Consider the following 71,626-nt stretch of genomic DNA (forward strand, 5'->3'; position numbering starts at 1 on the left):
CCGGCGCCGCGCACCGTGTGCGTCCGTGCCGAGCCGGAGCCTCCCACGTCAAGTGAACTGGCACGTACCCGCGCCGATCTTATCGGGTTATCCCCTCCGCCGCCGGGCTATAAATCGGAGCTCGAGAAGGACAAGGCCCGCTCACAAACCCAGCCAAAGCCGGCCGCTTTCCCCTCCCCCGCACCGCACCGAATCTCTCCCCGTGGCCGCGGAGGCGAAGGCGAGGGCGCGCGCTCCACCAACCACCGATCCACCACAAGAGGAGCTCCCCGCGCCGCCACCACCACCTCACAGACTCGCAGTCCGTCCATATAACCCTCGTCTTCTTGGTGGCCGCTGCTCGATCGATCGACCGGGCAAGAAGAAGCAAGAAGCGGCAGGAGAGAGAGAGAGAGGGAGGGAGAGGTAGCTGGATCTGCTCGTGGCGGGGGTCGAACAAGGGGAGCGCTGGCGATGCTGCAGCTGATGATGGCGCTGGCCTTCTCGGCGGCGCCGCTGACGCTCTACGTGCCGCCCGTGCGCAGCCTCAGCCTCTTCGTGGAGGCCATGGAGACGGTGTGCCGCGAGTGCGCGCCCTACTCCCAGGGCGCCGTCTCCCGCTTCCGCCTCGGCCTCTCCCGCATCTTCGCCGGCCTCGCGCGCGCCCTGCGCTAAGGCGGACGAAGCGGCGCGGTGACACGCAGATCCTTCTTCTTCCTCTTCCTCTTGCCATAGGTACACGCCCCATGCCGCCGGTGGCATGCGTGCGGGCAGCGGCTGTGCTCGTCTTGGATCTTGTCTGCTCTTCTTCTTCTTCTGCCCTCTCATAGATTCTTCATATAGTACTGCCACTACGTAGTTGCGAGCTTTGTTCTCGTTTTGAGTAGCATTTAGAGAAGAAAGTGGGTAATAATCTCTGCCCAAAGAGGAGTTTTCGTGAGAGGTCGTGACAAGATGCATACGGTGTTCTTATGTGGTGGATGTGATGCAAGGTAGTCCATGAGAAAGTTCGTTGTGATCTGTACATAAATCATACTGCTACTGGTTGGGAAAGTTTGTGTGTTCTTGAGATGTTGATCGGTTGATCAAACTTTCTTGAGATGTAATGGAAGACCTTGACTTGTTGATTCGGTCAGTGCCCCGTATCTGTATCTGTATGTGCAGAGGAGAGGAAATGCAAAAAAAACCTCCCATCAATTTCCTGTTTGTGCGAACGCGAATGCCAACAACTCCCACAATCCATTTTCTGTTCGTGCGCACCGCGGAGGAAATGCTAGTGTAACAACCCGTCCAATTTCTTTCTCGAGCGCACTAAGAAATACTAAGAATTTAGCAGCAATAGACAAAACGAGGAAGAGAAGATGGGGGGGAACATGCCAGCAGTTCCCGGCCTTGGGTTCGGCGACTTGGCACAACCGCGTTCTCTAAAATGCAGAATGATCACGACCTCTCCCTCCCCGACGCGGTGGTTCAATCAATCAAATCAAAATCAATGTTAATGTCAATGTCAATGTCAATACTAGTTGTAGTTTGTGCGGCCATTGTGCCTCTTCACACGCACGCACGCACGCACAGGTGTCACAAAGAACTGTTCGTGTCACATCCGGCCAGCTCCTGGCTGTGGGTGCCAGTGTGCCGACACTTGTAACAAGCCCAGACGATGTCACGGGACCACATCCACACCGTGCTAAATATTTTGGAGGAATGGATCAGATCTGTCGGAAGGATAGACATTAGTTAGGCCGCACTAAAATATTGCACCCGCGGGGAGCAAGGGGCATCGATCGTAACGTAGTGACATTTTATTAAATATAATTAATAAACATGTAAAACAACCGAGCTTGTCGACGTCAACGATGCTCTTGGCCCGTAAAAAACGCAGGGGATGGCGATGAGACGACCTCAAGGTTCTACTAGAAGGGAGACGCCACCTAATCATTTTGTTACTCCATCGCAGCGGTAGCAGCCAGAGGCCGGCGTGTGGCACTTCGGCGTCGTTGCACGATTTTCGACCGCATTTTCCGGTTGACCTGCACGGATCACGCGCCACTCCTGGCCCTGTATCTCTTGCCGCGGATCTGAGAGTCCATGTGGCGACAAGACGAACGGTATCACGTCTCTCTCCGTGCTTGATTAGTTAAATAATCTCTCTCCCTCCCTTCAGCACGGGCCTTCTTCTCTCGGTGAGGATCTCACGTTCGTCGCCGTGTGCGTCGTGCAGGGACCGGCGAGGCGACCGCCCGCGTCTGGAGGGGTGCCTACAAGGCCCATACCTCGTGCCGGAACGACGGCGATGGGCGACGCGAGATGAGTAAAGTCTGAAAAAAACCTTGAACTCGTACGTCTCGTCGGAATCGGACCCTTACCTTCTAATTCCTGAAATCGGCACCCCATACTTCTCGACCCCGGTCAATCCTGACCTTGTCCGAGTCCAGACTAGTTTGGTGCACTAGAAACACACAATCCCCATCAGGATCATCCTCTCCTCTCACTGACTAGGTGGACCTGCATGTCATATCCATCTTCTATCTCAATTTCTTTCTCTCCTCTCTCTAAAATCTGCATCTGCTACACACACACAATGAAACGACGCGTCAGCTCGACAATGCTGGTGTCGTGTGCAGCTCCGTGAGCGGTTGTGCCCTGGGAAACATCTTTACGTCGCTGATTGGGCGCACGAAAGCTTGGCTGAATGCAGCTTCATCAAGAGGAACTGAGGAAGACGGCAACAATGGTGGAGGTGCACCGGTGCTTGATCGAGCGAGTGGTTGGTGTTGTCGCAGTAGCTAGCCCGACATGCTAACTGATGGCTTTTGATCACTAGACCAAAATGCCCAGGAGCTACACAAGATACGTGCAAAGCTAGCTAGCTATCAAGCAAGCAGCTTGATCGATCTGGCCGTGTGTGCGTACACGAGGCTGGCTTGTACGCGCGTCTAGCCGTAGCCTCTCGTACGTGAGTCTGCGTGGAGCAGCTCTAGCTGGATCGGATCGATCTACTCTCTTGGGAACACTTGCGGCGACTTCCGTAACTTGTGAACGATAAAACTGATCGATGGCCAAAGGCTCTTGTCGAGCCTTTCAATAATCTTTATTGCTTTTATCTTTTCTGTTACAAAGGTTACAGGGGTACGCACATATATATACTAGAGCCAGCCACCCTATAGCTAAACCTACTCGGTTCTGGATTCCAGTAGTACACCGACACGGACACATATACATATACGATACGTATACTATGTCGTGCTTATTCCTAACATTCACCCTCTAAGCATGACTTCCTCGTTTCGACCTGGGTCCCAAACGTGATTGCTACTACTCGTAGGTGTTATCATTGGTATTGCCTTCGCCATTCCTTGCAGCATTTCAGGGACCGACTTTACTTTCGTCGGCTTTTCCGTAAGTTGCCGGCAACACTTCCCTTTGGTCGCATCTTCGAACTTCATCCGTTCTTCGGTGCTTGATAGACTGTCTTTTGTATCATTGAGGGGACATATTTTGAACCCGTCGAGACCAAACTTCGGTCTAACTTTGCGTTCCAAGCTCTTGGCGCTTGCTTGAGCCCGTAAAGTGCCTTCTTGAGCTTGTAAACTTTTCCTTTGAAAGATCGTGGATGTCGCCTAGAAGGGGGGGGGGGGGGAATATGCGTTTTAAAATGATTACGATTTAGGCTTGAACAAATGCGGAATAAACCTAGCGGTTAATTTGTCAAGCACAAAACCTAAAGCAACTAGGCTCACCTATGTGCACCAACAACTTATGCTAAGCAAGATAAGCAACTATGTGATAGCAAGATATATGACAAGAAATAATATGGCTATCACAAAGTAAAGTGCATAAGTAAAGAGCTCGGGTAAGAGATAACTGAGGCACGCGGAGACGACGATGTATCCCGAAGTTCACACCCTTGCGGATGCTAATCTTCGTTTGGAGCGGCGTGGAGGCACAATGCTTTCCAAGAAGCCACTAGGGCCACCGTAATCTCCTCACGCCCTCGCACAATGCAAGATGCCGTGATTCCACTAAGGGACCCTTGAGGACGGTCACCGAACTCGTACAAATGGCAACCCTTGGGGGCGGTCACCGAACCCGTACACTTTGGCAACCCTTGGGGGCGGTCACTGGTACCCGTCAAATTGCTCGGGGCGATCTCCACAACCTAATTAAAGACCCCGATGCTTGCCCGGAGCTTTACACCATAATGATTGAGCTCCGAACAACACCAACCGTCTAGGGCGCCGAGGCACCCAAGAGGAACAAGCTCTAGGGTGCCCAAACACCCAAGAGTAATAAGCTTCTCAAACTTCACTTCCACGTATCACCGTGGAGAACTCAAACCGATGCACCAAATGCAATGGCAAGGGCACATAGAGTGCCCAAGTCCTTCTCTCTCAAATTCCACCGGAGCAACTAATGCTAGGGAGGAAAATGAGAGGAAGAACAAGAAGGAGAACACCAAGAACTCCAAGATCTAGATCCAAGGGGTTTCCCTCACATAGAGGAGAAAGTGATTGGTGGAAATGTGGATCTAGATCTCCTCTCTCTTTTCCCTCAAAAACTAGCAAGAATCCATGGAGGGAATGAGAGTTAGCAAGCTCAAAGAAGGTCAACAAAGGGTGAAGAACACGAGCTTAAAGGGTTAGGTTCAATGGGGAAGAAGACCCCCTTTTATAGGAGGGAGAAAATCCAACCGTTATGTGCTCAGCCCGCACACGAGCGGTACTACCGCTCCTGGTCCCGGTACAACCGGGACTCACAGTATACGTGAAGAACCCTACCAGGCGGTACAACCGGGTGACCAGGCGGTAGCACCGGTTGAGAAGAACAACCGGACCAACCGCCCAGCCACCGCTCAACCACCGCATAGGAACAGAAGGGAGTCACCCCTGAGTGCGGTAGTCGAGCGGTACCGGGCCGGTGCAACCGCATGGCCTTGAGCGCTCGGGCGGCTAAGTCCTGAGCGGTCGAACCGCTCCAGACACCGGTGGTACCGGTACGACCGGACCAACCGGGCCACCACCGTCCGAGTACCGCATCAAAACAGAGGCCTGACCGGTACTTGGGCGGTGCCTGGCCGGAACAACCGCCCAAGTCTTTGCTAAGAAAGTTGGCGGTACCACCGCCCGGAAGCAGCGGTATAACGGCTGAGAGCTCCAAGCGGTACTACCGTTGGGGCACGCGGTACTACCGCTGGGACCAGACAAAAACCACTCTCAAGAAAACCAGAACTGCCATAACTTCTGCATATGAGCTCCGAATTGAGCAAACTCAAGCTTGTTGGAAACAAGACGACGAGTAGCATCAAAACAGCGACTAGATATAGTAAGAAGAGGTAGGGGAGGTATGCCAACAAATAGAGGAGTAAAACCTCCAACCGAGAAGAACCGGCAAAACCTCCAACATCGAAAACATCATAGAAGATGCATGTGAACTCCGTTTTCGATGAACTCGAGCTTGTCATCAAGATGACCATAAGCTCTAAGACTCACAAAGAGAACCAAACAAGAACCAAGAAAGATGATGTAAGGATGCAATGGTTTGAGCTCTCTACGAACGATACGATCAAGCTACTCATCGAGAGCCCCCCTTGATAGTACGGCAATCGATCCTATAACCCGGTCTCCCAACTACCATCATGAGACCGGTAAAATAGAAAACCTATCAAGGGCAAACCTTTGCCTTGCACATGATCCACTTGAGCTAGATGATGACAATCTTGACTCCCTCAAGTTGGACCACCTTTCTTGATTGTGTTGACTCGATGAAGACTAGTTGATTGCTCCCCCATGCTCCACTATGGGTGAGCCACTCTTCCGCACATCTTCACAAGTACATTATCACCACAAAGGACGGCAAGCTTCAAGCATTTGATCTCTTCGTGATGCTCCACTTGAACTTGCATACCGCAACCTAACCCCACAAAGAACTCTCACGAAGACCATGGGTTAGTACACAAAGCGTAATTGACAATTCTTACATACCATGGGATCACTTGATCCCTCTCGGTACATCTTCTGCGCTTTGTGAGTTGATCAACTTGATTCACTCTTGACTTAGTCTTGATCATCCTTGAACCTTTCCAATTCTCTTCATTTGAATGATGTCTTGAAGGTAGACATGAATGATCACACAATCTTCTTCTTCAAGGCATGCTTGCAATAAGCTCAACTCTCACATGACCAATCTTTGGATATTTCCTTGAATAACACCTTGGTCGACACAAACTCTCCTTGAAACCAACACATGTACTCCAAGAAAAGCCTATGGACAAAACCTTCAAATATAACTCAAGGCAACCATTAGTCCATAGAGATTGTCATCAATTACCAAAACCAAACATGGGGGCACCGCATGTTCTTTCACCCTTCTTTGCACGTACACTTCTTCTCTGAGGTCACCGTTGAGGAAAGCGGATTTAACATCCATATGATGAACCTTCCAATCCTCTTGTGCTGCCAAAACTAGGAGAACTCTCACGGTCTCGATTTGAGCAACCGGTGCAAACACCTCCTCATAGTCAACTCCTTGACGTTGTACATAGCCCTTTGCAACGAGTCTTGCCTTGTACTTCACAATGGCATCCTTCGTGTCCTTCTTCAACCTGTAAACCCACTTCAAACCTACGGCATGTTGGTTCGAAGGTCGGGTTACCAAAGTCCACGTGTCATTGCTCTCAATCGCCTTCACCTCCTCATCCATGTCATGCATCCAACTTGAACTTTTGCTTGCCTCTACGAAGTTCGCCGGCTCCTCAACTCCGAGTAAACACAAATCGGAGTACTCGAGCGTAACTGGCTTTGCGTACTTGTAGACTTTCTTGAGGGTCTTGTAGCGACGAGGCCCGGAAGAATCCGTTGTGGCTTGCGAAGGAGGCGACACAAGTTGTGTCGGCATCGATGCACTTGAGGAAGACGGTTGAGTCTCGGGTGTGGTAGATGCCGGGTCGTTGGCATCCTCATCGTCGGCGTAGTCGTCGTGATCGTGACCATCATCTTGATTGTCATCATCACTATGCGCCTCGTTGTCAATGTCGTTGCCGAGATCTCTACTCGTGTCTTGCGCGTCGTTGTTGCTATCACCTTGCGACCCATGCACGTCGTCGTCGGTGTCGGCACCATGATGATCACTTTCATTGCGGTCACCTTGGTTGGGCGTCTTGCCAACCACTTGGACATCCTCCCCTGCATCATCATCAGTTGGAAATTCAACTGTGAATATGTTACTGTTTGGAGCATCGTCGGCTGCTGCACTCCAATTCCACGCTTGATTTTCTTCAAACACAACGTCGCGTGAAATACGTAGACGCTTGGTTCGTGGATCATAGAAGCGGTATGCCTTGGTGCCGGAACTCCTCTCGTATCCGATGAACACCATCTTGGTGCTGCGATCGGCAAGCTTTGAGAGATGCGGCTCCGCCATCTTGACATGTGCCACGCACCCAAATGTCCGTAGATGAGACACATTCGTCTTCCGTCCGTAAATTGCTTCATACGGAGTCTTGCCGATCACTGCCTTCGTTGGAGCCCGGTTGAGAAGATAGACCGCCGTCGAGACAGCTTCTCCCCAAAAAGTCCCCGGCAGATTCTTGCTCTTGAGTAAGCTCCTTGCCATGTCAACGACGGTTCGACTGCGTCTTTCAACAACCCCGTTCTGCTGCAGCGTATAAGGTGCCGTGAGGAACCTCTTTATCCCAATCTTCTCGCAGTAGTCGTTGAACTCGTTCGACGTAAACTCTCTGCCGTGATCTGTCCGTAGAGCGCGAACCTTCAGCTTGTGTTCCATTTCCGTTGCAGCCTTCAGCTTCGTGAACGCTTCAAACGCCTCATCTTTAGATCGTAGGAGAACGACCCACATGTATCTCGAGTAGTCATCTACCACAAGGAAGAAGTACTTCTTTCCTCCGTGAGTTGCTCGAGTGATAGGGCCACATAGATCACCATGGAGCAGCTCGAGTGCATCACTTGCATGATAGGTAGACTGAGTAGGGAACGGCCTGCGGTGCTATTTTCCAACCAAGCACCCATCACATACTCGATCAACATGGTCGATAAACGGCATCCCAGATACCATCTCCATCTTAGACATTTTCTTCAAGGCGTAGAAGTTAACGTGTCCAAATCTAGCATGCCATAACCACGAATCGTCATCACTCTTGGCGAGCCAACACTCCGGTTGAGGATATAGAGCCTGTTCCGCGTGCGATTCACACGCGCTAGCACGTTCCGGAGGTTGTCGAAGATCGTCATCACTCCGTTCTCAATATCCACCTTGCATCCATTCTCGTCAAGTTTCCCGACAGAGATGATGTTGTTGTGAAGCCTTGGGATGTAGTACACTCCGATGAGTATGCGATGTTCTCCTGTGAGACCCTCGAAGAGGACAGAACCTTGCCCGCAAATCTCCACATTTGAACCATCACCGAACTTGACCGAGCCTTGAACAACATATTCCAGCTCGAGGAACTTCTCCTTGCACCCTGTCATGTGGTTACTGTCACCTGTGTCTAGATACCACGACACGTTCTGACTCCCGGATAACTTTGGTGTTACCTTTTTCTCATGAAGTAGCACCTTCCGGTTTGGTTTCACAACCGCTGTTTAGACGAGATCACAAACTTCGCCCATCAGAAGACATGGACGTTCGTCTTCCTGTTTCGCCAAATTTGCCTTGATCTCCCGCTTATTAGACTCCGGACAATCCTTCCCAAAGTGACCCATCTCGTTGCAGTTATAGCACTTGACCTCGGACGTATCCAAGTTCCGTGGCTTCTGCTCTTTAGATCGGTCCGTCTTACCACGACCTTGTGGCTTACCTTTTCCTTTGCCTTTTTCGGTTTGTCCGCCGCGCTTCGCGTTGCTTGAGCCTTCACTACCGTCACGCCTTCCTTTGCTACTTGGGGACTCCCAATCTGCGCGCGAGTACATGAGTTGGTCACCACCTCCTCCTTTGCCTTTCCGACAGCCACGAGCATTCTCTTCCCATGTTCGCAAGCGTCCGATCGCCTCCGTTATGGTCATGTCGTCAATGTCGTAAAGCTGCTCGAGCGTGCCGATGATGTACGTGAATTTATCAGTCACCGAACTGAAAAACTTCTCCACAATCTCGGTCTCGTCGAGCTTTGCACCAAAAGCGCGGATCTCTCCCACCAAAGTAGTCAGACGCATGGCATAGTCGTTCAGCAATTCAGTTTTCTCCATCTGCAACTTGTGAAATTGGCGCTTTAGCACTTGTGCCCGAGCCTTCGTGACGCGATCTTCTCCGATTCTCATCTCTTTGAGTGAGTTTCACGCCTCTCTTGCTGTCTCGAACTCCGCCAATGTCATCAGCACGGAATCCGGTACAGACTGGGCTATGGCGGCCATGGCACCTTCGTCGCACTCCTGGTCGACGTCGTCGTCCGTGATGGCCTCCCACACTCGAAGGGTTCGGAGAATAATCTTCATCTTGACCGCCCACACGCCGTAGTTGGCGTCGGTGAGCATCGGGTACTGGATGGGGATGTTGCGATGCGCCTGCACGTCGGCGCCGCCCGTTCCACCACCACTGGTCGTTGACTTGCCGCCCTTCATCACCTTGTTGCCGTTCTTGTTCGCCTTTGAACCGTCGTTGCCGGACTTGTTCCCCTTGGAACCGCCGTTGCCGGATTTGACTGACTCAGCGTCACTGTCTGCCATTGTAGATCGTCGAGGCTCTGATACCAAGTGTTGGCTTTTGATCACTAGACCAAAATGCCCAGGAGCTACACAAGATACGTGCAAAGCTAGCTAGCTATCAAGCAAGCAGCTTGATCGATCTGGCCGTGTGTGCGTACACGAGGCTGGCTTGTACGTGCGTCTAGCCGTAGCCTCTCGTACGCGAGTCTGCGTGGAGCAGCTCTAGCTGGATCGGATCGATCTACTCTCTTCGGAACACTTGCGGCGACTTCTATAACTTGCGAACGATAAAACTGATCGATAGCCAAAGGCTCTTGTCGAGCCTTTCAATAATTTTTATTGCTTTTATCTTTTACAGGAGTACGCACATATATATACTAGAGCCAGCTACCCTATAGCTAAACCTACTCGGTTCTGGACTCCAGTAGTACACCGACACGGACACATATACATATACGATACGTATACTATGTCGTGCTTATTCCTAACACTAACATCGATCAGGTGGACTGGAGCCTGTGTTGATGGATCGCGAGACCACATGGACATCACCGTCCGGAGCGTATGTGCCAATATTAAATACACGCGTCACGCCGGCGAAGGTTGCCGGTGGCTACTGGCTAGGCAGTGCCCCGTGCGAAGCTAGCTAGCCATCAGGTACTTTCGCTACACTTGCGTGCGTCCTCAAGATCGATCAAGCGTGCTTCAGTTCAGTACTTAGCGCTTGGGGCAGCCCACGAAAAAGCCTACGAAGTTGAGCGCGGGGCCGGCGGCCTGGGCGCACCGGAGAGCCAATGCGGCGACTCTGTACACGGCGGCAACCAGCTCGGGCGTCCAGTACTTCCGCCGCTCTCGGACCTCTGACCGTCGTGTTCGTAGACGCACATGAGTGTGCTTTTCCTGCCCCTTCAATTCTGACTGGACATCTCGCGTCTTTTTTTTGTCTCATACGTTTCAACACCGATTGAGAGAGAATGACAGGGAGGAACAGGGGAGGAGAGGGATGAATATGACATGCGGACCTGTATTGTCAGTGAGAGTAGTAGGTGAATCTGGTTGGGACCCGGTGTGCCAAACAGGTAGAAGGTCGATTTTGACCGGGATCAATAAGTACAAGGTACCGATTTTAGAGATTTGAAGATGAGGGTCCAATTTTGACGAAACATAAGAGTTTAAGGTTTTTTTTCAGACTTTACTAAGGGGGGGCGGAGGTGCTTCGACCTCACCGGCGGCGAGGGGTGGGGCTACTGCGAAGCGCGGTTCTGTGCACTAAAAATTTCATACTGTTTTTTTAGCATGTGGTATAATAAAGCAATTGAACTTTGTCGACGTCAACAATGCTCTTCGCACATAAAATGCAAGGGATGGCGATGACAACATCAGAAGTTTCTAAAAGGAAAACGCCACCTGGCATTCCGTAGCAGCAGCAGCCAGACGTCGGCCGGTGCCAGTTGTTATTAACCTTCGGTATCAATAGGGTATATTTACCGAGTCGAAAAAAATAGTTATATTTATCGTTGCTCGTTTTTCAACCGCATTTTCAAGTTGACCCGCAATACTAATGGCACACGGAGGAGGTAGTGGAGCTTTTTTATTAGGAGTTGGCAGGTTCTTTGCTCTCTGCTATTTTTGTGTTGGGAATCCAGAAGTTCTTATATACTTCCTCCCTTCCGGTTGCCTCCCGCCGGCGTTGTCGTCGGTCCGCCTCCTCCTGCGGCCTTAGGGTCATGGCGGCGTGGTAGATTCCAGCCCTTACCGGCGGGAGGGCTCTGCTTTTAGATGTTCCTTCGAGATTTTGTTAGGGTTTGTGTCCCGCTCAACAAAACAAGACGACATCGGCTCCCTGAAGATGGAATAAAGTTCTTCCCACTTAGCCCTCGTCCTGGTGGTGTGTCTAGCATCGTCGGTGGGCGTGTGAAGGTGTGTCTCCGGCGGATCGCTCCTTGGTGGATTTGCTCAGATCTAGTCGTAGTTCATCTACGACCGTGTGTCTTCAGGTTGGATCTTCTGATCTATGCTACTCTTCATCGGTGGTGGTTGTTGTTCTCCTGCGTTGGTCCTATGGGGCCTTAGCACACCGACTTCCCGACTGTCTACTACAACAAGTTTTATCCGGCACCGGCCAGGGAGGGGCGACGACGGCGGCGCGTCTTCGGCTCACTTCAGTTCTTCTAGTCATCGTTAGGCGGTCTACGGACCTGGATGCAAATTTTATTATTTCTGATGTTCGTTGTATTGCCATGATTGAAGATGAATAGATCGGAAATTTTCTCACAAAAAAAATCTTGTACAAAGCTGTGATTTATGTTGGACATGTGGTGAACAACAAGACACTATGGAAACTAAAACTGTTGTTAAAAAATAAGATCTTTATGTGGTATTTAATCAAGGGATTTTGTGTTGACTAAAGATAATCTAACTAAACGAAACTTGAAATGGAATTTAAAATGTAGTTTATGTAGTAACTTAGAAACTATTCATCACTTCTTCTTTGACTGTTGATATGCTAGATCCATTTGGGGACTTATTTAATTCAAGTTTGGCATAAAATCTCCTAGAAATGTCAATCATATGTTTGGACCTTGGCTTAATAGCTTTGACATGAGACTAAAAAAATCACATCTTAGTAGGTGCATCAGCCATGTCTTGGGTCTAAGGCAAAATACTTTTTATCTCCACTATCTGAAATCGAGAATTGAAGCCAATCTTGGTTTTTTGCTTGGGTTTTTCGAGCATCAAGCTCTAGTGGCGGCTGGGTGGAAGGGTTGAGGATGAAGACTAGAGGTGGTGGCGATCCAATTGTCGCCTGAGTCGCCCATGCGGCGGTTGAGTCCCATTTAAAGAGAATCTTGTATTTACTAATTGGAGACTCCTAATTTTGAGGCCCCCCACATTAATCAGGTTAAAATTCTAAAAATTCTCAAAAAAAAAAGCAAAACATCGAACCCATTGGTTTTGATGTCCGGATATCATAATCATTGATCAAGAACTAGACAAATTCGTCAAGAGATTCAATCAACATGGAAACATTTTACCGTGAAACAACAGTAGTCCTAATTTTGAGCAGCGGATACGCTCTCCATAAAGACACTGTAGTTGGTAATGGCCTCATCTTAGCTCATTGATTGCTTGGTTATTAACTTATGATACATACTTATAATTCTGAAGTGCGAGAAGACTCCTTAGCGCTCGACCGCTCCAACGAGCGAAGCCAATCCAAGGCAAGTCATCAGCCAACCAGAATTTCCATAAGGGCCCACCACGTGAGGCCTTTGTACGAAGGCTGGGAAGGCATGAGGAGTCGGCCCCATCTGAAATCAACACTAATCGCCCCCCCTGATTTTCAGGGGGGGCCCACGCCTAATTAATCCGCCCCTAACTAATCACGTATTTAAACCACTTTCCAAATCGAGCCTGTTCGAAAACGAGCGCTGTAACGCGCGCGCTTCAGATAGCCATCCCCAAGTGCGAACATAAATAAATATTTATAATTCCAAAGTGATATATATGTCGGTATTGCTTGAAGTAAATATTACAGCGACAACTTAAATATAATTTGTATTTATAGTTGGATGTCGATAACAGAGCACCAATACCAATACTACATGAAAATAAAGAGAAGCAAGGACGTTGGTGTCTCCGCGTGGATCGGTGACCCTATCGCAACGGTCCTGCACACACACATCCTGCAACAAACATAGACTCGACCAACAACTCGGCCTGACTTAAAACGATGCGACACGAACTGACTCTGACACACACGGACTCGCTCATGCCTGGGACTCAGCCATGGCGTGATTATTCCAGCGTAGGGCACACGATGGTTTCAACTGAGCATCATCAACATCCTTTGGCCGCTGGCTGGCTAGCAGCATGCGGGCCAGCAGGGGCACAAGGGTTCGCCATCGGCATTCGTCAGGACGGCGGTGGTTCCGGGCTGCTCTCGTGGTCCGACGACGAGCCTTGCATCCACCGGGAGTCCCGGTTTCGCGGAGAGATTGTTGTGCTCTGCGAGCAGCCGTCGGGCATCCTGGTGGTGCGGAGACGCATCGGCAGCGGCCATCAGGTGCCCTAGGGCCAGGACCAGCAGGAACACGGCGGCCGTCGTCTTGAGAACGGATGCAGAAGCCATGGCAGCTGCTAGCTAGCCTGAGATCGATCGGCAGGAGGTCAGGCTATAGGTATAGGTGGCTAGATATGGCGATCGGAGGTGAGAGGTATGACTAAATGGCATCACTGTTTATATAGAGGGAGAGAATGCACCATTGACGTATGACGTATGCAATATTGGTGTGTGCAACGGCCAAGGTCAGCCTGCTTCTCCAAGGTTGAGACCAGGAACATTATCAAGGATATGCCCTCAGAAAAATCGCCAGGCCCAGGTGGCTTTACTGGCCCCAGAAACAATCCAGGCGGCGACATGACGAATGGCACCACGTCCCTCTCCATGTGCTGAATGCTTACAATTTGTTGATCTCTCTCCCTCCAGGAGGATCTCACGGCTGCCGACACATGCCCCGGGAAAAAAGAGACTTCATTCTAGTATAATACAATCAAGCACGCAACCGGTTTAGATTCCAGAATACTGCCATGATAAAAAGAGAGCTCATTCTAGTATACAATCAAGCACGCAACCAGTTTAGATTCCAGAATTCTGCAAAAAGGAGAATGATTTCGTGATGAACCATCCTACTCAAACATTGGTGTTGCCGTATCATAACTTCACAGGGTACAGTTATCACTTACTATCAGTTAGAAGCAGTACCGCTGACTAACTCTTAATAATAATCTAGTACGTCGACATTTTGGCTCAAGATGGAACAACATGCCTATCCGTTCGCCTGCTTGCCTTGCCTGCTTACATCCGGCAACTATATCAGGCCAGGTCAGCTCTTGCATGGGCAATCATGCGCTGATTGATGCTCCACCACCACTTTTATCCGGCGGCAAAGCATGTCTTCGCCCAAACGCAAAGTCGCCAATGGATGCCACCTTTTCGAGAACCACCTGGATGGAGCCCCTGACTGGGGCAGCATAACGATGATGGTTTCTGGAACTTTCCCGATTCTTGCATTTGCAGGGTGTGCCAACTTTCACACTGTCACATGATCACAGGTATACGACAAGAGAAGGATACAAGAGCCCGGTGATGTCTGTCAAGCGACCTTGGCCGGCTTCGGATCTGGCTTCACGTAGATGCTCTGTTGGAATTTTGCTAGTAGGCCTTTGGCCCAAAGCTCAACTAAAATTCTGAAATTCTTTTGGCCCATTCATGCACACGTGTGAGTGGAATGAGTGAGGCTAAAATTTAGTCCCACCCCAAAAGTTGAGAGAGAGTTGCACCTTTTTATAAGGTGAGCTCTTCTACCACTTGTATGAGCATGAGAAGAGGAGATCTACACGTGCGCTCCTCCTCCTCGCTCGCCGCGGCGCGGCGCGGGATTGAGCCGAGCCGAGGACAGAGCTATGCACGTTGTCTATATTTTTGCTGCTTCTTTTGGATCGTGACGACTCGGACGTGGGGTTTACTCCCATGACCTACCCGGCCCGTACTATATAGTCAGGCAGACGTCTACCCTAGCCGCCCCCGCTTCGTATGGTTTCTCACCACCGTTCCAGATCATTGCGCCGCCAAGCAAGTCTTCTCCATCCCTCCTTCCGGCGTGCACCGCGAGAAGGGACAGCAGGCCTCCGGAACCCCGCCTCTCGTGATCCTGTACGGGAGAGGGGCGATCAGGTTTTTGGGGAGCGCACTCGCACGACTGCTGGCAGCGACGACTTCGCGAATGACGACTTCTTCCCCGACCTCGGCAACCTCGTCCTCGACGACATGGGCGACAACGTCAACGCCGGCGGTGCTGCACCCGCTGCACCGTATGTGATTCTATCCTTCCTGTTCGAGATCGTGGTAGAATTCATGCTTCTAGTATGTGCCCTAGATGTGATATGTTCATCTGCTATGCTAGTTCGCATGATTAGTTTAATCTCTGCTGCTGTGGTCATGATTTATCTTCTGTTTATTCGGATTAAATCTCATAGTAATTTGCTCATATTTCCAACAATCCAAAAACCTGATTATAGGCAATTTACTCCGAGTGGTTTTGCTGCGCATCTGAAGCCGCCTGCCTTTAAGGGGGCGCAATATAAGAGGTGGCGCACGAGAGCAGTCTACTGGTTTCAGACCATGGGCTGCTATGATGCCACCAAGGGCAAGCCTGAGGGCGATCTTAATCCAGCACAGCTGGAAGCTTTTGAGAAGATCGATACCCTCTTTAAAGGCGCTCTTCTGAGTGTTCTGGATGACTCCATTGTGAATTCGTATATGTCATTTGACAACGGCAAGGACATGTGGGCTGCGCTCGAGGCCAAGTTTGGTGCCTCGGACGCCGGCAGCGAGTTGTACGCCATGGAGCAATTCTATGACTACAAGATGAATGATGAGCGCCCTGTTGTACAACAGGCTCATGAGATACAGTCGCTCGCAAAAGAACTTGAGTACTTCAAGTGTGTTTTGCCGGACAAATTTGTTGCCGGAGGCATCATTGCCAAGCTTCCACCTTCGTGGAACAATTTTGCTACTTCCCTGAAACACAAGAGACAGGAGTTTTCCGTTGCGGGTCTCATTGGTACTCTTGATGTTGAAGAGAAGGCGAGAGCAAAGAACACACGTGCTCGAGTTGCTGAGGGAGGTTCTAGTGCCCACATGGTACAGAAGAAGAACTCCCAGCCCAACAAGTTGAAAAACAATAAGAACAAAACTCAGGGCAAAGGCAAGTTTGATACAAAGAACAAGCCATCACATTCTACCAACTTCAAGAAGAATTCTCATAAGAAGGGGAAGGGACTTTGCCATGTCTGCGGTGATCCTAATCACTGGGCTCCGAAGTGTCCTAACCGCTTTGAGGAGCGCGAACATGAGAAGAGCGGCAAGTCCGCTAATGTTGTCATCGGTGATACTGATATGAAGGAATCAGGGGTACGGTATTTTTCCTACCATCCTTTCAGTATTTCAATCCCCTGATTGGTTAATTGACACCGGTGCCAATGTACATGTTTGTGCTGACGCCTCCATGTTTTCTTCTTACCAGGCAACAGGGACTTCACCCGTGATGATGGGGAACGGGTCACATGCCATCGTTCGAGGTGTTGGTACGGTCGATCTGAAGTTTACTTCCGGGAAGACTGTGCGTCTGAAGAACGTTCATCATGTGCCGTCCATCAATAAAAATCTCGTTAGCGGTTCCCGTTTATGTCGAGATGGTTTTAAGTTGGTTTTTGAATCCAATAAAGTTGTAATTTCTAAGTGTGGACAATTTGTTGGAAAAGGCTATGAGTGCGGAGGCTTGTTCTGCCTATCTTTGTCAGATATTTGCACTAAATTTATTAATAATGTTTGCCACAATAATGAGTCTGATATTTGGCATTCACAACTCTATCATATTAACTTTGGTTGCATGACGCGGTTAGCCAATATGAATTTAATTCCGAAAATCTCTACTGTCAAAGGCTCCAAGTGCCAAGTATGTGTGCAAGCTAAGCAACCTCGCAAGTCCCATAAGACTGCAGAGGCAAGAGACTTGGCGCCACTAGAGCTTATACATTCTGATCTTTGTGAGATGAATGGCGTGTTGACAAAAGGTGGAAAGAGATACTTCATGACGTTGATTGATGACTCCACTAGATATTGTTATGTATATCTTCTGAAATCAAAAGATGAGGCTTTGACTTTCTTTAAAAACTATAAAGCTGAGGCAGAGAACCAACTTGATCGAAAAATTAAACGGCTTAGGTCCAATCGTGGTGGAGAGTATTTTTCCAATGAATTGATCTGTTTTGTGCGGAACATGGTATAATCCATGAGAGGACGCCTCCCTACTCACCCCAGTCAAATGGGGTAGCCGAAAAAAAGAACCGAACTCTAACTGATATGGTTAACACCATGTTAGACACTTCGGGTCTATCCAAGGAATGGTGGGGGGAGGCGCTAATGACTGTGTGTCATGTCCTAAACCGAGTTCCCACAAAGTATAAGACCATGACTCCATTTGAGGAATGGGAAAGGAAAAGGTTGAAACTCTCTTACCTATGTACTTGGGGTTGTTTGGCGAAAGTCAATATACCAATTCCCAAGAAGCGCAAGCTTGGACCAAAAACCGTGGATTGTGTTCTTCTGGGTTATGCTTTTCATAGCATCGGCTATAGATTTTTGATAATAAAATCTGAGGTATCCGACATGCATGTTGGTACGATTATGGAATCAAATGATGCAACTTTATTTGAGGACATATTTCCTATGAAGGATATGTCGAGTTCATCAAATCAGGAGATACCTACTCCATCTAGTGAGGAATTTACTGTAATTCCTGAACCCACCATTGCGATGGAACACGTTGAGAATCCTGTTGAGGGTAACAATGGAACTCCTATGAGGAGTAAGAGACAGAGGACTGCAAAGTCTTTTGGTGATGATTTCATTGTGTACCTCGTGGATGACACACCCAGGACTATTTCAGAAGCCTATGCATCTCCTGATGCTGACTACTGGAAGGAAGCTGTACGTAGCGAGATGGATTCCATCTTAGCTAACGGTACCTGGGAGATCACTGACCGTCCTTATGGATGCAAACATGTAGGATGTAAGTGGGTGTTCAAGAAGAAGCTTAGACCTGATGGTACAATTGAAAAGTACAAGGCACGGCTTGTGGCCAAGGGTTATACCCAGAAAGAAGGTGAAGACTTCTTTGATACTTACTCACCCGTGGCTAGACTGACCACAATTCGGGTGCTACTATCACTGGCTGCCTCACATGGTCTTCTCGTTCATCAAATGGACGTTAAGACGGCTTTCCTCAATGGAGAGTTGAAGGAGGAAATTTACATGGATCAGCCAGATGGTTTTGTAGTACCTGGTCAAGAAGGAAAGGTGTGCAAGTTATTAAAGTCTTTATATGGCCTTAAACAAGCTCCTAAGGAGTGGCATGAGAAGTTCGAAAGAACACTAACTGCTGTCGGCTTTGTAGTAAACGATGGTGACAAGTGCGTGTACTATCGCTATGGTGGGGGCGAAGGAGTTATTCTTTGTCTGTATGTCGACGACATATTGATCTTTGGAACCAAACTTGATTTAATCAAGGAGGTTAAGGATTTCTTATCTCGCTGTTTTGAGATGAAGGATCTAGGAGTAGCTGATGTTATCTTAAACATCAAGCTGTTGAGAGATGAGAATGGTGGGATCACACTGCTTCAGTCTCATTATGTGGAAAAGGTCTTGAGTCGTTTTGGGTATAGCGACTGCACGCCTTCTCCAACTCCATATGATGCTAGTGTGTTGCTTCGAAAGAATCGACGGATTGCTAGAGATCAACTGAGGTATTCTCAAATTATTGGCTCGCTTATGTATTTGGCGAGTGCCACGAGGCCTGACATCTCTTTTGCTGTGAGCAAGCTGAGTCGGTTTGTGTCAAAACCGGGAGATGATCATTGGCATGCGTTTGAGAGAGTTATGCGCTATTTGAAAGGCACCGCGAGCTATGGGATTCACTACACCGGGTATCCAAGGGTACTGGAGGGTTATAGTGACTCAAACTGGATATCTGATGCTGATGAGATTAAGGCCACAAGTGGTTATATTTTTACACTTGGTGGTGGCGCTGTTTTCTGGAAGTCTTGCAAGCAGACCATCTTAACGGGGTCAACTATGGAAGCAGAACTCACAGCATTAGACACTGCCACTGTTGAAGCAGAGTGGCTTCGTGAACTCTTGATGGACTTATCTATGGTTGAAAAACCAATACCCTCTATCCTTATGAACTGTGATAATCAAACTGTGATCGTCAAGATAAAAAGTTCTAAGGACAATATGAAGTCCTCAAGGCATGTGAAGAGGAGATTAAAATCTGTCAGAAAATTGAGGAACTCGGGAGTTATTACGTTGGATTATATCCAAACGTCGAAAAACTTGGCAGATCCCTTCAAAAAGGGTCTATCACGTAATGTGATAGATAATGCATCAATGGAGATGGGTTTGAGACCCACCGCATGAGTTGTCCATAGTGGTAAACCACTCTATGTGATCGGAGATCCCGTGAAGTAGAAGTGGGAGACAAGCTGTTGGTCAGCTGGGAGGAGAGTATCACTATATTAATTATCCCACTCCGTGAAGATGCAATACTCTCCTGATCTGCATGGCAGGTTGATACTTATCTTAATGTCTTCCAAGTGGCTTATTCGGGTAAGCAGAGATGTTGTCCTGCAGAACATCTTCTGAGGAACACACCTATATGAATTTGACTGTTAACGTCGCAATCTGTGAGAATTGGGTGTTCTCTAATAAATTCATGAAAGGCCCTGGAGTATGACGTATACGCTCCACCCGTGGGGAAGCCTTGCGGCAGCCCAGTATCAGTCAAGAATTTGTGTGACACTAGTTTCACAAAAAACTTGTAGTTCAAGGCATAGTCCACTATTCAAGTTGTGATCTAGTGTAGCATAAATTTCTAAGTGAAAGTTCAACTTCACAGTCTCCACTAAGCACCGATATATAAAACAATGTTTTGGAACTAAATGATGAGATGTGCCAATGAGACTTTGTGGGGGATTGTTGGAATTTTGCTAGTAGGCCTTTGGCCCAAAGCCCAACTAAAATTCTGAAATTCTCTTGGCTCATTCATGCACACATGTGAGTGGAGTGAGTGAGGCTAAAGTTTAGTCCCATCCTGGAAGTTGAGAGAGAGTTGCACCTTTTTATAAGGTGAGCTCTTCTACCACTTATATGAGCATGAGAAGAGGAGACCTACACACGCGCTCCTCCTCCTCGCTCGCCTTGCCACGCCACGCCTCGCCTCGTCACGACGCGACGCGACGCGGGTTGCGGGATTGAGCCGAGCCGAGGACAGAGCTATGCACGTTGTCTATATTTTTGCCGCATGGGAAAATTAATGAGTCATTAATTAATAATTAACGGACGCGTTAATTACTGAACCGTTTTCGATTCTTTTGGATCGTGACGACTCGGACGTGGGGTTTACTCCCACGACCTACCCGGCCCGTACTATATAGTCAGGCAGACGTCTACCCTAGCCGCCCCCGCTTCGTATGGTTTCTCACCACCGTTCCAGATCATTGCGCCGCCAAGCAAGTCTTCTCCATCCCTCCTTCCGGCATGCACCGCGAGAAGGGACAACAGGCCTCCGGAACCCCGCCTCTCGTGATCCTGTACGGGAGAGGGGCGATCAGGTTTTTGGGGAGCGCACTCGCGCGACTGCTGGCAGCGACGACTTCGCGAACGAAGACTTCTTCCCTGACCTCGGCAACCTCGTCCTCGATGACATGGGCGACAACGTCAACGCCGGCGGTGCTGCACCCGCTGCACCGTATGTGATTCTATCCTTCCTGTTCGAGATCGTGGTAGAATTCATGCTTCTAGTATGTGCCCTAGATGTGATATGTTCATCTGCTATGCTAGTTCGCATGATTAGTTTAATCTCTGCTGCTGTGGTCATGATTTATCTTCTGTTTATTCGGATTAAATCTCGTAGTAATTTGCTCATATTTCCAACATGCTCCAGGTTCATGATCCTTACGGGCTTCCCCAGCTTGGACTTGTTATTCATACTAGCGGTTTCTGGCGCCTTTGCGCACACAGGGAAGCTCATTTCGTCCCAGGAATCCAAGATTTTGCCTGACCCTAGGCACGCACTGTCACTGTAGAACGCCGCAAACTGGCCAGCTGCTAAACCCTGGTCGTCTTCGAACAGATGAACCGCCTTGTAACTATGGCAGAATCTTGTAACTAGCATTGTTCATGTGCAATTAAATAATTATGTAGACACCTTTAGGCCTCCTTTGGTTCATAGGATAGGGAAGTCATAGGAATAAGAAAGTCATAGAAAATGAGATGACATGTATCTGAAATTCTATGAATAGGAATAAAAAAGAAGATGCCCTTTGATTCACGTCATAGGATTTTTTTTTCATTGAGTCTAGTTAATGTTTATTTTCCTATGAAATATAGATAATAAGAAGAATTCCTCCATAGAAATAGGATTTTATTCCTACAAACCAAAGAGCTCGAAAGATACTTTTCCTACACAAATACTATCCTACGGGATTCCTACAAAATTCCTACAAACCAAAGGAGGCCTTAGATGGAACTTAACACAATCAGGTGTCTTCTCAGTTAACTCCATGTCCAAGGCTTAGAGTTTCTATGCCACCCACCGGCACCGCCATCGGTCCGCCTTGTCTCCGGTGGCCTTAGGACCATGGTGGTATGATGGATCCCAACCCTTGCCGACGGGAGGGCTCTATTTTAGATGTTCCTTCAAGTTTTGTTAGGGTTTGTGTCCTGCTCAGCAAGACAAGATGGTGGCGGCTCCCTGAAGATAAGATGAAATAAGGTTCTCCCCACCTAGCCCCCATCCCGGTAGTGTGTTTAGCATCGTCAGTGGGCGTGTGGAGGTGTGTCTACAGCGGATTTGTCCTTAGCGGATTTGCTCGGATCTGGCCATAGTTCATCTACGTTCATGTGTCTTCAGGTTGGATACTTTCGATCTACGCTACTCTTCATCGACGGCGATTGCTATTCTACTGCGCTGGTCCTATGGGGCCTTAGCACGACGACTTTCCGACTGTCTACTAAAACAAGTTTTGCCTGGCTCCGGCGAGGGAGGGGCGATGCCGCCGGCGCGCCTTCGGCTCGCTTCAGTTCTTGTAGTCGTCGCTAGGTGGTCTACGGATCTAGATATTATTGTTATTATTTCTAGTGTTTGTTGTACTACCATGATTGAAAATGAATAGAACGAAGGTTTTCTCACAAAAAATAACTCCATGTACAAAGCTGTGATTGATGTTGGACATGTGGTGAACAACAAGATACTATGGAAACTAAAAATGATGTTAAAATCAAGATCTTTATGTGGTATTTAATCACGGAAGTTGTGTTAACTAAAGATAACCTAACTAATCAAAACTTATAATGGAATTTAAAATGTAGTTTATGTAGTAACTTAGAAACTATTCATCACTTCTTCTTTGATTGTTGGTAAGCTAGATTCATTTGGAGACTTATTACTTCAAGTTTGGCATAAAACCTCCTAGAAATGTCAACCATATGTTTGGATCTTGGCTTAATGGCTTTGACATGAGACTAAAAAATTCACATCTTAGTAGGTGCATCAACTATGTTTTGGGCTATATGTCTAACTCGTAATGACATTGTTTTTGACAAAACTCCTATGAAAACATGCATGCAGGTACTCTACAGGGGCACTCCCTGGTTACGCTTCTGGGTGCAACTATTGAGGCATGATGAGGTAGATACTTGATCCCCAAGGCATGTCGTGATCCGAGTAAGCAGGTCGTAGCCTGCCAGGGTCAAGGCCGATCAAATACTTTTCATTTCCATTATCTAAAATCGAGCATTGAAGCCAATCATGGTTGTTGCTTGGGTTCTTCGAGCATCAAGCTCTAGCGGCGGCTGGGTGAAAGGGTTGAGGATGAATACTAGAGTTGGTGGCGATCCAATTGCCGCCCAAGTCGCCCATGCGGTGATTGAGTCACATTTAGGGAGAGTCTTATATTTACTAATTGGAGACTCCTAAATTTGAGGCCCCCACATTAATCAGACTAAAATCCTAAAAATTCTCAAAAGAAAAAAGCAAAACATCCGACCATTTGTTTTGATGTCTGGAAATTATAACCATTGATCAAGAACTAGACAAATCCGTCAAGAGATTCGATCCACATGGAAACATTTTACTGTGAAACAACAGTAGTCCTAATTTTGAGCAACGGATGCGCTCTTCATAAAGTGACATCGTAGTTTTTTTTTCGGGAAAAACTTTCAATCTATTCATCTTTAATCATGGTAGTACAACGAGCACTCAAAATAATGAAAATTACATCAAGATCCGTGAACCACTTAGCGACGACTACAATCACTGAAACGAGCCGAAGACGAAAGAGACGCTGTAGTTGGTAATGACCTCTTGTTAGCTCATTGATTGCTTGACTATTAACTTATGATGCATACTTATAATTCCGAAGTGATAGCTATACCTTGAAGCAGTGGGATCCTCCAAAGCGGAATGCAGTGCAAACATAAATATTTATAATTCCGAAGTGATAGCTCGGTATTGCTTGAAATAAACATTATAGCTACAACTTAAATATAATTTGTATTTAGAGTTGGATGTTGATAACAGACCACCAATACCAATACTGCAGGAAAATAAAGAGAAGCAAGGACGCTGGTTTCTCCGCGCGGATCGGTGACCCTATCCCAACAAATCCCGACTCAATCCGCAACAGTCTTGCACACATCCTGCAACAAACCTAGACTCGACCAACAACTTGAACCCGACTTACTCAAAACGATGCGCCACGAACAGACTCGGCGCGACACACACAGACTCGCTCGCTCATGCCTGGGACTCACCCATGGCGTGATTATTCTAGCGCAGGGCACGTGATGGTTTCAGTTGAGCATCAACATCCTTTGGCCGCCGGCTGGCTAGCAGCATGCGGGCCAGCAGGGGCACAAGGGTTCGCCATTGGCATCCGTCAGGACGGCGGTGGTTCCGGGCTGCTCTTGTGGTCCGACGACGAGCCTTGCGTCCACCGGTAAGCCCGGTTTCGTGGAGAGACTATTGTGCTCTGCGAGCAGCCGTCGAGCGTCCTGGTGGTGCGGAGACGCATCGGCGGCGGCCATCAGGTGCCCTAGGGCCAGGACCAGCAGGAACACGGCGGCCGTCGTCTTGAGAACCGGTGCAGAAGCCATGGGAGCTGCTTGCTAGCCTGAGATCGGCAGGAGGTCAGGCTATAGGTAAAGGTATTGATCGGAGGTGAGAGGTATGACTAAATGGTATCACCGTTTATATAGAGAGATAATGTACTAGGTGATGACAACGGTTGAGGACAAAAAGGCCATAAACCTGCACTCACGAATGACGTATACAATATTGGCGTGTGCAACAGCCAAGGTCAGTCCAGATCAGTCTCTCTGCTTCTTCAAGGTTGAGATCAGGAACATTATCATGGATATGCCCTCGGTAAAATCGCCAGGCCGAGGTGGCTTTGATGGCCTTTAATTTGGAGTACAAAACTAGTACGTACGTGCTGCTACTCCTGGTCCGGCATCTCTTACCCCAGAATCTCTCCATGTGCTGCTCCAGGAGGTCTCACAGCTGCCGACACATGCCCCGGGAAAAAAGAGTACATTCTACTCCCTCGGTTCCTAAATGTAAGTCTTTTTAGCGATTCCAATAAAAGACTACATACGAATGTATATAGACATGTTTTAGAGTGTTGATTTACTCATTTTGCTCCGTATATAGTCATTTATTAAAATCTCTAAAAAGACTTATATTTAGAAACGGACGGAGTAGTATACAATCAAGCGCGCAACCAGTTTAGATTCCAGAATACTACCATGCAAAAAGGAGGATGATTTCGTGATAAACCATCCTGGTTTAGTCTAGAACCATGTTGATTGATTGATTATTCAACATTGGTGTTGCCGTATCATAACTTCACAGGGTACAGTTAGAAGTGGTACCGCTGACTAACTCTTAATAATAATCTACGTACACATTTTGGCTCCAAGAGAGAACAACATGCCTATCCATTCGCCTGCTTGCCTTTCCTGCTTAGATCCGGCAACTACGTCAGGCAAGGTCAGCTCTTGCATGGGCAATCATGCGTTGATTGATGCTTCACCACCTCTTTTATCCGGTGGCAAAGCATTTCTTCTCCCAAACGCAAAGTCACCAATGGAGATGCCACCTTTTCAAGAACCACCTGTATGGAGCCCCTGACTGGAGCAGCATAACGATGATGGTTTCTGGAACTTCCCCGATTCTCGCATTTGCAGGGCGTGCCAACTCTCACACTGTCAGATGAATATATCTTCACATGATCACAGATGTACGACAAGACAAAGGGACAAGAACCCGGTGATGTCTGTCAAGCGACCTTGGCCGGCTCCGGCTCTGGTTTCACCAGGTGCTCCAGGTTCATGATCCTTACGGGCTTCCCCAGCTTGGACTTGTCCTCCATCCTAGCGGTTTCTAGCGCCTTTGCGCACACAGGGAAGCTCATTTCGTCCCAGGAATCCAGGATTATGCCTGACCCCAGGCACACACTGTCACGGTAGAACGCTGCAAACTGGCCAGCTGCTAAACCCTGGTCGTCTTCGGACAGACGCACCGCCAAAACGTCTCCGTTCTCTTCGGTTTGCTCTTTTGTCACGGTGCAATCATGGAAATCAGGACTGTGCCGTACCTGGTATTGAAAGTAGCATCAATGTCAGATAACTGACATAATAAAGTACAGCACATGACAAAAGCAGAGCCACGGCTGATCTAAATGCTAAATAGATACAAGTACAAAAAAGGAGATAGATCAAGCAAGAGATATGTGGCATCGGTTAGATTGAAAGCTGCAGTGGTAGGTTCCTATAATCACAAATTAGAAATTAAAGACCATTGGTCATGGTAGAACTGATCGGTTTCAGAATTGCCTAACTACCCGAGGATCAACAGGATTTATGAACCACTCTCCTATCCCAGCACCTAAACGAGTCCAAGTATACAGCTGGTACCATGTGCGTGTTTTGAAGGGGGGAAATGGACTGATGATGATTATTTAACCCTTGCAGATGGTACAAACGTCAAAATTCAAATATGCTATGCTACCACAAGGGCTAATTGTGTAACTCTGGTACCTTGCATCTGAGGAATTCATTGTCTGCTGGTCCAGAATCGCTAAACCAGTTTAGCGATCCAACACGAAACGTTCGCCTCCTCTTATCCAGTGAATAGTAATTCCTTGATACAAAAACCACATTATTTTGCACATCTTTCTCCACAACATACCTGCGTAAGGAACAAGTCATTTGATGAATCTATGGATAAATAGATATGTGCTACATGAGGGCAGATCTTCCTTGAACTGCATAATACTTCAGGCAATACACATTTAATTTAGCTGATGTTATTGCACCAAAAAAGAGGCTAGTAAACAGTGCGTACCAAGGTCCTCCAGAAAGTCGCAAACCTTGTCGCTGACCAATCGTATAGAACCAAAACCCACGGTGTGTCCCTAGGTAATCTCCAGTTTCAGCCTCAAGAAGTATACCCTCCATTTCTCCTATATGTCTTTGAACAAACTCGCTAAATTTGACCTAGAAAGAGAGACTTTTTAAGCTTAAAATAAGACAACACAAGGAGAAAGGACAGAACTATATTTTGCACAAAACATGTGCATTATTAACAACTATGTTAAAGCAATTACCTTTCCAAGAAAACATATCCCCTGGGAATCCTTTCTATATTGGTTAGGAAGGCCCATCTGAACAGCCAGACTGCGAACTTCATCCTACAAAAGATGACTCAATTTACAAAAAATACACCGGCAGCTCCTGAAAAAACTTAACTATCCTTATCTGATAAAATATGTCACCTTTGTTATACACCCCAGTGGAAAAAGAAGTCTTCTAAGCTGGGGCTGAGAGAGATGTGAGAGGAAATAAGTTTGATCCTTGATCTGAAACAAGAATCAGAGTCTGAAAGGTGGTTTCGACTAACCAATATTTATTTAAACAAAAGAACCATCTATCTGTTTCACTGTATCACAATTTTCCTTCCAGGATGAATAATAGAACTCAATTGACATCAAATTCAATAACACTGAAGCTAAGCAAGCTATTTTAAAGCACCTCGTCTTTCGAAAGTTGGAGCACCGATGGCCCTTCAGCATTCTCAACGGGTGGATGGACTACATGTGCATAATGTCCTGAGGCTATGTAATCAAACCCCAAGTTTTCAATTGCTTCTAGGAAAGCTCCTGCAGAAAATGAGTGAAAAGAATAAGCACATGAAGACAGCTCAAAAATTATACCTCGATGCACAATCAAATTTCAGTAATAGAAGCGCGCACATCCATACCAAACTTTATCCTTGTGTTGCAAAGAACATCAGGGTTCGGTGTGCGTCCGTTGCGGTACTCATTAATCATGTGAGATACCTAGATATATAAAATCCATGATAGTTTCTCAGAATGCAGAACAACATATGGGATATCTGCGAGAGGAACGGGTGCAAAAGGTTTGAAATGAAGCTTACCACATGGTTCCAGTACTCATCAGATAGATGTACCACCTCTAATGGTACGTCAATCTACAAAAGACGGCCATTAGATCAGTCAGTCCATGCAGCCAGAGCTAACATATGCTGCACACTGGCTATTCAATGAAACAGCATGCACCGGATGAATTTTCTGGAATATACCTTGTCACACACGGCCTGTGCATACTTCAAATCGTCGTCCCACGGGCACTCGGACCAGAAGTTCCTGAAATCTTCCTACAGATTAACCACACAGAGCTTATTAAGCGATCCCGTGGTGTAGCATCGCAGAGCATGGCAACAGGGGAGTGTGTACGGACCTGGAACCAAATCTTGAGGTAGAAGGCGGTGCAGCTGTGCCCGGCTGCGTGGAGGAGGCGGAGCGCGACGCTGCTGTCGACCCCGCCGCTCACCAGCACCGCCACCCGCAGCGGCGCCCTCCTCGCTGCCGCGCACCGGATGAGGTGCTCCTCGCTGATCTCAACCTCCCCGGGCGCGCTGGGCGGGGAGGCTGCGAGCGGCGCTGCGGACGAGAGGGCGCGGAACGGCCGCGGCGGCCGGCGGGGGCGGGGGAGGGGTTTAGGGCCCGGGAGGAGGGGGCTCCGGAGGAGCGGACGGAGGGTGGAGACGACGCGCAGCATGGGTGGCGGCGGCGGCGGCCGGCCGGCCGGCGTGGCGGCAAGAGGTATCGGCCGCTGTACTGGATTGGGTTTTTCGGCTAGAGCGTCGAGAGTTTCGTGTCGTTTCAGAGCTTCAGACTTGAGCTCACGAAGGGGGAGGACGAATGCGTATTTTGGGCTGCCCGGAAAATACGTCTACCCGTGTGGTTTACACACTTAGAAAAGCGCGTTAGTTTGTCAATATCAAAGTGCCCCTTGAGTTCCATAATCGATTGATCAATGTTGTCACGAAATCACTCAACTAGCTAAGTTTACATCATACTTGTTATTTTGGCATTTGCAGGTTTTGATTTCTGTCAGCAAACTAGTATGTAGAGTTGTTACTGAATAATCAACATAGCTTTCTTTTTCCATGCATAAAACATCGAAACCCACTAAAATATATTTAGATAGCTTGAATTAGTTAGGTGGATAATTGTGGACAGAGCGAAGGGAGATAAGAGTGCTTCTTTGTGACCACTAGTCAATATGTAAGTGCAATACACGTTAATTTGGAAGTATATTAAGTGCATGCGGATATTAAGTAGGATATTATTTACGTGTTATTATGTGATTAGAACTATGGGGGTGTTTGTTTCAAGGATTTTTTTGTGTAAGGACTAGAAAAAGTCCATGTTAGAGACTTTTTTATCAAACGGGAGGAACTTTTTAGGGACTAAAATAGGCATCTGGGACTAAATGAAGAAGACTCTTAAGGAAAATCTTTTTAAGACTTTTTAAGACTTTTCCAACAATGCCCCTCCATACACCCATTGGCCCGCCACCCCATGGTGTTGTTTAATTTTTATTTTTGTATATACTAACGGCAACATGGTCATTTAATAATCTCTAGGAAGGGACTAGAGACTTTTTAGTCTCTGGAAACAAACAGGGAAGGACTTTTTAGGGACTAGAGACTTTTTAGTTGGGACTAGAAAAAGTCCTAAGACTAGAGAACCAAACACCACCTATATTTGGTATGTAATTAACTGCGCGCTAAACGTGTTGAGCGCTCGACATTGAAGCAGTCTAGGTTAGGGGTGGGCATATTACCCGATGACCGAACTCCCGAACCAAAAGAACCGGGGCCGAAGCCGAATAGACCGAACCCGATAATTACGGTCATAAGTTCGGTCCTGTAGTCTAGAAAATCAAATTAATTTCAGGTATTTCGGTTTCAGACATCAGGTACCCGAACTGACCCCAAAAAACCGAACATGGGCCAATACTGTAGAAAGTCTCAGCCCATTATCTAAGTTGGGCCATAACCATTTGATGACCACGAGTCCAGGACCCCACGGCCTTGTGCTCAAAAGAAAAACGACACCAAAAAAAAAAAGAAAAACGACACCACAACCGTTCAGTCGCACGTGCCTCATCCCCACGACCGCTCTGTCCCTCCCTTCGGCCATAACCTAGCCGTCGCCGCTCCTAGTAGCCAGCGTCGATGGTCCGGCAGCCAACAACCGGAAAGTGCCAACGGAGGCCGAGCTCTAGTGAGCTCGTTTTCAAATTTTATTTTTTTGGAGTGTGAAAAATTCCAAATTTATTTTTTAAACACACATGCACATGTATGCTATGTATATGCAAAATTTCACAGCATTATACGTTTACGTGTGGCGTAGAGAAAAAGGACAAATACACATTTTTTAATGGGCCTTTTATTTTTGTTATTGGGCCAGAAATTTGTTATTTTTGTACAGCCTACAAATCACAGCATTTTTCGACGAAACTTAACACGTTCTTGCGGAATACATATATGTTTTCATGGAATTTTTTTCAGATTTTTTTCAAACTTTTAAATACACTTTTTGATTTTTTCAAAAGATCGAGCTCATTGGAGCTCGGCCTCCAAAAATCCGCACTTAGCCAACAACCCGCTACCTCCCCTCCGCCTCCCTCCTTCCATGCGACCTGCACCGTAACAGCTAATAGCCGGCGGCATTTCTGGCCAGCATCGGGCGACATCTCCTTCCCCTCCCTCCCTCCTCCTCCTCCTCCTCCTCCTCTCTCTCTCGCTCTCTCTCTCTATGTGACCTTGATTTCTTAGCTGTAGATTGTTGTTGCTCGGTATTAACCGATGACCCGAACCGAATTCTCAATGGACCGAATTCTTGGTTACTGTTTTTCATAAGCACCGATCGGTTAGCATATTTAGAAAACCGAAATGTTTTAAAACCCGAGAAACCGAACCGATCGGTTCGGTTAAACCAAACGCCCAGGCCTCTAGGTCGTTGGATTGACATGATTTGATGGCCGAGATTAATTAAATCTGCCATTTGGATCTTTTTATATTGGTATAGATATAGATATATATGCATTATTTTTTAACATCAAAGTGACCTATACATGACATAATGATATAAGAGGCAAGGAACATCACGCTAATGCCATCTTGTCTATCCCGCCTTTTTAGTATGGCCTTCGTTAAGCCTTTGTTGTTAGGCTCTTGTGGCCGCGCTATTGGTTGTTCTTCCTCGCATGGGGCACAATATATTCGCTTCCCAACCTTTTTGTTAGCGGTGGAGCTAGTACTTCAAATATCGCACGTATTAAAAGGCCAAGTACTTAACTATAGCCTGTTAAGAATTACAAAAGCACATAACATCTCGAAACAAATCTTTTAAATATAAACACTAAGATCAGAAAAACAAAAAAGAACCACGACAATAAAAAACCAGATATGATGCATCACCTACATAACCTCAAAATTCATGCTAATTAATTAACAAGGCATAATGTCGCTCATGCAGCTGCAAATCCACAGCAAATAATTAACCCGACACAATGAATCACACATGTAAATGTCCATAAAATGTAAATAAAAGTACAAGAGGCAGAATAACAAATGAGCAGACAATCGATTTACCATGTGAAAACGTAGCCATCGAAAGGACATCAATGGCTGTAAAAATTCCATTTTCTCTTCTAAAATACCCAAATGTGTAAAAAAAAAATCAGACGGCCAAGATTGGTGCACGGTGAAATCTCTCTTTGGTCGACAGCAAACGAGGCCAAGAGGATCCAATTCCCTTTGAAAATACAAGAGGATCCAATTCCCCATCATTTTCTATCCCTCGAAATAAAAAAAACCCCACCGTTTATTACACGTGCCAACGGGATACTTAAACGGAAAGCAGCGGCTTCCCCACTGACCGCCGCATCCTAAAACCCTCGCCCCATGTCGCTCTCCACCCTCAACCACCACCCCGCCGCCGCCGCCGCCGCCGGGCGGGGGAGGTCCTTCTCCCCGGCCGCCCCGGCGCCGTCGTCGGTGCGCCTGCCCGGGAGACAGGCCCCCGCCCCCGCCGCCGCGTCCGCGCTCGCGGTGGAGGCGGACCCCGCCGCCGACAGGGTCTCGTCGCTGAGCCAGGTCTCCGGCGTGCTCGGGTCGCAGTGGGGCGACGAGGGGAAGGGGAAGCTCGTCGACGTGCTCGCCCCCCGCTTCGACATCGTCGCGCGTTGCCAGGTGAGGAGATGCGGCTCGGTCTTTGTCGTGTGCTCTGGTTTGAGTCCTGTGCCAATCATTGTCGATTGAAGCTGCTTGGCAGCACCACTGCGCGTTCCAGTTGAAATTTTTGATATCGTATACGCTTGTAGGATGGCGTGGTAAGAGTTGTTTTGGTGGATTGATGCCTGATCCGGATGTTAGAGTAATCTGCGTGTAGAATTCCCCTTCCCAGGGCCTGTTTGGAAGAGGTGTGTTTCTCAGTAGAGTTTTGGTACCGAAGCCCGTACAAGAAAAAATACCCCCATCCCCAAAGATGTTAATTCTGGGATCGCTTTGGTTAAAAAATATGTATAGTGGAGCTCATGCACAAAGGGGATAAAATTGTATATCTTTTAGCTCGATTTTGTTTAATATTGGGTTGCTTATATGATGATATTTCTTCTTTTTACATTTTGTGGATCCCGGCTGGAACATTGGGCTGGTAGTTACAAAAAATTCTGGATATTTGATCCTGATAGCCACAGTGAACTGTCAAATTTGTGGCCTTCTGAATCTGGTAGGATGAAAGATGGACGTTAATTTCATGTCCAGTGGCTCCTAAATGAAATGAATTGACTCGACATCTGGCCGTAAACGGTAGTGTGGCGATAAAAGCAGTAAAGCATGATTACCACTTTGTTTTGGTTGGTAAACAATCTGATTTGTTCGACTCACTTAGGCTTGAGGGTTTACCATAATCTGCATCAGACCTCTGTACTTTGGTTGTTTTGCATACTCTTTCGATTTTTGTACCAGTAGTGTATCGCTTGTATTGTAGCAATCTTTTAACTTGCAGTTTGTTTATAATAAGAATAATATGCTATTACTACTGCTCCTAAAAGGTCATTTCTGCATTTTTGTGAGTTTAATATGGTTAGCCATTGTCATTCCTTTGATTAGTTTAGATTTCCCTTTCCTGGAATTTTCTTTGATGAATAATTTCTGAATTTTGAAGATTAACCTTTTGTATCTGCAATTATCATTTAGTGTTTATTTGTGAATTAAATTCTTGGGATGTAGCATCGGTACTTAATTTGGTCATTACCAGTTGGCCACTTCTCTTGAGTTTAGTAGCTTGTTTATCTGAGTTCCTACTTTGTTAACAGGGTGGAGCAAATGCTGGACACACCATCTACAACTCTGAAGGCAAGAAATTTGCCCTTCATCTTGTTCCATCTGGTATTCTCCATGAAGGAACACTCTGTGTTGTTGGCAACGGAGCGGTGATCCATGTTCCAGGGTTCTTTGGCGAAATTGATGGTCTTCAATCAAATGGAGTCAGTTGTGATGGAAGAATACTGGTGTCTGACAGGGCTCATTTGCTCTTTGATCTGCATCAGACTGTAGATGGACTTAGGGAAGCCGAGCTTGCAAATTCCTTCATAGGAACGACTAAGAGAGGCATTGGACCTTGTTATTCCAGCAAGGTCACTCGAAATGGGCTGCGAGTTTGTGATCTAAGGCACATGGACACTTTTGGGGATAAGCTTGATGTTTTATTCGAAGATGCTGCTGCGAGGTTTGAAGGCTTCAAGTACAGCAAAGGCATGCTCAAGGAAGAGGTTGAGAGGTACAAGAGGTTTGCAGAGCGTTTGGAGCCCTTCATTGCTGACACTGTTCATGTGTTGAATGAATCCATCCGACAGAAGAAGAAAATTCTGGTTGAAGGTGGTCAGGCAACTATGCTGGATATCGATTTTGGAACTTATCCATTTGTGACTTCTTCTAGCCCTTCCGCTGGTGGAATTTGCACTGGCCTTGGGATTGCCCCTAGGGTTATTGGCGACCTGATTGGAGTTGTAAGTCAAAAGTAGTGTAATCCAGCCCTCATCTATGATATATTGCTTGTCTAACTCACTATTTTACATGCAGGTAAAAGCTTACACAACAAGGGTTGGCTCTGGCCCTTTCCCAACTGAACTGCTTGGAGAGGAAGGTGATGTTCTTAGGAAGGCCGGAATGGAATTTGGAACGACTACAGGTCGCCCAAGACGTTGTGGCTGGCTTGACATCGTTGCACTGAAATACTGCTGTGACATCAATGGGTTTTCCTCTCTAAATCTAACAAAACTTGATGTTCTGTCCGGGTTACCAGAAATTAAGCTGGGTGTTTCTTATAATCAAATGGATGGAGAGAAACTACAATCCTTCCCAGGGGATCTTGACACCCTGGAGCAAGTACAGGTAAGTGTCATAGTTTGTTCATTGTGTTTACATGTCTGAGTAGTACATTTGCATAATTTATAATTATGTTGTATGTCAAAACTGTTGTTCTTTCTCTGGTTGTAAGATGTGATTTAGTTGCTAATGTACTGGCTTTAGTTCTGTGGTATTGTAAACCGATGTCATTACCAGTTTGGTGATAACAACTTACACTTAAATGTGAGGATAGACACAATTCATCTCTCATATGCTTCGTCTTGTGTTTCAGGTCAACTATGAGGTGCTTCCTGGGTGGGACAGTGACATATCTTCTGTCCGAAGTTACAGTGAACTCCCCCAAGCTGCCCGCCGTTACGTGGAGAGGATAGAAGAGCTCGCCGGTGTTCCAGTCCACTACATTGGTGTCGGGCCTGGGAGGGATGCTCTGATATACAAGTAAAGGGCAAACTCGATTTGGTACTATTGTATCGGACGAAATAATTCAGTCTTAACTAGGCCGTTGTGAGCATTGCTGTGTCAGCACACCCTTGATTGCCAATCGTAGCGGGTAATACGATCGACAAGCTACTGGCGGGCGGGGTGATGTAATACCTGCAATAATGATTTCCGGGAAATGTCCCGGTATATCACCATAAGGATGCAGTGTTAGAGTTTGGTGGTAACATTTTGTCTTTCGACTCCACCAATGGTTTGGTGGTATTATCACAATTCACCGTCATATTTTGCCCTGATTATGAATGCTGAATGCTTTCTTGTGGGCAAGTCTGATGTAAGTTTTCACCACGTTTATTTCGCTCGTTGGGGGCGTCTTTAGCTCCTTATGAGTTGTGATCGCATCGATCTTCTTGCTTTGGATAAAATCCTTTGACAGTGAGTGATTTCACAATGACGTTGATGCTATCTGGAGAAGATTTTTTTGAGAAGTCCAATGTATGTTGGTCTCATTTTCCTGGTTATGGCAATAGCTCATGCGCGCCAAGTTTATTGTGCTTATGCTATTACATGATTCTTCAGATGAAACAGATCTAAACCTTCATGCCGAGCTACATGAAGAACCTGGGAGCTAAACCTCGTAGATAATCCATCAGAGATCGAAGGTAGTAAATCAGCTAAGCAACGCTTAAGCATGGGCTAATTCAGAGCCTATAAGAATATAAGATCAGATGTCCCATACGGGGATGGGCACGCAGCCGAACTGGTCGAGATCGTCCATGTGGAACGCGCCGTTCACGCCCAGCGCGCCGCCGCCGCCGTGGCCTCCTGCCGCGATGTCGCTCATGTCGGCCGCCAGCGCGTCCCAGTCGAACTCTGCGGCATTGCTGTTGCCGCCCCCGAACCCGAACGCGTCCGCCACCTCGCCGTCGTCCTCGCCGACGCCCTGAGGCCCATGATGCTTGCCGGCCGCGCCGCCGTCGTCCTCCCCGAGCACGCCGATCTGCTGCAGGAACTCCTTGAGGTCGAGCTGGGGCCTGCCGCCCCCGAAGCCGTCGCACGGCGGCGCGCTCTCGGCCGCGGCGGTCATCGCCATGGAGTGCTCCAGCTGGGACTGGAAGCAGGACGCGGAGGGCGGCATGGCGCCGGTGGTCACCGTGGAGGAAGGGGACGAGGCGGCCGGAGGAGGCGGCGGCGGGGGAGGGGTCCTCCTGGACTGCTGCTGCTGCGGCTTGGCCGGCGAGGAGGAGGAGCTCTTGAGCTCCTGCAGCCTCTGGTGGATGACGTGCACGTTGTGCTGCGCGTTGAGGTTGAGGAGGCCGTAGGCGGGCACGGCGGCATGGCCCCTGGCGCCGCCGGAGGCGACCCCGGCCGCGGCGGCCGGGAGCCACCTGATCATGCGCTGCTGCGCGGTGGCGCCGGCGGCGGCGCGGAGGTGGGGCAGGTTGAGGAATGCGTCGGGGCCGTAGAGCCTGCGCGCGGCCTCGTCGTAGGCGAGCGCGGCCTCCTCGGCGGTGGCGAAGGAGCCGAGCCAGATGCGCGCGCGCTTGTTGGGCTCGCGGATCTCCGCCACCCACTTGCCCCACGTCCGCTGGCGCACGCCCCGGTACTCGCACGCCGCGTTCTGCGGCCCGCCCTTGCCCCGCGTCGGCCCCTTCTTCCACGACCGCTTCCGCACGTAGCTCTCCATGAACGACGGCCTCGGCTCCTGCATGCAGCACGACGGACGACGTGCGATGGATCAGAACGAGCCCAATATATCCAGGTAGCTCGCGCGCGCGGCTGGATGGATGGAAGAAATGCGCGGAACTTACGTGCGTGGGAGCGGGGGAATTCGAGGTTTGAAGTTGGAGCGAGGTTTTGGTTTTGGAGTGTGGGGTGTAGTAGTGGAGTGGGTGAGGAGAGTGTGACGACGGAGCTGATCGAGGGCGCGGGGGATAAGTAGGGTGAGATGCATGGCATGAGGTTTAAATGGTGTCACGGCCGGGAGATCGATGAATGGATGCATGTTGGCACGGCCGTGTCTCGCTTTTGCGAGACCTGTGAGCGTGAGTGAGCTCCCGGCGCATGTGACCGTTAGGGCATCTCTTGGATGCACGATGTAGGACGCAAAACAAAAAGGAAATGGTATTCTAATTAGATTTTCTTCTTCTTCTTCTTCTTCTTCTTCTTCTTCTTCTTCTTCTTCTTCTTCTTCTTCTTCTTACGTATTTGGGCATGATTAAGTTTAGGTTTTAAAAAATGAGCAAAATACTAGAGTACTACTTCCTCCGTTCTGAATTATATAAAATCTTTGTGGTATTTCAACATGAACTACATACGGACTGAGAAAACACGTCTATATACATCCGATTCGAAAAAAGGTTAGAACATCTTATAATTCGAAACAGAGGGAATAATTTTAGAGGATCCACAAAAGTTAGAACTGAATTCAAAATATGTCGTTGTCGCCGCCATCATCGTCGTCTACGTTGATTTTTTTATTTTAAAAAAGAAAATAATGTTTGATACTCTTAGGATACTTCTACGATACTTTTTGGATACCTGGAACCCATCGTTTGATTGAAATCCCCTCAATAGTAAAGGCACACCTTTTGCAGATACCCAACATGGGCGTGAATTCATGCCAAAACATGACTACCAATGTTCTTATTCAATTGAAAGGTGAGCAAAAGAGAGTCGATGCACTGATTGGAACAAGAAATCCGGGAAAATCCCACTATCAATTAATGAAAGTGGACCAAGTGCAAGAAAACAAAGGAAATAATCCTATTGAGGCAAGCTTTGACTTAGAAGCTCTATGTTGTTTTCAATATTTTTAATAATTAATATATGTAATATCTATATATAAACGTATCGCCGTATTCATGTTTTCAGAAAATTGACGTATCAGGCGTATCCCCGTATCGCGTATCCAATACGTATCCAAGTATCAGTGCAACGTAGATCGTCGTCGTCGTGCCAGTTGATACGTCTCCAACGTATCTATAATTTTTTATTGTTCCATACTATTATATTATCAACCTTGGATGTTTTATATGCATTTATATGATATTTTATATAATTTTTGGGACTAACCTATTAACCCAGAGCCCGGTGTCAATTTCTGTTTTTTCCTTGTTTTAGAGTATCGCGGAAAAGGAAAATCAAACGGAGTCCAATTGACCTGAAACTTCATGGAACTTATTTTTAGAAGGAAAGCAACCCGGGAGACTTGGAGTCCACGTAAGGGAAGCAACGAGGAAGCCACGAGGCAGGGGGGCGCGCCTTCCACCCTCGTAGGCCCTCGTGGCTCCCCTGACGTACTTCTTCCTCCTATATATCTCCATATACCCTAAAACGATCGGGGAGCACAATAGATCAAGAGTTCCGCCGTCAGAAGCCTCCGTAGCCACCGAAAGCCAATCTAGACCCGTTCCGGCACCCTGCCGGAGGGGGCAATCCCTCTCCGGTGGTCATCTTCATCATCCCGGTGCTCTACATGGCGAGGGAGTAGTTCTCCCTCGGGGCTGAGGGTATGTACCAGTAGCTATGTGTTTGATCTCTCTCTCTCTCTCTCTCTCTCTCTCTCTCTCTCTCTCTCGTATTCTTGAGGTGATACGATCTTGATGTATCGCGAGCTTTGCTATTTTATTTGGATCCTATGATATTTCTTCCCCCCTCTACTCTCTTGTAATGGATTGAGTTTCCCCTTTGAAGTTATCTTATCGGATTGAGTCTTTAAAGATATGAGAACACTTGATGTATGTCTTGCCGTGCGTATCTGTGGTGACAATGGGATACCACGTGATTCACTTGATGTATGTTTTGGTGATCAACTTGCGGGTTTCGCCCATGAACCTATGCATAGGGGTTGGCACACGTTTTCGTCGTGATTCTCCGGTAGAAACTTTGGGGCACTCTTTGAGGTTCTATGTGTTGGTTGAATAGATGAATCTGAGATTGTGTGATGCATATCGTATAATCATACCCACGGATACTTGAGGTGACATTAGAATTTTGGTTGATTTGTGTCTTAAGGTGTTATTCTAGTACGAACTCTAGGGCTGTTTATGACACTTATAAGAATAGCCCAGCGGATTGATTGGAAAGAATAACTTTGAGGTGGTTTCGTACCCTATCATAATCTCTTCGTTCGTTCTCCGCTATTAGTGACTTTGGAGTGACTCTTTGTTGCATGTTGAGGGATAGTTATGTGATCCAATTATGTTATTATTGTTGAGGGAACTTGCACTAGCGAAAGTATGAACCCTAGGCCTTGTTTCAATACATTGCAATACCATTTGTGCTCACTTTTATCATTAGTTACCTTGCTGTTTTTATATTTTCAGATTACAAAAACCATTATCTACTATCCGTATTGCACTTGTATCACCATCTCTTCGCCGAACTAGTGCACCTATAGAATTTACCATTGCATTGGGTGTGTTGGGGACACAAGAGACTCTTTGTTATTTGGTTGCAGGGTTGCTTGAGAGAGACCATCTTCATCCTACGCCTCCTACGGATTGATAAACCTTAGGTCATCCACTTGAGGAAAATTTGCTACTGTCCTACAAACCTCTGCACTTGGAGGCCCAACAACATCTACAAGAAGAAGGTTGTGTGGTAGACATCACCAGTCGTGAAAGCAGGCCAGTTACACGACATCTGTCCCCGACAACAGCATCATGCTCGCGGCACAAACGCTTGGCCTCCCCCGCCACCTTATGTTGCTCCTTTTCAGCCTTCAGGCGGAGCTCGCGCTCCGACTCGGCAAGTCTAGATACGGAGGTCCTGAGTCGGCAGCGACATCCGTCTCCTTGGTGGTTTTGGACCGATTGAGGGCCTAGGCCTCTGCGAGCGCGGGTCCTCCATGATGTGTAGCGGCGACATCCACATCTTCGTGAACACCGCCAAGTGTCGCGCACAGCGCCACTCTACCCCGGTGAGGTATTGTCAGCCCCCCAACAAGGACGAGGATGTGTTGTGTGACCTGCTGCTACCGAGGTAGTACTCGAGGCGGGTGCGCGGCTATGCCTGCTCTACCTTCACGACAGACAACATCCGGTATGATGCCACAGCTCCACACCGGGGATGGCACCGCGGAGGTCCCTGGTCGACCAACAAGCTCTGCAGCGCGACCCGAGTTACTGGTCGAACTTGTTGTCTATCGTCACAGGCTGAAGCGGTTGGTCCTCATCCCCCCTCCGAGAGCTTGACCCAGTCGAGTGAAGGAAATATGCCCTAGAGGCAATAATAAAGTTATTATTTATTTCCTTATTTCATGATAAATGTTTATTATTTATGCTATAATTGTATTAACCGGAAACATAATACATGTGTGAATACATAGACAAACAGAGTGTCACTAGTATGCCCCTACTTGACTAGCTCGTTAATCAAAGATGGTTATGTTTCCTAACCATAGACAAAGAGTTGTTATTTGATTAACGGGATCACATCATTAGGAGAATGATGTGATTGACTTGACCCATTCCGTTAGCTTAGCACTCGATCGTTTAGTATGTTGCTATTGCTTTCTTCATGACTTATACATGTTCATATGACTATGAGATTATGCAACTCCCGTTTACCGGAGGAACACTTTGTGTGCTATCAAACGTCACAACGTAACTGGGTGATTATAAAGGAGCTCTACAGGTGTCTCCAAAGGTACATGTTGGGTTGGCGTATTTCGAGATTAGGATTTGTCACTCCGATTGTCGGAGAGGTATCTCTGGGCCCTCTCGGTAATGCACTTCACATAAGCCTTGCAAGCATTGCAACTAATGAGTTAGTTGCGAGATGATGTATTACGAAACGAGTAAAGAGACTTGCCGGTAACGAGATTGAACTAGGTATTGAGATACCGACGATCGAATCTCGGGCAAGTAACATACCGATGACAAAGGGAACAACGCATGTTGTTATGCGTTTTAACCGATAAAGATCTTCGTAGAATATGTAGGAGCCAATATGGGCATCCAGGTTCCGCTATTGGTTATTGACCGGAGACATGTCTCGGTCATGTCTACATTGTTCTCGAACCCGTAGGGTCCGCACGCTTAAGGTTTCGATGACAGTTATATTATGAGTTTATGAGTTTTGATGAACCGAAGTTAGTTCGGAGTCCCAGATGTGATCACGGACATAACGAGGAGTCTCGAAATGGTTGAGACATAAAGATTGATATATTGGACGACTATATTCGGACACCGGAAGTGTTTCGGGTGATTTCAGAGAAAACCGGAGTACCGGAGGGTTACCGGAACCCCCCGGGAGAAGTAATGGGCCATATGGGCCTTAGTGGAGAGAGAGAAGGGCAGCCAAGGTGGGCCGCGTGCCTCCTCCCCCCTAGTCTGAATTGGACTAGGAGAGGGGGGGCGGCGCCCCCCTTTCCTTCTCCCTCCCCACTTCCTTCCCCCTCCTAGTAGGAGTCCTACTCCTACTAGGAGGACTCCTCCTTGGCGCGCCTATAGGGCCGGCCGGCCTCCTCCCCTTGCTCCTTTATATACGGGGGCAGGGGGCGCCCCTAGACACACAAGTTGATCCATGTGATCATTTTCTTAGCCGTGTGCGGTGCCCCCTTCCATCATAATCCTCGATAATATTGTAGCGGTGCTTAGGCGAAGCCCTGCAACGGTAGAACATCAAGATCGTCACCATGCTGTCGTGCTGACGGAACTCTTCCCCGACACTTTGCTAGATCGGAGTCCGGGGATCGTCATCGAGCTGAACGTGTGCTAAAACTCGAAGGTGCCGTAGTTTCGGTGCTTGATCGGTCGGGTCGTGAAGACGTATGACTACATCAACCGCGTTGTGCTAACGCTTCCGCTGTCGGTCTACAAGGGTACGTAGATCACACTCTCCCCTCTCGTTGCTATGCATCACCATGATCTTGCGTGTGCGTAGGAAATTTTTTGAAATTACTACGTTCCCCAACAGTGGTATCAAAGCCTAGGTTTTATGTGTTGATGTTATATGCACGAGTAGAACACAAGTGAGTTGTGGGCGATATAAGTCATACTGCTTACCAGCATGTCATACTTTGGTTCAGCGGTATTGTTGGACGAAGCGGCCCGGACCGACATTACGCGTACGCTTACGCGAGACCGGTTCTCCCGACATGCTTTGCACAAAGGTGGCTAGCGGGTGTCAGTTTCTCCAACTTTAGTTGAACCGAGTGTGGCTATGCCCGGTCATTGCGAAGGTTAAAACAGCACCAACTTGACAAACTATCGTTATGGTTTTGATGCGTAGGTAAGATTGGTTCTTGCTTAAGCCCGTAGCAGCCACGTAAAACTTGCAACAACAAAGTAGAGGACGTCTAACTTGTTTTTGCAGAGCATGTTGTGATGTGATATGGTCAAGGCATGATGCTAAATTTTATTGTATGAGATGATCATGTTTTGTAACCAAGTTATCGGCAACTGGCAGGAGCCATATGGTTGTCGCTTTATTGTATGCAATGCAATTGCCCTGTAATGCTTTACTTTATCACTAAGCGGTAGCGATAGTCGTGGAAGCATAAGATTTGCGAAACGACAACGATGCTACGATGGTGATCAAGGTGTCGCCCCGGTGACGATGGTGATCACGACGGTGCTTCGAAGATGGAGATCACAAGCACAAGATGATGATGGCCATATCATATCACTTATATTGATTGCATGTGATGTTTATCTTTTATACATCTTATCTTGCTTTGATTGATGGTAGCATTTTAAGATGATCTCTCACTAATTATCAAGAAGTGTTCTCCCTGAGTATGCACCATTGCGAAAGTTCTTCGTGCTGAGACACCACGTGATGATCGGGTGTGATAGGCTCTACGTTCAAATACAACGGGTGCAAAACAGTTGCACACGCAGAATACTCAGGTTATACTTGACGAGCCAAGCATATACAGATATGGCCTCAAAACACGGAGACCGGAAGGTCGAGCGTGAATCATATAGTAGATATGATCAACATAGTGATGTTCACCAATGAAACTACTCCATCTCACGTGATGATCAGACATGGTTTAGTTGATTTGGATCACGTGATCACTTAGAGAATTAGAGGGATGTCTATCTAAGTGGGAGTTCTTAAGTAATATGATTAATTGAACTTTAATTTATCATGAACTTAGTCCTGGCAGTATTAGCATATCTATGTTGTAGATCAATAGCTCGCGTTTAGCTCCCCTGTATTTATTTTGATATGTTTCTAGAGAAAATTGTGTTGAAAGATGTTAGTAGCAATGATGCGGATTGGATCCATGATCTGAGGTTTATCCTCATTGCTGCACAGAAGAATTATGTCCTTGATGCACCGCTAGGTGACAGACCTATTGCAGGAGCAGATGCAGACGTTATGAACGTTTGGCTAGCTCAATATGATGACTACTTGATAGTTTAGTGCACCATGCTTAACGGCTTAGAATCGGGACTTCAAAGACGTTTTGAACGTCATGGACCATATGAGATGTTCCAGGAGTTGAAGTTAATATTTCAAGCAAATACCCGAGTTGAGAGATATGAAGTCTCCAACAAGTTATATAGCTAAAAGATGGAGGAGAATCGCTCAACTAGTGAGCATGTGCTCAGATTGTCTAGGTACTACAATCGCTTGAATCAAGTGGGAGTTAATCTTTCAGATAAAATAGTGATTGACAGAATTCTCTAGTCACCATCACCAAGTTAGTAGAACTTCATGATGAACTATGATATGCAAGGGATAACGGAAACGATTCCCAAGCTCTTCGTAATGCTGAAATTGACGAAGGTAGAAATCAAGAAAAACATCAAGTGTTGATGGTTGACGAGACCACAAGTTTCAAGAAAAGGGCAAAGGAAAAAAGGGGAACTTCAAGAAGAACAGCAAGCAAGTTGCTGCTCAAGTGAAGAAGCCCAAGTATGGTCCTAAGCCTGAGACTAAGTGCTTCTACTGCAAAGGGACTGGTCACTGGAAGCGGAACTACCCAAGTATTTGGCGGATAAGAAAGGATGGCAAAGTAAACAAAGGTATATTTGATATACATGTTATTGATGTGTACTTTACCAGTGTTCATAGCAACCCCTCAATATTTGGTACTAGTTCAGTTGCTAAGATTAGTAACTTGAATCGGGAGTTATAGAATGAACAGAGACTAGTTAAGGGTAAGGTGACGATGTGTGTTTGAAGTAGTTCCAAGATTGATATGATCATCATCGCACACTCCCTATACTTTCGGGATTAGTGTTGAACCTAAATAAGCGTTATTTGGTGTTTGCATTGAGCATAAATATGATTTGATCATGTTTATTGCAATACGGTTATTCATTTAAGTAAGAGAATAAATTGTTATTCTGTTTACATGAATAAAACCTTATATGGTTACACACCCAATGAAAATGGTTCATTGGATCTCGATCGTAGTGATACACATATTCATAATATTGAAACCAAAAGATGCAAAGTTAATAATGATAGTGCAACTTATTTGTGGCACTGCCGTTTAGGTCATATTGGTGTAAAGCGCATGAAGAAACTCCATGCTGATGGGTTTTTGGAATCACTTGATTATGAATCACTTGATGCTTGCGAACCATGCCTCATGGGCAAGATGACTAAAACGCCGTTCTCCGGAACAATGGAGCGAGCAACTGACTTATTGGAAATAAAACATACTGATGTATGCGATTCGATGAGTGTTGAGGCTCGCGGCGGGTATCGTTATTTTCTGACCTTCACAGATGATTTAAGTAGATATGGGTATATCTACTTGATGAAACATAAGTCTGAAACATTTGAACAGTTCAAAGAATTTCAGAGTGAAGTGAAAAATCATCATGACAAGAAGATAAGGTTTCCATGATCTGATCGCGGAGACGAATATTTGAGTTACGAGTTTGGTCTTCAATTAAAACAATGTGGAATAGTTTCACAAATTCATGCCACCTGGAACACCACAGCATAATGGTGTGTCCGAACGTCATAACCGTACTTTATTGGATATAGTGCAATCTATGATGTTTCTTACCGATTTACCACTATAGTTTTGGGGTTATGCATTAGACACAGCTGCATTCACATTAAAAAGGGCACCATCTAAATCCGATGAGACGGCACCGTATGAACTGTGGTTTGGCAAGAAACCAAAGTTGTCGTTTCTTAAAGTTTGGGGTTGCGATGCTTATATGAAAAGGTTTCATCCTGACAAGCTCAAACCCAAATCGGAGAAGTGCGTCTTCATAGGATACCCAAAAGAAAATGTTGGGTACACCTTCTATCACAGATCCGAAGGCAAGATATTCGTTGCTGAGAATGGATCCTTTCCAGAGAAGGAGTTTCTCTCGAAAGAAGTGAGTGGGAGGAAAGTAGAAAACTTGATAATGTAATTGTACCTTCTCCCTTATTGGAAAGTAGTTAATCACAGAAATATGTTCTTGTGACTACTACACCAATTAGTGAGGAAGCTAATGATGATGATCATGTAACTTCAGATCAAGTTACTACTGAATCTCGTAGGTAAACCAGAGTGAGATCCGCACCACAGTGGTACAGTAATCCTGTTCTGGAGGTCATGTTATTTGACCATGACGAACCTACGAACTATGAGGAAGCGATGATGAGCCCAGATTCCGCAAAATGGCTTGAAGCCATAAAATTTGAGATGGGATCCATGTATGAGAACAAAGTATGGACTTTGGTTGACTTGCCCAGTGATCGGCAAGCAATTGAGAATAAATGGATCTTCAAGAAGAAGACTGACGCTGACGGTAATATTACTGTCTACAAAAGCTCGACTTATCGCAAAAGGTTTTCGACAAGTTCAAGGGATTGACTACGATGAGACCTTCTCACCCGTAGCGATGCTTAAGTCTGTCCGAATCATGTTAGCAATTGCCGCATTTTATAATTATGAAATTTGGCAGATGGATGTAAAAACTGCATTCCTGAATGGATTTCTGGAAGAAGAGTTGTATATGATGCAATCGGAAGGTTTGGTCGATCCAAAGGGAGCTAACAAAGTATGCAAGCTCCAGCGATCCATTTATGGACTGGTGCAAGCTTCTCGGAGTTGGAATAAACGCTTTGATAGTGTGATCAAAGCATTTGGTTTTGTACAAACTTTTGGAGAAGTCTGTATTTACAAGAAAGTGAGTGGGAGCTCTGTAGCATTTCTGATATTATATGTAGATGACATATTACTAATCGGAAATGATATAGAATTTCTGAATAGCATAAAGGGATACTTGAATAAGAGTTTTTCAATGAAAGACCTCGGTGAAGCTGCTTACATATTGGGCATTAAGATCTATAGAGATAGATCAAGACGCTTAATTGGACTTTCACAAAGCACATACCTTGACAAAATTTTGAAGAAGTTCAAAATGGATCAAGCAAAAGAAGGATTCTTACCTGTGTTACAATGTGTGAAATTGAGTAAGACTCAATGCCCGACCAATGCAGAAGATAGAGAGAAAATGAAAGATGTTCCCTATGCTTCAGCCATAGGCTCTATCATGTATGCAATGCTGTGTACCAGACCTGATGTGTGTCTTGCTATAAGTCTAGCAGGGAGGTACCAAAGTGATCTAGGAGTAGATCACTGGACAGCGGTCAAAATAATCCTTAGTGGAATAAGGATATGTTTCTCGATTATGGAGGTGACAAAAGGTTCGTCGTAAAGGGTTACGTCGATGCAAACTTTGACACTAATCCAGATGATTCTAAGTCTCAATCTGGATGCATATTGAAAGTGGGAGCAATTAGCTAGAGTAGCTCCGTGCAGAGCATTGTTGACATAGAAATTTGCAAAATACATACGGATCTGAATATGGCAGACCCGTTGACTAAACTTCTCTCACAGGCAAAACATGATCACACCTTAGTACTTTTTGGGTGTTAATCACATAGCGATGTGAACTAGATTATTGACTCTAGTAAACCCTTTGAGTGTTGGTCACATAATGATGTGAACTATTGGTGTTAAATCACATGGCAATGTGAACTAGATTATTGACTCTAGTGCAAGTGGGAGACTGAAGGAAATATGCCCTAGAGGCAATAATAAAGTTATTATTTATTTCCTTATTTCATGATAAATATTTATTATTCATGCTAGAATTGTATTAACCGAAAACATAATACATGTGTGAATACATAGACAAATAGAGTGTCACTAGTATGCCTCTACTTGACTAGCTCGTTAATCAAAGATGGTTATGTTTCCTAACCATAGACAAAGAGTTGTTATTTGATTAACGGGATCACATCATTAGGAGAATGATGTGATTGACTTGACCCATTCTGTTAGCTTAGCACTCGATCGTTTAGTATGTTGCTATTGCTTTCTTCATGACTTATACATGTTCCTATGACTATGAGATTATCCAACTCCCGTTTACCGGAGGAACACTTTGTGTGCTACCAAACGTCACAACGTAACTGGGTGATTATAAAGGAGCTCTACAGGTGTCTCCAAAGGCACATGTTGGGTTGGCGTATTTCGAGATTAGGGTTTGTCACTCCGATTGTCGGAGAGGTATCTCTGGGCCCTCTCGGTAATGCACATCACATAAGCCTTGCAAGCATTGAAACTAATGAGTTAGTTGCGAGATGATATATTATGAAACGAGTAAAGAGACTTGCCGGTAACGAGATTGAACTAGGTATTGAGATACCGACGATCGAATCTCGGGCAAGTAACATACCGATGACAAAGGAAACAACGTATGTTGTTATGCGGTCTGACCGATAAAGATCTTCGTAGAATATGTAGGAGCCAATATGAGCATCCAGGTTCCGCTATTGGTTATTGACTGGAGACATGTCTCGGTCATGTCTACATTGTTCTCGAACCCGTAGGGTCCGCACGCTTAAGGTTTCGATGACAGTTATATTATGAGTTTATGAGTTTTGATGTACCGAAGTTAGTTCGGAGTCCCGGATGTGATCACGGACATAACGAGGAGTCTCGAAATGGTCGAGACATAAAGATTGATATATTGGACGACTATATTCGGACACCGGAAGTGTTCCGGGTGATTTCGGAGAAAACCGGAGTACCGGAGGGTTACCGGAACCCCCCGGGAGAAGTAATGGGCCATATGGGCCTTAGTGGAGAGAGAGAAGGGCAGCCAAGGTGGGCCGCGCACCTCCTCCCCCTTGGTCCGAATTGGACTAGGAGAGGGGGGGCGGCGCCCCCCTTTCCTTCTCCCTCCCCACTTCCTTCCCCCTCCTAGTAGGAGTCCTACTCCTACTAGGAGGAGGACTCCTCCTTGGCGTGCCTATAGGGCCGGCCGGCCTCCTCCCCTTGCTCCTTTATATACGAGGGCAGGGGGCACCCCTAGACACAGAAGTTGATCCACGTGATCGTTTTCTTAGCCGTGTGCGGTGCCCCCTTCCACCATAATCCTCGATAATATTGTAGCGGTGCTTAGGCGAAGCCCTGCAACGGTAGAACATCAAGATCGTCACCACGCCGTCGTGCTGGCGGAACTCTTCCCCGACACTTTGCTGGATCGGAGTCCGGGGATCATCATCGAGCTGAACGTGTGCTAAAACTCGGAGGTGCCGTAGTTTCGGTGCTTGATCGGTCGGGCCGTGAAGACGTATGACTACATCAACCGTGTTGTGCTAACGCTTCCGCTGTCGGTCTACAAGGGTACGCAGATCACACTCTCCCCTCTCGTTGCTATGCATCACCATGATCTTGCGTGTGCGTAGGAAATTTTTTGAAATTACTATGTTCCCCAACATCGAGGCCATCATCATCTTCATCAACTGGCTCCTCCTTGATGACGGATGAAGTGACTGAGGATGACGACTTCGGAGACCTGTGGCGGCGAGACGCAGCCGCAGGGCGAGTTTGCGGCAATGATGTGTCTCCACGCATCAAAAGCTCCTCCTGAATCCATGGTCCTGGCGTGGTAGCGACTGGTGGCTAGGGGTTTGGTAGGGAAGTGAAGTGAGAGTGAGATGGGTGGGGTGTGAAAAAGGATGGTGGGGGAGGGGCCGTCAGGCCGAGGTGGTGGACGTCCGAACTCCCCCTACAACCGCCCCTCAATTTGAGGCTGGACTAGGCGATTTTGGACGTCTGGACGTGTCTGGCCCAAAATAGGGGCCCATGTTGGACGTCTAAATATTGTTAGGACCGTCTGGTCGATTTTTTAGAACAACTTTCATTGAGTCTCTCTGCACATATCCTTTTTGTTTGTATTCTAGTTCGAGAACCTTGTTTAATTACAAGGTTTCTCCAAAAAAAATTACCACTTAGCAAGTTTCCATATCAAGGCTAGACATTTGAGGGCAAAAGTAGAGGTCCACGAAGAAGATGCCCTTAGGCTGGACAACTTACTGTTATATGCGTTTAGTCAATGCAAGTATGGTGCTATGATCCGAAATGACGGAGGTAATTTTGATGGTGAAGCATTACTTGTTGAATCTGTCTATTAATTAAGATACTAAGCTCTCTAAATTTGGAGCCTCCTGGTGCATCGGAGCCTATGGGTCATTGTGTGCCTCGCGTGTAAGGGTGTGCGCTGCTGGCTGATAGTAACACACACCTATATAGATGCAATGGGTTGGTCGGTTTTCTTGGTTTTGAAAAGGTATTACCTATTTTTTCAAATGTTTTTGTCGGTTTTAATTGTTTTTCTTTTGGCGTTTTCCTTTCTTGTTTTTTATTTTCAGATTTCATTTTAATTCATGAATATTTATTAAAAATCATGACATTTTAAAAAACTCATGAACATTATTAAAACATTCTGGATATTTTTATAGTTCACAAACATGAATAATAGAACAGGGTTGCACATAGTGTAGCTTAATTACGGTAGAACGGATGTGAGTACCACGTGTTGGTTGCATCATGATCTTCTCATTGTAATCCTTCAACTGCTAAATAAATCCTATCACTACCGGGCTGCAAGTCTGGCCAACTATCCTGTATAAAGAAAAGGACAGACCATTCTAAAAAAAGACAGACCCAATGCTTGAAACTCCATACTAGGTGGGGTCTGGGGAGGAATATACAAAGGTAAACCATTCCCCTGCACAAGGCAATGCAGAGAGGCCGCGTCAAACCCAGGACCTTTTGGCACAAGTGAGAAGTACTTCCTGAAACCAACAATATATAAAATAGAAAAATGAACTATCACTATCAACTTGGGTTTGTCTAATTCAAGTTAAGTGCTGGTTGTTTCACTACCGATGTGCATCGGCAAAATGAAAAAAAAAAGATCACAAAGCACCAAGCATATTCATCCGTGGAACGTACGTATGTACGTACGGCTAGGGCTTGCAGGACATGTATGTCGATGCAGCATTATCATCCATGCTGATAAGATGGAATGGCATGAATGCAAGATGGTATAAATAAAGATCCACCTCACAGCATTTGGGGCTCTCACGAGCGCGCTCTTCACATGCTTCTCGTCCACGTCGGACGGACGGGTGCAGCATGTGTCCATGTTTTTGCACACGCCGCGTGATTCCTGAGCCCTCCCTCCTATAGCTAGTTTGACCAGCTCTAGTAGCTTCCAGCGCAGGGACAAAAAGATACAGCCCGACAGCGGTACAAAATAAAATTACCATATACTACATCACATTTGCTTCCAATTTGTTTGGTGTATCAGTTTTGGCTCAACACACAAGGTTGCTGTGATCTATCCCTTTTTCCAGAGAATGGTCTGGGTTATCTTCTGTCAAAACAGCAATAATCTGTTCAAAGGAAACCAAAAATGAAAAGGCGAGTCCCATTTCCATTATCAGATCATCCCTTTGGAGGACCATATGTACCGAATTTTTTTCACATGGGATCAAGAGAGTGAGTACGCCTATCCTAAGCCTATCGCCACAGCACTTCAGGAAGCCTTTGAGCAGATGCTCGGCAAACCGGTTTCCTTTTCTAGGAGGAGACCTTGCCGCCATGGGTCATTGTATAACTTGTAATGCAATACCTGTAAAAAAGACATTCCTCCTCAGCAAATCGGGAATGACGACAGAACGACTGGCTCTAGTATGATCCGGCAATGTGAGCACACAATGCATAATGCTTTGCCTCGTGACGAAAATGAAAATTACAAATATTGCTTATGGTAATGAATGTGGGATTGACGCCAATGATCATTATCATGAGGTTTCCACCATAAAAACTAAATGGAGAAGCTTTGCTCGGAATTTTCAGAAGTTACCTGTATGAAAGTTGCAAAGACGTCATCACCATCTTCTAGTTTCGAAACCTCGACTGACCAGGCCGCCTCCTCTTCAGCAAACAGTTTTTTCTGCCTCTCTGCCTCTAGCAACATGGTGTCGCGATAAAAGAATCTCTGCCAGATCTGGCGAACATTTCCTAACATAAAATCTATCTGTGTATCGTTTATTCCCTGGTGAGATGAAAACGGTGAGTACACTGCACAGGTAACGCACATAAGAAGAGAAAAGGAAAGCAAAAAATAGAACCTACTTGGAGGACTCTCATGAGGTTGGGGATCTCATCTTCTTCTATGCGGACTGCAAAACTGTTGTAATTAAGCACATTCTCGTACGGAAGAAATATTCCATCCTACAGTGTAAGCAATGGAAGCAGATAGGTATGATCACACAGTTAGTTGCTCTGTTGTTAAGTCTTGTCAGATACACATCATAGGACTATAGGATGACGTTGTAGCACCTGTATTATGACAGGAATGCATCCTTGAAGCATGCTGTCTTCCATGCGCCCACTCCAGCCATCCCCTGGCAGGACACCACAGAAAATGGAGCTTGCTAGTTCCTCATAATACATCTCAGATTTTACGTACGTAACTGTTACGTTGGCTGTATGCTGCCTTCCAAGCTTCCCTTGCTTGTTTGGTGTTGAACCGAATTCAGCTGCCAGCTTTTGCCTAATCCCCATGCTATACCTGTGTTATACAGAGGAAGCAGATTAATATACAATTTGGTCACATATATTGACAGACACATATATATATATATACATACGTGTCTTCACGGCGACCCTCTTCATAGGCTGGTCCTAGATTACCATTGAAATAAAAAAGTGTTGTACGATTGATCCTTGGCCTGCAAAAAGTTGTACAGTGAGGGTCTAAACATTCCAGTAGTTAAAAGGCACATCTCTAAGTTCAGGCATTGAGACATACCTTGCCCATAGTTTTAACCAGATGGCCCCTGGGTTAGGCTCCTTCCATGCTGGAAGCACGAGGTCCTTTCTCGGATCGAAACATGGATGGTTGCCTCTTCTATCCAAAGGAATATCATCCCAGTTGTCAGCCCAATAAGCAGTCGTTGATTTTTCATGTTTTGTGTTGGTATTTCCCCAGTGGACAAGCATCATGCTGTTCCAGATCTCCTTTGGAGCATAGCAGGCACCTTCATCCCACGAAAAGAACTGTTTTTTTTTTGTAAGTTGAAAGTACAGGTTATTGGTTATGCAAGGATCATTGTACTATCAATTTCATGTAAACACCCACCCAAATATGGTCTCTTCCAGAAGTGCGGTTCCAGTAAGGATACCTCTGAGCTATGTGATCATAAGCCTTTCTGTAGTACTCAAGAGTATGGTAACTCCTGAGGCGCAGGTCCTCCTAAAATTAGAACTCAATTACTGAAGGAGAAACATGCCAACTATAGTACAACATCTTGATGATAATGGTTACCGGCATCTGCAGGTGTGGGGCATCATCGGATCTAGTTATTAGACAAGAGTCAAGAACCGGCACATAGAAATAATCAGCTTCATCCCCATTCAGTGTGCGGTGAGGGCTAGCAAGAATGCTCTCATAGAGTGCCATCTATATGAAAAATAAAACATGTCTCAGATCTTCTTGTGCCCTTGTAAACGCGATTGTTGTTACTATAAACATGGAGCTACCAACATTCCATATCTGCTAGTTGACAAGTTTAGCAAACCTGAGCACCATACAGTTGCCGCGTCCATATAGTTCTGTTCTTTTCATCATATATTCTGTTCACACACTCTAACTTGTAATGTCGTCCCTGCAATAGAACATATCCTGCGATGTCAAAGCTGCAGCAAAACTTCATGAAGAGAAGAAAACAGGGAGCAAAACTTGTGGTCTAGACTTACTTCAAGAAGATGACTGTCAAACTCAGCTGGCAAATCGTACACATATATTAGTGGTCTTTTTTTCTCAACAACAGCATTGACATTGATGGGGATATTGCTTAAATTTTTTAGGTCTGGTAGGTTCACTGGTGCTTGGAGCCATGAGGGCCATTCATATGCAACTGAATAAGCCGATGGGATGCTGCAATCAATCCCAAAATATCCACTGTCGCACTGAAAGAAATCCTCAATTAGATCATAACACAGGTTACGAATACAGAACAGCATGTCACGGTATTTTCATGATAAATACCACAAAAAACTTTGCCCAAGACATACCTGACAGAAACCACCACGGCAATGTCCATGTCCGGAACACTGGTTAATACAAATGCATTCAACATGTGTCTCACAAAACTGCCCCCAGAGTCCATCATATTTGCAATGACATTCTTCTTTAAACTTCACTTTGGAAGAATATGCATCCTCAGGGTCCACATTGCACCATCCTAGCTTACTGCTGTTTGTTGTGAATACATCTGGATCAGGTGTTGTCCAGTCGGTAAGCTTCGGGTCATCAGGTTTTGCAGGCACGCTAGAAGGATGAACTAAAGGTGTTCAATAATACTACAGTATCAATGGTACACATTCCGAAGCATAAAAAAATAATCAAAATCAGTGCATATGATACTCTTACATTGTTTTAAAGCCGCAAGCTTCTGCCACAGGGCGATCCGGGTATTTTGTTCCTGGTCCACAAAAGCACATTGTCCTGGTTGTGTCACACTGGGCTGGACATATGGAAACTATCCAGGGTCCTACAGGCCATTCTGGGGAACTTGGGAGGTTGCACTCCAACTTCAGAACCCTCTCACATCCTTTTCCTGTATTAACAAAGCCATATGGTTACTTGATAAACAAAATTGTTATAATTAAAATGTTTAGAAGGGAAAGGTTGACAAAAAACAAATCAATACGACCAAGGGAACAGTAGACAACCCCACCTTGCCATAGCACATAATGCATATGCTCCTTCCTTTAGAAACAAAAGAGTTGCCTTTTTTGTTAACTATTACTAAAAAAACGAACATGCCATTAACTGCTTATATTCCACAAAAAGGTAGACAAGTAAGACAATAGCCCTCTAACTAAAATGTAACAGCTTATTAATGCACAAGTTCATTCCCGATTCAAGCATATCTGATAATGGTCACAGAACAGATTAAATATTTGAGACTTAATGCAACATTCCTACAATCCTACATCGATGACCGCGAAAACTGAACATTATGTATCCTCTTGCAGAAGCACAGGATGCCCTCAACCGCTTAACTACAGACCAGGGATGTGCACTCTTTTATTACATAAGCCCACTCGCAGATGTATATGGCTAGTGAGATATGTAAGTGTTATTATTATGTCCAATATAAACACCCAGAGCTAGTCTCTCGTGCTTTCGGCCCTATGAAGTAACCTCTTTTTATCATTTTTCTCGCTCGCCTTTGTTTCCATACCAAGTTTGTCCAGGTCCAAAGAACTATCAGATCTACAAATCCCCTATCAAAATGAGATGCGATGGACAACAAGTGACCAGTGAGCAAGACTACCAGCATTAGTTGGGCCTGACAAAGTAAGACTAACCAGCATATCCATGGAAGCATCTGCATTCCCCCAGGTCATAGTTGCACACACCATTTCCACTGCAGTCTTTCTCGCACCTCTTTGTGCCAATAGCCTGTCCAGAAATAACAACAAGATTAACCCAAGGCAAAGCTAAATCGGAGTACACTGATGAGTGAAAAAGCCTAGTGCACACTTCAGTAATGTTGACAGCTGATGATTCGGCATGGCACCCAGCGAGCCACCTCCCGATCTCGGCCTTCCACGGCGCGGCACGGAACGTCACGGCTTCGTATGAATCGGCAGGAAACCGAGCCCTGAGGCGTGAGTCCACAACCCCAGCGCCCGGGAGCACGTTCCTCGGCCGGTGGTGGACGCTGCGGCGAGCGCCCGAGAAATCCAGGGACGAGGGGAGGATCGGCACCATGAATACATGGACGGCGGTGACGAGCATCACGAGGGCGCCGGCCGCGCCGACGGACGCCCAGGGGCATTTCGCCGAACGGATTTTGAGCATGGTCAGACTACCGGACGAGCACCGTTTCTTTCGCCATGACGGCCGCGGGCATCAGTAAATCGATGCGAACAGAGCCGGAGGTCGGAGCCGGCGCGCGTCTCCTCCGCGCGGCGCTGCCGGCTAGCGCGCGTCCCCGGTGGCGCGCGCCAAGGCGGACGAGGAGAGACGCAAAGGCGCTGCCTTTGCTCCTAATTTCGATCCAGGATCTGGGGATTTGTGGGTTTTGAAGGAGTCGGGGGATTGGAAATGGAAGAATCGATGGATTCGGGCGTTGTTAGGTTCAATTCAATCAAGCGTCGCAGGAATGGAATGGAATGGAGACCGAAGGAAGGGAAGAATCTATCGTGCTCGGAAATGGAGTTCAGGGGGCATTTCTGTCTTCTCTCCGGTGTAAGTGGATTGTGGTGTCGCTTTCATTAACTCGTTAATTCGGTTGCAGTGACGGCCGGGCCAGACATCTAAACATAATTTAACTTTGGCACACATAAAGAGAGAAGTAGTACTATGCTCCGTTCCAAAATATACTCGCAGGGTTGATTGCCTCCACAAAACTTGCATCTACATTAATCTTATAGCACTCCTCGTTGAGAGGTTGCCAACCAACAGAACTCCTCTTCATACTTATTCAAAGCCCGAATGTTATCCCCCAGTTCCTTGCCTTTATTACTTATCACTCCCTGCGGTTTTGCGTGGCAAGAAAAAAAGGAAGCCCAATAATTTTGTACAAAATTCACAGAAGCTGAGATAGGTTCTTCTTTACCTTTATCAAAAATCAGATCATTTCTTAAATGCCAAGCTCTCCACAACATGAATATAGTTTGCTCACGCGCCAACGAATTTAATTGATCCGGTAAAATAAGGAGCCAATCTGGCCCTACATTTTTGAGAAGCCCTTCGGCTGGTAAATTTCACACGTTTCTCAAAGCCATCCAAAATGCATAAGCCTTTGGACAACTCACCAAGGCATGAAAAGTGCATTCATCCTTCACACCATAGATTGTACATGTACTCAGGATGGTTTGATGATGCTTAACTTTGTTAACTTGAACTACCAAACTGTTTGAAGCAACTCTTCAGGCAAAAATTCTAATCTTCTGAGGAACATTAGCTCTCTAGATAATATTCCAGATCCTCCTCTCTACATTAACTTCTCCACTAGAATTCCCCAAACTAACTGTTGAGCCCTTGATATTCAGTGCGAGCCTATACGCACTCTTTGTAGAAAATATGCCACTTTTCTCACAATGCCAAGCAATAAGGCCCCCCTCACCCAAATCCTGAGTACGTAGCTTTAAGATTTTTCATCTGCATCATGAGGATAAAATAAGTGCCTGATCAAATTCTCATCCCACCTCCTAGAATCTGTCATGAATAACTCAGACACCCATTTAATCCTTGTTCTATTTTTCTTAGCGGTAATCTTTAGGCCAGACTCCCTAGGGATCCAATTATCTCTCCATATGTTTATACTGGCTCCATCGACAACTCTCCAAATTACACCTTGTTTCAGTAAGTCGAGGCCATCATTGTGGAGAAGTTGTCATCTCCTCTTGGGATTATATTGGAGCTTGCTATATCGTCGAGGAAGCGGAACTTAGGGCGGCACTCTCCGGATTGTATATCGGTATTACCCTGCATTAATCCATCATTTTAGAAACTGATTGTTTTTTTGTGGTCGGTGCTCTTGGAAATGACAGTTGTGACAGATCTCCCCTTGTTGACCTAAAGAAACAAGCTTTGAGTATTTCGAAGATGCTGGCGAATGTTAAGATTTCCAAGATTAGCAGAAAAGCTAATATGGTGGCGCACAAGTTAGCTAAGTTTAGTTTTATTAATAGATGTGATGGTGCTCTTATTAATAGTGTTCCGGCCTGTGTGGCTGATGCTGTAATGAATGATTGTATGAACATTCTATTTTAATTAATATATGGGCTGGGTTTTTCAAAAAAAATACTACAGTCATTTTATGAAAACCAAATAATCCCAAAACACTTAGGCGCGATACATTAACTCCTACATCATTTCTTGTTTCTTGACATAAATAAAGGAATCGACCAATAAGAGACGTGGGGCTGTATATTTTCAATGACTTGAGACTATCAAACACGACATGTAGTGGTCAGTTCATGGCATGCAATTCTATTAATTAGCAAATAAATATTAAATTCTCTTGTTTTCCTCCCCGCCTTGGTCGCGGTGCATAACCTAAGAGCATGGTTAATGGTATATCCAATTATTGGCTATAAGAAAGTGACATGTCATCTATAGCCAACCTTGTAGCTAACATGTATAACAATTAGCTATAAATAGGTGCTACTTTATTAATACATGACCCATCTTCCACTCTCACATACTCCCTCTGTTCCGAATTACTTGTCTTAGATTTGTCTAGATACGGAGGTATCTAGCACTAAAATGAGTCTAGATACATCCGTATCTAGACAAATCCAAGACAAGTAGTTCGGAACGGAGGGAGTAGTACCTAGAAGCACGTGCTGCAGCTAGCTCTTGCATGAGAGCCCGCTTACATTCTCTCTCCTATCTTCTCTCCTCCAACTAAGCACAAAAATTATTTTACTCCTTACAGCCTGCTGACTGTACCTTATTGTACTTGCTCTAAAATGACTTATGCACCTGGACAGAGGGAGTGCGTTTTGGTAGGCTAGTTAAAACGGAGATAGTACTACTGAATAAGTATTTATCCTGTCCTGATGTAAAAAATTTATCCTATCATATGAATGGTTAAGGGCTCCACATGTTGGGGAAGCGTAGAAATAGGATACGTTCATGAATGGAATGCACTATCCACTGAAATCCTACATCGAGTAGAAATAGGATACGTTCATGAATGGAATGCACTATCCACTGAAATCCTACATCGAGTAGACGAGTAGCAAAACAGAGAAATTTTTCCATGAAGTCTAACCTCGTGCTTGTTTTCATGTGAAGATGATAAGGACATCCCAACCAACGGTCCAATCACAAGAAGCTGTGCAAGCAAATATGTGATCAGCTGAACGCTAACTTAAATTTATCATTTGACCTTGAAAACATGGTTGTGCCTTCACCTCCTTCGTTGCTGGTTGAACTCGGGTGCAACATCAAAGAAGACCAACAACATTTTTAGTCCGAGCCGAGACAGTGTTTTATGACAAAGAAACAGAGTTGCGAAGAAATAGGCTATTTGCTGAAGAAACAATGTTTTGGCGCTGGTGAAACAATGTTTTTCACGAGTTTGGATGTCTCAACTTGCGAAAGGTTTCCATAACTCGAGTTTGCTGCTGAAGGAAACATTGTTTCACTCCAGTAAACCATGTTTGACCGAGAACCACCAACCTGTTGGGGAACGTAGTAATTTCAAAATTTTCCTACGCACATGCAAGATCATGGTGATGCATAGCAACAAGAGGGGAGAGTGTTGTCTACGTACCCTCGTAGACCGTTCGCGGAAGCGTTATATCAACGCGGTTGATGTAGTCGTACGTCTTCATGATCCGACCGATCCAAGTACCGAAAGCACGGCACCTCCGAGTTCTGCACACGTTCGGCTCGGTGACGTCATCGCCTTCTCGATCCAGCAAGAGGGGCGAAGTAGTAGATGAGTCCCGGCAGCACGACGGCGTGGTAACGGTGTTGGTGAAGAACAATCTCCGCAGGGCTTCGCCTAAGCACTACGAAAACTAGGACGGAGGATAAACTAGATGGGACGGGGTTGCCGGCACACGGCTTAGTGTTTCTTGATGTGTCTTGGGTGCTAGCCCTACCCCTCTATTTATATGTTGAGCCTTGGGGTCGAAACTTGGAGTAAAATCCTCCACAAAGTTGGTTTCACCCGAAAGGTAAGAGTCCTTCTCGGACTCCAGGGCCAGATGCCAGGCTTCCCGGCGTCTGGACCCAGACGCCAGGGACCCTGGGGTCTGGCCCCTGGACTCCGCAAAACTTCCTTTTGCGCTTTCCAAAAACCTTATGGGCTTTCCCCTTTGGCCCAAATAAAGTGTTCTCGTACCCAAACATTTCGGGAAACATCCGGAACCCCTTCTGGTGAATTCTGGAACCCTTCCGGTGACCAAACAGTATTATCCCATATATCAAACTTTATCTCCGGACCATTTCGGAGTTCCTCGTCATGTCTGTGATCTCATCCCGGACTCCGAACAACATTCGGTCACCAACATACATAACTCATATAGTACTATATCATCAACGAACGTTAAGCGTGCGGACCCTACGGGTTCGAGAACTATGTAGACATGACCGAGACACCTCTTTGGTTAATAACCAATAGCGGGACCTGGATGCCCATATTAGCTCCTACATATTCTACGAAGATCTTTATCGGTCAGACCGCATAATAACATACATTGTTCCCTTTGTCATCGGTATGTTACTTGCCCGAGATTCGATCGTCGGTATCTCAATACCTAGTTCAATCTTGTTACCGACAAGTCTCTTTTCTCGTTTCGTAATACATCATCCCGCAACTAACTCATTAGTTGCAATGCTTGCAAGGCTTATAGTGATGTGCATTACCGAGTGGTCCCAGAGATACCTCTCCGACAATCGGAGTGACAAATCCTAATCTCGAAATATGCCAACCCAACAAGTACCTTTGGAGACACCTGTAGAGCACCTTTATAATCACCCAGTTACGTTGTGACGTTTGGTGGCTCACAAAGTGTTCCTCCGGTAAACGGGAGTTGCATAATCTCATAGTCATAGGAACATGTATAAGTCATGAAGAAAGCAATAGCAACAAACTAAACGATCAAGTGCTAAGCTAACGGAATGGGTCAAGTCAATCACATCATTCTCCTAATGATGTGATCCCGTTAATCAAATGACAACTCATGTCTATGGTTAGGAAACTTAACCATCTTTGATCAACGAGCTAGTCAAGTAGAGGCATACTAGTGACACTCTGTTTGTCTATGTATTCACACATGTATTATGTTTCCGGTTAATACAATTCTAGCATGAATAATAAACATTTATCATGAAATAAGGAAATAAATAATAACTTTATTATTGCCTCTAGGGCATATTTCCTTCAGTCTCCCACTTGCACTAGAGTCAATAATCTATATTACACAGTAATGATTCTAACACCCATGGAGCCTTGGTGTTGATCATGTTTTGCTCGTGGAAGAGGCTTAGTCAACGAGTCTGCAACATTCAGATCCGTATGTATCTTGCAAATTTCTATGTCTCCTACCTGGACTAAATCCCGGATGGAATTGAAGCGTCTCTTGATGTGTGGTTCTCTTGTGAAATCTGGATTCCTTCGCCAAGGCAATTGCACCAGCATTGTCACAAAAGATTCTCATTGGACCCGATGCACTAGGTATGACACCTAGATCGGATATGAACTCCTTCATCTAGACTCCTTCATTTGCTGCTTCTGAAGCAGCTATGTACTCCGCTTCACACATAGATCCCACCATGACGCTTTGTTTAGAACTGTACCAACTGACAGCTCCACCGTTTAATATAAACACGTATCCGGTTTGCGATTTAGAATCGTCCGGATCAGTGTCAAAGCTTGCGTTAACGTAACCATTTACGATGAGCTCTTTGTTACCTCCATAAACGAGAAACATATCCTTAGTCCTTTTCAGGTATTTCAGGATGTTCTTGACCACTGTCCAGTGATCCACTCTTGGATTACTTTGGTACCTCCCTGCTAGACTTATAGCAAGGCACACATCAGGTCTAGTACACAACATTGCATACATGATAGAGCCTATGGTTGAAGCATAGGGAACATCTTTCATCTTCTCTCTATCTTCTGCAGTGGTCGGGCATTGAGTCTTACTCAGCTTCACACCTTGTAACACAGGCAAGAACCCTTTCTTTGCTTGATCCATTTTGAACTTTTTCAAAACTTTGTCAAGGTATGTGCTTTATGAAAGTCCAATTAAGCGTCTTGATCTATCTCTATAGATCTTGATGCCCAATATGTAAGCAGCTTCACCGAGGTCTTTCATAGAAAAACTTTTATTCAAGTATCCCTTTATGCTATCCAGAAATTCTATATCATTTCCAATCAGCAATATGTCATCGACATATAATATCAGAAATGCTACAGAGCTCCCACTCACTTTCTTGTAAATACAAGCTTCTCCAAAAGTCTGTATAAAACCAAATGCTTTGATCACACTGTCAAAGCATTTATTCCAACTCTGAGAGGCTTGCACCAGTCCATAAATGGATCGCTGGAGCTTGCACACTTTGTTAGCTCCCTTTGGATCGACAAAACCTTCTGGTTGCATCATATACATCTCTTCTTCCAGAAATCCATTCAGGAATGCAGTTTTGACATCCATTTGCCAAATTTCATAATCATAAAATGCGGCAATTGCTAACATGATTCGGACAGACTTAAGCATCGCTACGGGTGAGAAGGTCTCATCGTAGTCAATCCCTTGAACTTGTCGAAAACCTTTTGCAACAAGTCGAGCTTTATAGACAGTAACATTATCGTCAGCGTCAGTCTTCTTCTTGAAGATCCATTTATTCTCAATTGCTTGCCGATCAACGGGCAAGTCAACCAAAGTCCACACTTTGTTCTCATACATGGATCCCATATCAGATTTCATGGCCTCAAGCCATTTTGCGGAATCTGGGCTCACCATCGCTTCTTCATAGTTCGTAGGTTCGTCATGGTTTAGTAACATAACTTCCAGAACAGGATTACCGTACCACTCTGGTGCGGATCTTACTCTGGTTGACCTATGAGGTTCAGTAACAACTTGATCTAAAGTTTCATGATCATCATCATTAACTTCCTCACTAATTGGTGTAGGTGTCGCAAAAACCGTTTTCTGTGATGAACTACTTTCCAATAAGGGAGCAGGTACAGTTACCTCATCAAGTTCTATTTTCCTCCCACTCACTTCTTTCGAGAGAAACCCCTTCTCTAGAAAAACTCTGAATTTAGCAACAAAAGTCTTGCCTTCGGATCTATGATAGAAGGTGTACCCAACAGTCTCCTTTGGGTATCCTAAGAAGACACATTTCTCCGATTTGGGTTTGAGCTTATCAGGTTGAAACTTTTTCACATAAGCATTGCAACCTCAAACTTTAAGAAACGATAGCTTAGGTTTCTTGCCAAACCATAGTTCATACGGTGTCGTCTCAACGGATTTAGATGGTGCCCTATTTAAGGTGAATGCGGCTGTCTCTAATGCATAACCCCAAAACGATAGTGGTAAATTGGTAAGAGACATCATAGATCGCATGATATCTAATAAAGTACGGTTATGACGTTCGAACACACCATTACACTGTGGTGTTCCAGGTGGCGTGAGTAGTGAAACTATTTCACGTTGTTTTAACTGAAGCCAAACTCGCAACTCAAATATTTTTCTTCTGTGATCATATCGTAGAAACTTTTATTTTTGTTACGATGATTCTCCATTTCACTCTGAAATTCTTTGAACTTTTCAAATGTTTCAGACTTGTGTTTCATCAAGTAGATATACCCATATCTGCTTAAATCATCTGTGAAGGTGAGAAAATAATGATATCCGCCACGAGCCTCAACATTCATTGGACCACATACATCTGTATGTATGATCTCCAACAAACCTGTTGCTCTCTCCATAGTTCCGGAGAATGACATTTTAGTCATATTGCCCATGAGGCACGTTCGCAAGTACCAAGTGATTCATAATCAAGTGGTTCCAAAAGTCCATCAGTATGGAGTTTCTTCATGCGCTTTACTCCGATATGACCTAAACGGCAGTGCCACAAATAAGTTGCACTATCATTATCAACTCTGCATCTTTTGGCTTCCATATTATGAATATGTGTATCACCACTATCGAGATTTAGCAAAAATAGACCACTCTTCAAGGGTGCATGACCATAAAAGATATTACTCATATAAATAGAATAACCATTATTCTCCGATTTAAATGAATAACCGTCTCGCATCAAACAAGATCCAGATATAATGTTCATGCTCAATGCTGGCACCAAATAACAATTATTTAGGTCTAATACTAATCCTGAAGGTAGATGTAGAGGTTGCATGCCGACCGCGATCACATCGACTTTGGAACCATTTCCCACGCGCATCGTCACCTCGTCCTTAGCCAATCTTCGCTTAATCCGTAGCCCCTGTTTCAAGTTGCAAATGTTAGAAACAGAACCAGTATCAAATACCCAGGTGCTACTACGAGCATTAGTAAGGTACACATCAATAACATGTATATGACATATACCTTTGTTCACTTTGCCATCCTTCTTATCCGCCAAATACTTGGGGAAGTTCCGCTTCCAGTGACCAGTCTGCTTGCAGTAGAAGCACTCAGTCTCAGGCTTAGGTCCAGACTTGGGTTTCTTCTCCTGAGCAGCAACTTGTTTGCTGTTCTTCTTGAAGTTCCCCTTCTTCTTCCATTTGCCCTTTTTCTTGAAACTTGTGGTCTTATTGACCATCAACACTTGATGCTCCTTCTTGATTTCTACCTCCGCGGCCTTTAACATTGCGAAGAGCTCGGGAATAGTCTTATTCATCCCTTGCATATTATAGGTCATCACGAAGCTTTTGTAGCTTGGTGGCAGTGATTGAAGAACTCTGTCAATGACACTACCAACAGAAAGATTAACTCCCAATTGAGTCAAGTGATTATGATACCCAGACATTTTGAGTATATGTTCACTGACGGAACTATTCTCCTCCATCTTGCAGCTATAGAACTTATTGGAGACTTCATATCTCTCAATCCGGGCATTTGCTTGAAATATTAACTTCAACTCCTGGAACATCTCATATGCTCCATGACGTTCAAAACATCGTTGAAGACCCGGTTCTAAGCCGTAAAGCATGGCACACTGAACTATCGAGTAGTCATCAGCTTTGCTCTACCAGACGTTCATAACATCTGGTGTTGCTCCTGCAGCAGGCTTGGCACTTAGCGGTGCTTCCAGGACGTAATTCTTCTGTGCAGCAATGAGGATAATCCTCAAGTTACGGGCCCAGTCCGTGTAATTGCTACCATCATCTTTCAACTTTGCTTTCTCAAGGAACGCATTAAAATTCAATGGAACAACAACACGAGCCATCTATCTACAATCAACATAGACAAGCAAGATACTATCTGAAAGTGCAACTATCCCTAGGTGGTTTTGGTAATTCATAACAACATATAGCTCATTGAGCTAATGCTATTCCAAGATGACTATTTCAGGAAAGCTCAATGATTGGCATGGCATGGATGTGAAAGTGGAACCCTCAAAATGCTAAGGACAAAGGATTGGCTCAAGCTCAAAAGCTCAAGACTCTTCATTTTATATTTTAGTGATCCAAGATCACATTGAGTCTTTAGGAAAAGCCAATACTATCAAGGAGGGATGAGGTGTTGCTTAATGAGCCTCTTGCTTCATGTGCTTAGTGATATGCTCCAAAACCCTCAACTACTTTCCCATATCCACATATGACCTAAACCCTAAGCCAAACTCGGTCCTACCGATTCTTTCTATCCGGCGCCACTGAGTTTCACTTGTCATAAGCCACTGCCAAACCCTAGCAATTCGGTTCTACCGATAGGGATCTCGGTCTCACCGAGATGGGATTGCAAACTCTCTGTTTCCCTTTCGTAACTTTTCGGTCTCACCGAAAGAGCGAATCGGTCCCACCGAGATTGCAGTGTAAACTCTCTGTTTCCTTTTTGTAACTTTTCGGTCTCACCGAAAGAGCAAATCGGTCCCACTGAGTTTACCTGACCAACTCTCTGGTTAGCTTATTACCAAACTCGGTCTCACCGAGTTTGTGTAATCGGTCTCACCGAGATTACGTTATGCCCAAACCCTAACCATATCGGGCCTACCGAGTTGCATGTCAGTCCCACCGAAAATCTCTAACGGTCACTAGGTTTACCTTTTCGGTCCGACCGAGTTTGTTGATTCGGTCCCACCGAGATTGGAAAACTGTGTGTAATGGTTGGATTTTGTGTGGAGGCTATATATACCCCTCCACCTCCTCTTCATTCGTAGAGAGAGCCATCAGAACACATACACAATTCCAACTCATATGTTCTGAGAGAGAACCACCTACTCATGTGTTGAGACCAAGATATTCCATTCCTACCATATGAATCTTGATCTCTAGCCTTCCCCAAGTTGCTTTCCACTCAAATCTTCTTTCCACAAAATCCAAATCCTATGAGAGAGAGTTGAGTGTTGGGGAGACTATCATTTGAAGCACAAGAGCAAGGAGTTCATCATCAACACACCATTAGTTACTTCTTGGAGAGTGGTGTCTCCTAGATTGGCTAGGTGTCACTTGGGAGCCTCCGACAAGATTGTGGAGTTGAACCAAGGAGTTTGTAAGGGCAAGGAGATCGCCTACTTCGTGAAGATCTACCGCTAGTGAGGCAAGTCCTTCGTGGGCGATGGCCATGGTGGGATAGACAAGGTTGCTACTTTGTGGACCCTTCGTGGGTGGAGCCCTCCGTGGACTCGCGCGACCGTTACCCTTCGTGGGTTGAAGTCTCCATCAACGTGGATGTAGGATAGCACCACCTATTCGAACCACGGGAAAAACATCCGTGTCTCCAATTGCGTTTGAATTCTCCAAACCCTTCCCTTTACATTCTTGCAAGTTGCATGCTTTACTTTCCGCTGCCAATATACTCTTTGCATGCTTGCTTGAATTGTGTGATGATTGCTTGACTTGTCCTACAATAGCTAAAATCTGCCAAGAACTAAAATTGGGAAAAGGTTAAGTTTTTATTTGGTCAAGTAGTCTAATCACCCCCCCCCCCTCTAGACATACTTTCGGTCCTACACTATCAGGTACTAAGTTCATGATAAATTTAAGTTCAATTTAATCATATTATTTAAGAACTCCCACTTAGATAGACATCCCTCTAATCCTCTAAGTGATCACGTGATCCATATCAACTAAACCATGTCCGATCATCACGTGAGATGGAGTAGTATCAATGGTGAACATCACTATGTTGATCATATCTACTATATGATTCACGCTCGACCTTTCGGTCTCCGTGTTCTGAGGCCATATCTGTTATATGCTAGGCTCGTCAAGTTTAACCTGAGTATTCTGCGTGTGCAACTGTTTTACACCCGTTGTATTTGAACGTAGAGCCTATCACACCCGATCATCACGTGGTGTCTCAGCACGAAGAACTTTCGCAACGGTGCATACTCAGGGAGAACACTTATACTTTGATAATTTAGTGAGGGATCATCTTATAATGCTACCATCAATCAAAGCAAGATAAGATGCATAAAAGATAAACATCAGATGCAATCAATATAAGTGATATGATATGGCCATCATCATCTTGTGCTTGTGATCTCCATCTCCGAAGCACCTTCATGATCACCATCGTCACCGGCGTGACACCTTGATCTCCATCGTAGCATCGTTGTCGTCTCACCAATCTTATGCTTCCACGACTATCGCTACCGCTTAGTGATAAAGTAAAGCATTACAGGCGATTGCATTGCATACAATAAAGCGACAACCATATGGCTCCTGCCAGTTGCCGATAACTCGGTTACAGAACATGATCATCTCATACAATAAAATTTAGCATCATGTCTTGACCATATCACATCACAACATGCCCTGCAAAAACAAGTTAGACGTCCTCTACTTTGTTGTTGCAAATTTTACGTGGCTGCTACGGGCTTAGCAAGAACCATTCTTACCTACGCATCAGAACCACAACGATAGTTTGTCAAGTTGGTGATGTTTTAACCTTCGCAAGGACCGGGCGTAGCCACACTCGGTTCAACTAAAGTTGGAGAAACTGACACCCGCCAGCCACCTGTGTGCAAAGCACGTCGGTAGAACCAGTCTCGCATAAGCGTACGCGTAATGTCGGTCCGGGCCGCTTCATCCAACAATACCGCCGAACCAAAGTATGACATGCTGGTAAGCAGTATGACTTATATCGCCCACAACTCACTTGTGTTCTACTCGTGCATATGACATCTACGCATAAAACCTAGCTCAGATGCCACTGTTGGGGAACGTAGTAATTTCAAAAATTTCCTACGCACACGCAAGATCATGGTGATGCATAGCAACAAGAGGGGAGAGTGTTGTCTACGTACCCTCGTAGACCATTCGCGGAAGCGTTATATCAACGCGGTTGATGTAGTCGTACGTCTTCACGATCCGACCGATCCAAGTACCGAAAGCACGGCACCTCCGAGTTCTGCACACGTTCGGCTCGGTGCCGTCCTCGCCTTCTTGATCCAGCAAGAGGGGTGAAGTAGTAGATGAGTTCCGGCAGCACGACGGTGTGGTGACGGTGTTGGTGAAGAACAATCTCTGCAGGGCTTCGCCTAAGCACTACGAAAACTAGGACGGAGGATAAACTAGAGGGGACAGGGTTGCCGGCACACGGCTTGGTGTTTCTTGATGTGTCTTGGGTGCTAGCCCTACCCCTCTATTTATATGTTGAGCCTTGGGGTCGAAACTTGGAGTAAAAGCCTCCACAAAGTCAGTTTCACCCGAAAGGCAAGAGTCCTTCTCGGACTCCAGGGCCAAACGCCAGGGTTCCCGGCGTCTGGACCCAGACGCCAGGGACCCTGGCATCTGGCCCCTGGACTCCGCAAAACTTCCTTTTGCGCTTTCCAAAAACCTTGTGGGCTTTCCCCTTTGGCCCAAATAAAGTGTTCTCGTACCCAAACATTTCGGGAAACATCCGGAACCCCTTCCGGTGAATTCCAGAACCCTTCCGGTGACCAAACACTATTATCCCATATATCAAACTGTATCTCCGGACCATTCTGGAGTTCCTCGTCATGTCGGTGATCTCATCCCGGACTCCGAACAACATTCGGTCACCAACATACATAACTCATATAGTACTATATCGTCAATGAACGTTAAGCGTGCGGACCCTACGGGTTCGAGAACTATGTAGACATGACCGAGACACCTCTCTGGTCAATAACCAATAGTGGGACCTGGATGACCATATTGGCTCCTACATATTCTACAAAGATCTTTAACGGTCAGACCGCATAACAACATACGTTGTTCCCTTTGTCATCGGTATGTTACTTGCCCGAGATTCGATCGTCGGTATCTCAATACCTAGTTCAATCTCGTTACCGGCAAGTCTCTTTTCTCGTTTCGTAATACATCATCCCGCAACTAACTCATTAGTTGCAATGCTTGCAAGGCTTATAGTGATGTGCATTACCGAGTGGTCCTAGAGATACCTCTCCGACAATCGGAGTGACAAATCCTAATCTCGAAATACGCCAACCCAACAAGTACCTTTGGAGACACCTGTAGAGCACCTTTATAATCACCCAGTTACGTTGTGACATTTGGTGGCTCACAAAGTGTTCCTCCGGTAAACGGGAGTTGCATAATCTCATAGTCATAGGAACATGTATAAGTCATGAAGAAAGCAATAGCAACAAACTAAACGATCAAGTGCTAAACTAAACGATCCCGTTAATCAAATGACAACTCATGTCTATGGTTAGGAAACTTAACCATCTTTGATCAACAAGCTAGTCAAGTAGAGGCATACTAGTGAAACTCTGTTTGTCTATGTATTCACACATGTATTATGTTTCCGGTTAATACAATTCTAGCATGAATAATAAACATTTATCATGAAATAAGGAAATAAATAATAACTTTATTATTGCCTCTAGGGCATATTTACTTCACAACCACCTCCAACAAGAGTTTTCCATAAGCTGCCTCATTAAGTCTCGAAGCCATTTAGTTAAACCAAAGTTGGTTCTCTTTCAGACCTAAGCAGGTTCCCGAAGCTAGTTCAGCTTCACACCTTTCCAAGGAGGTGTCCCTATTATAAATAGGCTAGCTCTTCCCTTCGTTGGGGACTTTTGTCATTTCTATCAAAGACCAAAGACATAGACTCCTCCTGAGATTGGAGAGCTCTTGTTATCCTTATTCTCGTGATTCCTTGGGAAACTGCTCCTAATTAGTGCTCCATGACTAGATCGTGTTGTGTGGGTTAGAGTTTGTGGTTTCCCTTGCGAATTGCACCTATCTTGTGCTCCACGACTTGAGTGTGGTTGTGTGGGGTAATACTGCGGGTTGTGGATCGGCGAATAATCAGATTGCAAGCTTCGGTGAGCATCCTCCTCGTCGGGTCATAATATCTTATTTTCCATTTTTTGCTGCTTCCAGCTAGTTACCCCCATCCGTTATCGATCCTACGCCGTGAATATCGGACATCCCCTTGTACACCCTCTTCTCCGAGGATGGTGTCGCATCATCTGGTATTCAGAGCAAGGTTTACACGGTAGGATCTATATCCTTGTAGCTAGATCTATCCTTTTTAGTTTGCTTTTCCCACCCTCGAGTCCAAAGCCAAAAAGCGACAGAAAAATCTGAGCCTTTGTTTGCTTTCCTCTTTGTGTTTCCACCAAGTTCTATCCAAAGTTGTTGCTGTTTTTCTTTGAGTCTTGTTGTTGGATCTTTTGTGTTGCACAAAAGAAGAGGGGAAAAAGAAGAAAAAAAAAGAGAAGATAAAGTCTTGAGCAAGTGTGCAATCATATTCAGTTGGGTGAGAAATTTTAGAAGTTGTAGTGGCAAGTGTTGCAGCTCAAACATGGTGCAAGGATCTACAAATTTTTTTCTTGTTCATTTGGTTTGCATCGATTGGATCTCAGCACTAGCCCTCCCCATTTTACCCCCACCTAGATCCACCTACAAACCGTTAGCTTCTTTCCTTTCATTCGCCTGTCCACTCCTGAATTTCTGCCACCGCACAACCGCCAAGGAATCATTAGAATTTGGGTAAGCAAGAAGGTGAGCTGAGTGTTTTCCACATATATATTTTTTCTTTTGTCCACTTCTTTCCAAGAGATAACATGTCAGGTTCCAACTCGAGTGTACATGGACATCAAAATGTGGAAGATTGACATCCCAAGAATCGTGCGACGCTTGGTGCGGAGATTGAAGACAGGGTGATTGCGGCGATGCAAAGGTTGTTTAGAGATCAGCTTCCTATGGCGGGCAATGGGGATCTACCTCAGCACAGCCCCGCTACCTCACTGGCTTCCGACAACCGACAACGTCGCGAAAACGAGGACCGCCACGATGGTTGTGGAAGAGCTGCAGGGGTTGCTGCCCACGACGCCCCTGCTGTTGGTGCTAAAAGGAGGCGTGCCAACTTTGCTGCCTCTGTGAGGGTGGGCTGCATGGAGGAGAATCTCGCAGGCGAGGCCGTGAGCCCCGCGGGTTTGCTGCTGATCACCGGCGATGAGCTGCACATGATGGTGATGACATCTCCCATGAAGATCTCTCCGAGCATGATGACTGATACGTCTCCAACGTATCTACTTTTCCAAACACTTTTGCCCTTGTTTTGGACTCTAACTTGCATGATTTGAATGGAACTAACCCGGACTGATGCTGTTTTCAGCAGAACTGTTATGGTGTTATTTTTGTGCAGAAATAAAAGTTCTCGAAATGACCTGAAAACCCACAGAGACACGTTTTGGAATTAATGAAAAAATACTGGCGAAAGAATCAGCATTAGGGGGCCCACACCCTGTCCACGAGGGTGTAGGGCGTGCCCCCCTAGGGCGCGCCCCCTACCTCGTGGCCCCCCTGGGAGTCCACCGACCTCAACCCCAACTCCATATATTCGCTTTCAGGGAGAAAAAAATCAGAGAGAAGGATTCATTGTGTTTTACGATACAGAGCCGTCGCCAAGCCCTAATCTTCCTCGGGACGGCTGATCTGGAGTCCATTCAGGGCTCCAGAGAGGGGAATCCGTTGCCATCGTCATCATCAACCATCCTCCATCACCAATTTCATGATGCTCACCACCGTGCGTGAGTAATCTCATCATAGGCTTGCTGGACGGTGATGCATTGGATGAGATTTACCATGTAATCGAGTTAGTTTTGTTAGGATTTGATCCTTGGTATCCATTATGTTCTAATATTGATGTTGCTATGACTTTGCTATGCTTAATGCTTGTCACTAGGGCCTGAGTGCCATGATTTCAGATCTGAACCTATTATGTTTTCATGAATATATGTGAGTTCTTGATTCTATCTTTCAAGTCAATAGTCACCTACTATGTGTTATGATCCGGCAACCCCGAAGTGACAATAATCGGGACCACTCCCGGTGATGACCGTAGTTTGAGGAGTTCATGTATTCACTAAGTGTTAATGCTTTGGTCTAGTACTCTATTAAAAGGAGGCCTTAATATCCCTTAGTTTTCAATAGGACCCCGTTGCCATGGGAGGGTAGGACAAAAGATGTCATGCAAGTTATTTTCCATAAGCATGTATGACTATATTCGGAATACATGCCTACATTACATTGATGAATTGGAGCTAGTTCTGTGTCACCCTATGTTATAACTGTTGCATGAGGAATCGCATCCGACATAATTATCCATCATTGATCCATTGCCTACAAGCTTTTCACATATTGATCTTTGCTTAGTTACTTTTCCGTTGCCATTGTTATGATTGCTACAAAAACTGCTACGGTTACTTTTGCCACCGTTACCGTTACTTCCATACTACTTTGCTACTAAATACTTTACTGCAGATATTAAGTCTTTCAGGTGTGGTTGAATTGACAACTCAACTGCTAATACTTGAGAATATTCTTTGGCTCCTGTGACGCCCTGATTCAATCGTACACTAATCATACATGCAAACATGTACGATCAAGATCAGGGACTCACGGGAAGATATCACAACACAACTCTAAAATAAAATAAGTCATACAAGCATCATAATACAAGCCAGGGGCCTCGAGGGCTCGAATACAAGTGCTCGATGATAGACGAGTCAGTGGGAAGCAACAATATCTGAATACAGACATAAGTTAAACCAGTTGCCATATGATGGCTAGCACAAATTGGGATACAGATCGAAAGAGGCGCAGGCCTCCTGCCTGGGATCCTCCTAAACTACTCCTGGTCGGCGACGACGGCCTGCACATAGTAGTAGGCACCTCCGGTGT

General features: G+C 45.8%; 4 protein-coding genes across 4 annotated transcripts; 2 read left to right on the forward strand and 2 right to left on the reverse strand.

The window, feature by feature from the left end:
* Window positions 1-130: 130 nt before the first annotated feature.
* Window positions 131-1,114, forward strand: LOC119284576. Its single transcript, XM_037563704.1, has one exon. The coding sequence runs from the start codon at window positions 454-456 to the stop codon at window positions 652-654; it is 201 nt and encodes a 66-aa protein (XP_037419601.1). The 5' UTR covers window positions 131-453; the 3' UTR covers window positions 655-1,114.
* Window positions 1,115-25,080: 23,966 nt separating this feature from the next.
* On the reverse strand, window positions 25,081-28,413 carry LOC119284577 (tRNA-specific 2-thiouridylase MnmA-like). Its single transcript, XM_037563705.1, has 10 exons — window positions 28,078-28,413; window positions 27,920-27,994; window positions 27,755-27,808; window positions 27,578-27,656; window positions 27,349-27,476; window positions 27,093-27,176; window positions 26,925-27,008; window positions 26,663-26,814; window positions 26,356-26,506; window positions 25,081-25,913 (listed from the first exon to the last, which is right to left on the reverse strand). The coding sequence occupies exons 1-10, from the start codon at window positions 28,396-28,398 to the stop codon at window positions 25,596-25,598; spliced, it is 1,446 nt and encodes a 481-aa protein (XP_037419602.1). The 5' UTR covers window positions 28,399-28,413; the 3' UTR covers window positions 25,081-25,595.
* Window positions 28,414-31,573: 3,160 nt separating this feature from the next.
* LOC119284578 (adenylosuccinate synthetase, chloroplastic) lies at window positions 31,574-34,858 on the forward strand. Its single transcript, XM_037563706.1, has 4 exons — window positions 31,574-31,885; window positions 33,013-33,705; window positions 33,779-34,090; window positions 34,338-34,858. Exons 1-4 carry the CDS (start codon window positions 31,598-31,600, stop codon window positions 34,506-34,508), a joined length of 1,464 nt encoding a protein of 487 aa, XP_037419603.1. The 5' UTR covers window positions 31,574-31,597; the 3' UTR covers window positions 34,509-34,858.
* A 15,177-nt stretch (window positions 34,859-50,035) lies between these two features.
* LOC119284579 lies at window positions 50,036-55,039 on the reverse strand. The gene is made up of 14 exons (XM_037563707.1): window positions 54,343-55,039; window positions 54,168-54,261; window positions 53,224-53,410; window positions 52,866-53,121; window positions 52,548-52,760; window positions 52,370-52,456; window positions 52,117-52,251; window positions 51,931-52,044; window positions 51,601-51,848; window positions 51,440-51,520; window positions 51,129-51,360; window positions 50,922-51,020; window positions 50,650-50,841; window positions 50,036-50,415 (listed from the first exon to the last, which is right to left on the reverse strand). The coding sequence occupies exons 1-14, from the start codon at window positions 54,661-54,663 to the stop codon at window positions 50,320-50,322; spliced, it is 2,355 nt and encodes a 784-aa protein (XP_037419604.1). The 5' UTR covers window positions 54,664-55,039; the 3' UTR covers window positions 50,036-50,319.
* Between the last annotated feature and the right edge of the window lie 16,587 nt (window positions 55,040-71,626).

Source organism: Triticum dicoccoides, chromosome 4A (genome assembly GCF_002162155.2).
Source record: "Triticum dicoccoides isolate Atlit2015 ecotype Zavitan chromosome 4A, WEW_v2.0, whole genome shotgun sequence".
NCBI lineage: Eukaryota > Viridiplantae > Streptophyta > Magnoliopsida > Poales > Poaceae > Triticum > Triticum dicoccoides.

Excerpts from the sequence above, each read along its gene's own strand:
- LOC119284576 (XM_037563704.1), top strand. The coding sequence starts at position 454 with ATGCTGCAGCTGATGATGGCGCTGGCCTTCTCGGCGGCGCCGCTGACG.
- LOC119284577 (XM_037563705.1), bottom strand. The coding sequence starts at position 28,398 with ATGCTGCGCGTCGTCTCCACCCTCCGTCCGCTCCTCCGGAGCCCCCTC. Across the intron at positions 27,477-27,577 it reads CAACACAAGGATAAAGTTTG|GAGCTTTCCTAGAAGCAATT; the intron begins GTATGGATGTGC and ends CATTTTCTGCAG. Across the intron at positions 25,914-26,355 it reads ATGAATTCCTCAGATGCAAG|GTACGGCACAGTCCTGATTT; the intron begins GTACCAGAGTTA and ends TTTCAATACCAG.
- LOC119284578 (XM_037563706.1), top strand. The coding sequence starts at position 31,598 with ATGTCGCTCTCCACCCTCAACCACCACCCCGCCGCCGCCGCCGCCGCC. Across the intron at positions 31,886-33,012 it reads ACATCGTCGCGCGTTGCCAG|GGTGGAGCAAATGCTGGACA; the intron begins GTGAGGAGATGC and ends CTTTGTTAACAG. Across the intron at positions 33,706-33,778 it reads TTGGCGACCTGATTGGAGTT|GTAAAAGCTTACACAACAAG; the intron begins GTAAGTCAAAAG and ends TTTTACATGCAG.
- LOC119284579 (XM_037563707.1), bottom strand. The coding sequence starts at position 54,663 with ATGCTCAAAATCCGTTCGGCGAAATGCCCCTGGGCGTCCGTCGGCGCG. Across the intron at positions 52,761-52,865 it reads GCCGTGGTGGTTTCTGTCAG|TGCGACAGTGGATATTTTGG; the intron begins GTATGTCTTGGG and ends GATTTCTTTCAG. Across the intron at positions 51,021-51,128 it reads GCATTCCTGTCATAATACAG|GATGGAATATTTCTTCCGTA; the intron begins GTGCTACAACGT and ends CTTACACTGTAG.